Source organism: Leptopilina boulardi, unplaced genomic scaffold (assembly GCF_019393585.1).
Source record: "Leptopilina boulardi isolate dan_hultmark-lab unplaced genomic scaffold, ZJU_Lbou_2.1 LbouV2_341, whole genome shotgun sequence".
Taxonomy (NCBI): domain Eukaryota; kingdom Metazoa; phylum Arthropoda; class Insecta; order Hymenoptera; family Figitidae; genus Leptopilina; species Leptopilina boulardi.
The window spans coordinates 4,817,119-4,889,207 of NW_026137909.1; the positions used below are offsets into that span (position 1 = coordinate 4,817,119).

The window sequence follows — 72,089 nt, forward strand, 5'->3', positions numbered from 1 at the left end:
AATACCTAAAACAATTCTATTAACTGTCAACAGTCATGTATCGAATTTTTCTCAGGGTTGGGTAGCGTTAATAAATTCAGAAGTTAAAAGCAAGGTACGGACACAATTTACATTTGCACTTCACAAGTAAAGCTTTAAGTTTAAAGGTATGTCCACACTATTTCATTTCAGAGATTAAGTTTTTTAAATGAAATAAAATCAGATTTTACAGACTGGTTTCATAGAAACTTATTACAGTTCAATAAATTGAACATAATTCTTCCACAAATCATCTAAACAATGACAAATTTAGCAGAATTTATCATTTTTTTTCATCATACTGCATTATAATGCAATATTTTGCTTCAAATCAAATTTGAGCGAAACCTGATTAAATTTGCTCCGAGTTTGCTTTAGACAATTCACAAGGGTAAATCATTTATATAAAATAATAAAAATTTTCTATAATATAAAATAGGTAAATTATGAGTATTGAAATCTTTAATATTTCAACGAATGAAAGGCACCAAAATCTTTAAATTTATTTTATTTATTAAATAATAATCTAGAATATACAATTATCATTTTATAAAGTATAATATAAAAATTGTTTTATAATACATGTATATTTATTGACTATTAATTTAATTACTAAAATGTAGAAAACAAAAAGTTTCTTCTTCAAAATTCATTATTACATATTGGAAAAAAATCCTTAATGCTGTTTTTTGTCTCATACGCAGTAGTAACGTCCTAATAGCTTTTCAATACAGTATTCTGAAAGAACATAAAAAAATATTTAATATTGCATTTTAATAAATAAATATTATTCGATATTTAATTTAAGAACGAACCCATCTGAAATTATTCATTTGATTTTAAATAAATACAGTAAACAAATTTTTTTTTAAATTTATTTATACCTATTGCATGTTGGAGCGAAGTAAAAGAACGATTACTATCTCTACAGTGAAAGTATATACCTTCATCGTAACCAGTAATGCATTTACCTATAAAATAAATGTTAATTAATATTCACTAATTGCAAAAATTTTACAAATTATTTTTTTCAACATTTATAATTTTAGACTAGGAATTTTATTTTTGGTTGCGTTAAAAATTTGAATATGATAAAAAAAATCTTTAAATACACAACTTTAATAAAAAAAAAAAAAAATTGAACATGAAAGAAATATTAAATTTTAATAAGATTATTATTTACCAATTGCTATAGACATATCGTTATAACTCAATGATTCTTTGGTGATGCCAAAATTATTAGAAGTTGCACGTGCTGATGCCATTTGATAATTAGAGAGACTAAATGTAAAAAAGAAAATAAGAAATATAGTATTTTTCCACATTATAAACAAATTGATTTATATTTCGTTAACAGATTTCGTGTATTTTTTTTTAGCAAACAGTAACTATTGGCGAATACACCGAGTTTATATACTTAATTTTTATACAAAATTTGTTTTAAAATAGTAGTCCATCTTAGAGATAATAGAAAAATACTTTACAAACAGAATATATAATTAAAATAATTTTTTTTAAATGTAGATTTATTAAAATTATGGAATATATCATTTAAAAAAAAAAAAAAAAGATGGAGAACAAATAATAAATAAAATATTCATATTAATTTGTTGAAATTATTTTGAATTGTAGTGAATATTTTCTAAGAATTTAGATTTATTATTAATTTCATAGATAAATTTAATAAATTATATACAATTTACACATTAACTTTACATAGACGTTGAAATAAAAGTTAGATAAATATTTATGTATGTTTAATAACGCAAGAGTATTAAATGAATAAATTAATTATTCAAAATCAAAAAAGTACAATGACTTTAGAAAAATTAAATACACACTTGAATCAATTACAATTTAATCAATAGAAGATTGATAAGAATATCAATTTTGTGTATTATTTATAAATATTGCAGGTGCTTATCTATACAAGATTAATGTGCTTTACTATATTTATTATATATATAAATTTTGTATTAAATATATATTGGTATTTACATAGTTTTGCATATATGTATGTGAATAATAAATTATTTTTTTTAATTAAATAATTTTTTAATTTGTTGAAAAGAAAAAAATCAATTAGCTGTTTGTATGATAACAATTTAGTTGATACAAAAAGTTATTTGCTATAGCAGCTAATAGATATTTGCTACATTTGATGAAACGTATTAGGCAGCTAAGGATTAGTAATAGAACAGAGATTATTTAACATTTAACGAAAATGTAATTTACATATTCAGTCAAGTTTTGCTTTAAACATTTGCTCACATGCGGACATTTTAAGATTTAAACCATCTTTTCTGAACGCGGAGATGGAACTTTCCCAAGATAACCTAAAAACATTCATTGAAGGCCTTTCTCCAATAGGAACCTAAACTTTTGCGTTGCGTGACTGACGCGTTGATTTTAGCATTGGTTGCCAATAGCAACCGACGCAATGCATACGCAACGCAAGAGTTTAGGATCCTATTGGAGAAAGGCCTTGAAACTTCAGGGAATTATCGGTGTTGTGTGTGGGGTGGTTCATGAGATAGAAAAGAACACAAATATATCTCTGTCCTTTTCTAACGCATGCATCCCGTTCGCGAAGCTATTGTGCGTTGGCCCTAATGTTCTCCGACTTTAAAAGATTAAGGCCAACGCACAATAGTTTATAAACGAGATGCATGAAATAGAAAAGGATACACATATATACCTGTCCTTTTCTAACTCATGCTTCACGTAATGTTAGTTTATTATAGACACGGGAATACCCTTTTTGAATCTATAACGATAATTATTGATTCATATTGTAAATACATTTTTTAATGTTTATAAAATACATATCACGGGATGTAAACACTATATTTTAAACATCAACAGGAAAATGTTGTTTCCAAAAATCTAAACGTGTTGTTCCGAATTTATTTTCAAATGTTATCGTCGGATTCATATTATCATTTATATTTCCAATCTGAAGAAATGATTGATTATTTATATATTGTTGCCAAAGGTTTGAATTTTTCAATGAATTACTAGACGGTTTTCTGGGAAAATACACAGAATATAACGATATTTCATATATATAATTCATTAGTTAGAATTTATGTAGGTTTTCTTTTTAAAAGTATAATATTTACCCAACTATGGCAAAAGATGTCCACAAGTCTATCATAACATTTACAATATGCTCGTCATGTTGTGAAATATTATTAAATAAAGAGCCATAATTAAATAAATAAAGAAGTTCATTACTGTGTCCAACACCGAAATTTTCTTTTAAACCAAATGCCAAATAAATTCTATTCATTGTACCACGATATCCAAATTTATAACGATAGAAAGGTGTTTCAGTTACTTTGGCTAATTTATTCATTAAAATTTCATCAGGATAAAGAAACATACTGTCGCTAACGAATTTTGTCAAATTTTTCAATAACTGTAAAAAAAACTAGTTTAAAATAATTTTAAGTTAATAAAATTTTCTAAAAGAATTATTAAACTGAGATTTTTTAATACTAACTTTCAGGTTGAAGAGAAATTACCAATAGATTTTTTTTTTAAATATAAATTAAACTAAAATTACCTTGTAATGTTGTTCGTAATTGTTATTTACATAATTAGTAAAATTATTAAAATAATAATTTTCGATAATTTTTTCGAACTCTTCCCTTTTCGTAAAAGTCCCATATTGTTTAAATGCTAAATTAATGCTGTTTTCAAATCCTTTTTCTAACGGTACAATTGATTTATTTGCAAAAAAATCTATTATTGAAAAAATAGTAAATAACTATATATAATTTTTTTTAAACAATTTTAATAAATTGGAAAAACTTTCCTGCAGTTACATAAAGTCCTTCGTCAGCAACAACACCACTGATAAACGGATATTTCTTTATTTTGTTTTGCCGCACTAAATTTTGAGGACTATCCATTAAAAATGCATCTTTTGAAGCAATTTCATTGGTTGGTGTCCAAATAAGTTGTGGCTTTTTAGATTCATAAAATTTGCTTGCTTTTAATAAATTTTTAAAATTTACATTCCTAAGGCATTTTATCATAATCGTAGAATTCACCATTGGACAATCAACACTTTTAGCTACTCTTTCTACATCAATTTTGAAATTAGTTTTATCTCGATATGCACAAGAAGAAAGTGCATTTCCACTTTGCAATATATATTGATGAAATAAACCTTAAAAATTTTAATTTTAATTTAATCCATTTTTCGTATTTTGAGTAATTATAATCTCTTACCGTTTGAAGCATCGGAAAGTGTATGAAAACTAATCGACATACCACCAGCACTTTCTCCAAATAATGTCACTTTATTTTTATCACCTCCAAATGATTCAATATTATTTTGAACCCATTTTAATGCTAGAATTTGATCTTTTAAACCAAAATTTCCAGGAGCCACTAAATCAGCAGTTGTTAAAAATCCAAAAACACCTAAACGATAATTTATAGTAACAAGAACGATATCTTTATCTAAAAAATATTTTGGACCATATTCATTGAATGAATTACTTCCAAATACAAAAGCTCCTCCGTGAATCCACAACATAACTGGAAATCGAGAATCGTTTGGCTGTAAAAAAAATTATAAACAGTATTTGGTTCTTTTGAATTTTTTTATTGTAAATATGAACTAAATTTTTAAATCTCACGTTTGACAAATTAAATTTTGTCAATGGTGTAAAGACATTCAAATATAGACAATCTTCTTGACCTATTACTTCATCTGAATCGAACTGAGGGCATTTGATTTGAAAATTTTCATTGTCAGCTAAATAAGTACCAACCCATTTTTTTATTGGTACTGGACTGCTGAATCTAAAAATTTTAAAAATCTAAAACCAAAACTAGACCAAAGAAAAAATTATTTAAAAAAAACCATTTATACCTTAATTCTCCAACTGGTGGTTCACCATAGGGAATTCCAATAAATGCTGAAAAATCTCTTCTGTTTTTTGTTCTTAATATAACACCCTCAACAATTCCTTGAGAAATATTAACTCGTGGTTTAAATTGCATAGTTTGCATTAAAATACAAAATGAAAATAGTAACAAGATAATAATCATTTTGTGCAATTTCGTATTATTTTATTTTTAAAATTTATGTGGTAATATTTATGTACCATTCATTTTTGTTTACCTTGATTAATATTTTTTCACAAGGGTTATTTTTTTCTCTTTTATTGCCAAGTATTAAAAAAATATTTTTTTCACTTTAAAAAAAGTTGGTATGAAAAAACAATTATCGTTTAAAACACTAGTAACGTACTAATTTAGTTTCTAGTTGCATAAATATTTATCGTACAAAGCTGACAATTTTTTTTTATTATCATGAATGCTTATCACGTACATTCTCACTAACATAATTTATAAGTATTCTATAACAACAAAGAAGATATCGATCACTGCGAGTCAGGCTATCCTGACTTGCAGTGATCGATATCTTCTTTTTGTTATATTTATTTAAAATACGACCAAAAGGTAAATTTTTAATTATATTTTTTAAATTATGTCGGCATTTTTGTATCCGCAATTTTAAATAAAATTCGTCAAAAGTTTAAAAATTATGTCTCCCATTTTGAATTTTTTAATTTTGAAGATTAATGCTGTAAGCAACTTTACCCCTCAATATGGGGTAAATTCGCTCAATTTTAATTCCCAACAAAAGAATTTCCACCTCTTAGAAAGATTCATCAGTATATAAAAAATTAACAACCACTTTTATTTTTAATCCAATCACGATAATATGCGACTTCTGTGTATACACCTGGTTTATTGGGTCGAGCACAGCCTTCTCCCGAAGAAACAATTCCAACAAGTGAATTTTTCACCACAAGTGGACCACCCGAATCACCTTGACAAGCATCGTGACAACCTGATTTGTAACCAGCACAAATATGACCACGTTCAATGTATCGTAAATAAATTCGACATTCAAAAAATGATACTATTGGAATTTTAACTTTTTGCAAATCAAGTGAAATTGAACCACCTTCTTTTTTGACTCCCCATCCAATAATAGACGCCATAATACCGGATTTAATTTCTTTTCTTGCAAGTTGAATTTTTCTACGTCTACTACACCATTTGAAATTTGATTTTACACGTATTAATGCAATGTCATTTGTTATTTTCCATTTATTGTAAAATTCATGAGAGATTATTTGAGAAATTTGATGAAGTGTTCCACCATGTGTTGTAAATGTTGAACCACTTCGTATTTGAATTGATTTAATTTGAATATTATTTATGCAATGAGCAGCAGTGAGGATCCATTTTTTTGAAATTATACTACCACCACAAATATGAGATCCATTCAATTGAATAGACACTTGATGTGGAAAATCTTTAATTAGAGCGTTTGTTCCACCTACAATGCGAAATGAGTCATTGATTTTCTTTAGTGGCAAATTTTCATTACTCAATTGAATAGTCCACGGAACTGAAATTCAGGAGAAAAATATTTCTTTTTGATAACAGTGCCTCAATAGATTAATTTTTGTAGAAAAACAATTCCTTTACTGTTCCAAAAAAAATTCCAACAATTTATTGTTTATAACCCTGGCGGATCTCGAAATCGGAATGTACACGCTGAATTCGTTGTACATTCGTTACACATTGGTTAAACATTTAGTTGGAGTGAAAATTGTGTAGAAACTGAGTGGAAACTGTGGAAAAGTGTAATTGAATTGAATAATAAAAGTATTTAGTAATAGATTTGTGCTGTATTTGTGATAAATTAACGTGTTATTATTAAATAAATAAAGTTTAAAGTGTAAAATGTTCGCGTAAGTGAGTTTGACAGGCTAGGGAATTTTCTAGAGACATCCAAATTGATAGTCGATAAAGAAGTTGAGCCGCCGACTTTGCACGGTAGGTGGCAGCATTCATACTTTCTCCTTTTTAAAAATTCTCTTTTTCAATTTTAAATAGAAAAATTAATTAATAAGTTATATAGTTTCTATGTTGTCATTTTTTTTCGATTTTTGAAGATTGTTTAATGAGATAAATTAAACTTGTATAATCGATGCAAATTGTTGTTTTTTAATTAAATTCAATTAAATTAATTTAATCATAATTTTAATAAAGAAAACTTTTTTATCTTTCTTTATTTTATTATTATTTATTTTTAATATAAATGTATAATTAAAAGAAAAGATTTATTTAAAAGTATTTTAAAAACAACAATTTGCATCGATTATACAAGTTTAATTTATCTCATTAAACAATCTTCAAAAATCCAAAAAAAAAAATGACAACATAGAAACTATATAACTTATTAATTAATTTTTCTATTCACAATTGAAGAAGAGATTTTTTAAAAAGGAGAAAGTATGAATGCTGCCACCTACCGTGCAAAGTGGGCGGCTCAACTTCTTTATCGACTATCAATTTGGATGTCACTAGAAAATTCCCTAGCCTGTCAAACTCACTTACGCGAACATTTTACACTTTAAACTTTATTTATTTAATAATAACACGTTAATTTATCACAAATACAGCACAAATCTATCACTAAATACTTTTATTATTCAATTCAATTACACTTTTCCACAGTTTCCACTCAGTTTCTACACAATTTTCACTCCAACTAAATGTTTAATCAATGTGTAACGAATGTACAACGAATTCAGCGTACATTCCGATTTCGAGATCCGCCAGGGTAGAAATACAATTCCTTTACTGTTCCAAAAAAAATTCAAACAATTTATTGTTTATAATTCAGTTTTAAAAAAAATTCGGATTGAAATTTAATCAGTTTTATTAAGTGTGTTATTCCGAGGCATTATCTTCGAGCCAATTATAGTTTCTAGCTGAATATAAATTTTTTTCTAACTTAACAAAAAATTCTTCTGCAATCATTCCAATTTAATCCGTTCATTCCGAAGCTGAATTTTAATCTTTTTGAATCATGTATTTCTTACTGTGATTTATAATTAATTTTTTTATAATCCAAAATAATTCGGAATATAATATATTATTCAAATTAAAATTCTGCATCGGAATTAAACTAATTGGATTAGGAATGATTCTCAACAAATTTTTGAAAATTATTAGCTCGAAAACAAATAAATACAGTTTATTTATAATTATTCTAACAGAGAATATAGTTTAAAGGATATGACAATTATTGAGGATGTAGGGCGTTAAAATAAAAGAAAATATTTAAATAAAAAAAAAACAGGACTTATATATTTTATAAAACTAAATAAGTTACAACATTTCGCGAGTCCACTTAACTATTTCTAGGCAAATAGACTCAAAATTCTATTACAATAGAAAATTTGCTTAACAAAATAAAAACTGAGTAGGAAATTTAGTTAAAAGGTTCAACAAGCATGTTATTAGTAAATACAAAATTAACTTACCACAAGTGATAAGAATTGTATGAAAAATAACTTTCATATTCATGTTAAAAAAAATTATATTCCATAATTAACATTTTACATAACATCTAGAATTAAAATTCTTAATATTTTATACTGCTTTCATTTTTTACGCTGTATTTATACATTTTGTCTAAAATATAGTGTTTTTTACATTCGTCTATGAATAGCATATATTTTTACGATCACTTTTATCGAAATACAATTGAAAAAAAGATTTACAGAAACAAAACTCAGTAAATATCATATATAATTTATAGCTTTGCGTTTTTTAAATTGTAGTCTTTCACATATCTATTTTGATAAAAGATTTTTAACTATCCATTCTTGTTATACTAAATCATGCTTACTTTGATAACAAAAAAAATTTACTAAACGAAAACAATGACATGAAAGACATTTTTTAAAAAAAGAAAAAAAAACACCGTCCAGCTGGGGCAATTATGGTACAAGCTAGTTTTTATTTTGTAAAATATTAATTTCGAAATATTAAAATTTGACACCTAGCTGTAATTGTAATGTGATAACTTGGCAACAGAGTAACTGTAATGTTATTAGTAAATTCGGTTTTAGAAATCAGAAAAAATTAATAAAGACGAAATAATTATACGAAAATTAATTTCCTAATAAGTAAAAAAAAACTCCTGTGCTTCAATTTTATACACAAATCACCTTTTTTTGTATCAGAAAATTAAAAATAAGTCAATTATAATTTTACTTAATTTAATTTTTTTTAATTGTGCGTTGGCCTTAAAGTCAGGTCTAAGTGAGGCAGCGCCATCTACATTGAAACTAAAATTTTGGAACATTTTCAACAGCCTTTTCTTGAAAACAATATGGTAAAATGCTTTTTCCTTTATGGATAATTGATTATTGGCAAGAAATACACCAGCTAAAACATTTTTTGAGTTAAAATAATGAAAAAATTTCATGTCAATAAATTAAATATGAGCAGTTTTTTCACAAAAACTGTAACAGTTCTTTCTCAGAAATTACAATCAAAAATGCAATTTCCATTTGGAAAATTAATAAACGCTAAAAAATACACGACCTAAGATTTACCAATCACGAAAATAACAAAGAAAAAGTATTTTAACATAACATATTTTACTCATTATGACAGCCCTTTGGCAGGTTATATATGTCACCAGACGTTTCGCAGTTTTGCCGAAAGGAGGAGATTGGCGCTGTTGCTAACCACCTGAAATACATAATCTACCAAAGGGCTGTCACAATCAGTAAAGCAGTATCAATATGTTAAATATTTAATAAAATTTTTTTTTCTTATTTTCGTGATTGGTAAATCTTAGGTCGTGTATTTTTTAGCGTTTATTAATTTTCCAAATGGAAATTGCATTTTTGATTGTAATTTCTGAGAAAGTACTGTTACAGTTTTTGTGAAAAAAGTGCTCATATTTAATTTATTGACATGAAATTTTTTTATTATTTTAACTCAAAAAAAGTTTTTAGTTGGTGTATATCTTGCCAATAATCAATTATCCATAAAGGAAAAAGCATTTTACCATCTTGTTTTCAAGAAAAGGCTGCGTAGAAAATTTTCCAAAATTTTAGTATCACTGTAGATGGCGCTGCCTCACTTGGACCTGGCCTTAAGGAGAAATCTCACCTATGGCTGGCTCTAACGGAATGTTGCCCTGTTTTCGGTATTCACAGTTCTCAAGTTTCCACTAATCTAATTACACTTATTGCGCCTCTAGAGGGAAACCGCGGTATTAAAATCATGTGTTTACAAAATACAGAGTTTAATACCACAATTTCCCGCGGTTGGCGCAAGTGTAATTAGATTGGTGAAAAATTGAGAACCGTGAATACCGAAAACGGGGCCATCTTTTATATACAAAATTAATATGAATTTTACAAAGGGTACAACATAACCTCAAAAAATAACAGTATAATTTTATATATAGTTTAGTTATTCAATTAGCTTGAAATTTATTTAAATTATATCATTCCTAACCTAAAAAAATTTAGTAATTATAATAAAATCCCTATAATAATAATAATAATTTTTCAGCAACTTTTAAAAAATTATTTACAGAATATTTAGTTTGAAAAGTTTCCATACAGTTTAATTTAAAAAAAAAAAAAAAATTTCTTTATTTTAGGAACAAAAACACAACTTTTATAACATAATAGCCCCAAACGCGGAGCTTTTGTAATACAAACTTTGAGTTTGTATAACCATAAAATTTTTTTTTTCTAATAAAACTTAAAGAAAAATTTCCCTGGTAGAATAAAATCACTCAACGTCCACTTTATAAAGCACATATTGGGTAGAAATTTGGTAATTCGCAAAAAAAAGGTTAAAACGACAAAATATGAAAAAATTTGTATTGCAAAATATAAATGAATATGTAGTGACTTAATTCTAGTAATAATTGCATTAAATAAAGCATTAAATATTAAAAAATTAATAATATAAATTATGCAAAGTAACTTGTCATATTTACATTCTATATAGGTTTTTATAATATTTCCAATAAATTAATGTAAAATTGACCTGTCAATTTGTCATTCTGTGGGATTTCGAAAAATTTTAATAAATTAATAGAAATTGATGAGGAATTTAATTTGTATTCAAATAAAAACCTATTTGAATATAGCATTGTGACGACAGTATGTTCACGTTTTTGTAGTTAGTGTTGAGTCACCTTAAAACGTAAACATTTTCATAGCCATTGTAGAATTAGCTTTATATCAAACTGTGAAATCCCCATAAGGAGCTCATTGTGAACATACCCATCCCTGCTTGCAGACGTCTCCATGTGAATTTCCCCTAAGAAGGAAGAATGCGACAGAAAAGAACAGAAATATTTTCTACCTTTCTCTATCATTTTTAACGTTTTTTGGCGAATCTAACGCTTGGAGAAAAATTATTAACTGATTCATTCATTGACAAAAACAGGAAAGAATTTGTAAGAGCTAGGTAAGTGCGGAGTCGGTATCAAAACTACACAAGAATTTTCATAAAAAAGTTATATTGTACAAAACATAAGAATCGCTATTTTTTACATTATATTTTTTTAATGTTGTTTTTATTTTTTGTTAATTTTAACTTTTTTGTAAATGAAAAAAAAATTTTTTTATTTTTTTATTTTGTACATTGAAAATTTTTTTGTTTGTTCTTAACGTTATTTTTTAAATACAGAAAACAAATTTTTCGTTATTTTTTTGGGGCAATTCGAGGTGCCCACAAACGAAATGCATACATTAAAACTGTATATAAACTGCATTTACATTCAGATCTTCTTTATTTCAATTATTTAACAAATTTTTAACTAAAATTTTTCTCTAAATTAATTATTTTTAATAATTTTAATGAAATTCTTCACAAATTCAATTATCTTACATTATTTTTCAATTAAAAATTTTATATAATTCAACAATTTGTCATTAATATACCTGAAATCTGACACAAAGATTTCCAAATATATTTACATTTTTTTTTTAAATTTTGATAAAAATTTGAAATTTTTTAAAAAAATTTTTTTCATTGTAAATTTAATTTTGTTTGGTAAAAAAACTTATTTCTTGCATTAAAACGAATTGATTAACCTATATTAAGTTCATATTTTACTGAAATCTATAGATTAAATCATTTTTTTGTATTTTTTGAAATAACTTTTTCTTATATAGAAATTTTAATTAATTCTTGTCAAAATTGTATTCCTGGCATGAAAACGAATCGATTGATGTATATATATAGAGTTTTTATATTTTACCAATATTTATAAAATTGATCGCTATTTTAGTTGTAATCCTTCTTTTATAATCTTGAATATAAGTGTATCATGATGAGGAAGCTAAATGGTCATGAAATGAACATCTTGTTTTATAAATTCTTCAACAACAGAAATCAAAAAATTTTAATTTAAAATCACTTGAATTCAATTATTTTAAAAAATTTCAATTTAAAATCACTTGAATTCAATTATTTTAAAAAATTTCAATTTAAAACTTTATAAAATTTCAACTGCAACTCTTCCAAAATTTAATGATTTTAAATGATTTTTATAATATTCAATTATTTGAAAGCATTTTTCAATTGAAAACTTTTGAAATTCAATTTTTGTCTATAATTTTTAATAAATTCTTCAACGCCAAAAATTTCAATTAAAAATCATTTGAAGTTCAATTATTTTCAAAAATCTGAATTTGAAATTTTCGAAAATTCAATTATTTGAAAACATTTTTCAATAAAAAAAATTTTTAATTTCAATTTTTGTCTTTAATTTTTTATAAATTCTTCAACAACAGAAATCACCAAGAATATTTCAATTATTTTCAAAATTTTCAATTTAAAACTTTCTAAAATTAATTTTATTTCTAAAAATTTCAACTGTAACTCTTCCAAAAATTTAATGATTTTAAATGATTTTTATAATATTTTTCAAACATTGAATTATTTGAAATTATTTTTCAATTAAAAACTTTTGAAATTCAGTTTTTGTCTGTAATTTTTAATAAATTATTTATCACCAAAAATTCAATTATTTGAAATTATTTTTCAATTAAAAACTTTTGAAATTCAATTTTTGTCTGTAATTTTTAATAAATTCTTCATCACCAAAAATTATTATTATTATTATTTATTATTGTCTGAAATTTAACAAAATCTTTTGAAATTTAATTATTTCTAAAAATTTAAACTATAATTCTTCCAAAGTTCAATTATTTTTAATAATTTTAATATTTCTTTAAAACTTCAATTATTTAAAAAAGTTTTAAATAAAAACTAAAATTGAATTGTCAGAATTTTTACATTCTCATCATAATGAGAAGGTATTACATTTGGGCGATTTTGAGCCCTCTCTAATTCCAGTGAATCTCGACGTTTTGAGACTTTCTGATGCCGAAAAAATGGGTCTTAAAAAAATGTCTGTCTGTATGTATGTATGTATGTCTGTAGACAAATTTTGTCCGACGATAACTCGAACAAATTTTAATGAATCGACTTCAAATTTGGTATACACTTTAAGTGTACCAAAATCTCGCCTGAGTTCGTTGGCCAGATGATTTCATCAAAAATCAACAAAATTATTCAAATTTTGAATTTTTAAAAATTCCTAAAATTCGCATTTTTCAAAAAAAAAATTTTCAATTTTTTTTCGAAAAATACGAGTAAAAATAAATACTTTTTTCCTTTGACAATTTTTATTAGCGATTAAAACAAAAAAGTTATACCTCTTTTTTTAAAAAAAGGACAAAAAAAGACAAAAACGGATGAAAAATGGGTAAAATGCAGGGCAAAATTACTTTATTTTGAGAAAACATAAGCAACTATGTATTATCTCTGTTTAAACCATCTTAAATTAACACAAATTACAGTAACTTACTAATAAAATTATAAATTTTTTGTTTTTTTTTTTTTTTTTTTATAAGTCCATCAATTGTTATCCATTTCCAAACATTGCAATTGTTTTATAAAAAATCCTCTATTCCAAAATAGTTTATATTGCACTGTTTATACCAGAATTTCTTATGTTTTCGATTACTAACTCGCTGAATCCGAATTTGAGTTCAGATTAAAAAATATCAAAATGGCGGACCCAATATGGCAGAATAATTTTAAATTGATTTGTTTCGTTTAAAATTTTGTACTCGGAAGTTTTTGGGGTCGGTGAATCCAAATTTGAGGTAAATTTTAAAAAATTCAAAATTGCAAATCAATATGGAGGAAATTTTAAAATTGATTCGATTCGTTCAAAATTCGGTACTGGTGGTTTTTTGGCTTCTATGAATCCAAATTTTGAATCTGTTAAATTTTATCCCCAAATTTGATTCAACTACCCCAAAAACCCCCTAGCACCGAATTTTGAATGAATGGAATCAATTTTAAATTTTTCCGTCATATTGGGTAGCCAATAATAATAATATTCCTATTGAATAATTCTTATTAAGAAATTAATAAAATGGATTAAATATCTAATAATTTGAAAGTATCGGGCACATGAATGATTAATTTTTATTATATGTAATTATTTTGATGTTATCTGTATGTTATAGACAGCTCTGTCTGAATAAAGAATTTATTACTATTGACAATCTGCAAATAACAAAAAAAAGACTTTTAAATTATTTGAATGAAACATATTATTATTTTGGGAGAATAAAATATTTACTCTTACAAATATTTTATAATATATTTATTTATATATAGACAATCTGCAACTAATGAAAAAGGCTTTTTAAATTATTTGAATGAAACATAATATATTGAGAGAGTAAAATATTAAGAAAAAAGTATTTTGGGAAAATTAATTATTTTTTTTCAAATTTATGAATTTTTTTAAAAATAAATTAACATTGTTTAAACATAAAACAATCAAGTAAAAAAAATTCTTATACTTAAATAATCGTACATTAATAGAAAAAATTATCAATCAAAAAAGTGTGAAGCAAAAAATTATTTAAACAAAATTTAAAAGAAAATTTTTTTAAAAATTTAAATTTATTAACTTAAAATTAAAAAGAAACTTTTCTGATAGTTCTTTAATAAAAAAGCAAAAAACTACATGATTTTATTTAAATAAAATTTAATAAAAAGTTTATAAATCAATTCAATTGTTTAAAGAAAAGCTGTAAAGTTAACAAAAAAAAAAAATTTTTCTACCTAATTCTATTTTTTTTTCTTCATAAAATATGAAAAAAAATATATTGTTTAAACAATTAATAAATAATTTTAAAAATTCATCAAATCTTCGATTTTATTAATTAAGGAATTTTTTAATATATTCAAAAATAATTTAGAAAAGAATTTTTTTATTTTTCCTCAAAAACTCTCCCCCTTAAAATAGGCAATCCAAGTTGCTGCTCCTCAATAAATCCTTGCACTTGTGCATTGCTACAGACAAGAGTAATGTGCAATGCACAAACAAGAGCATGGCCTTAGCCTTGCAGGAGTGATATTACCATCACGATCATTTTAGTTCTCGAAATAGAAAGGAAGGCGTCCAGTGGCGTCAGTATTGCCACAGTTTAGTGTCAGTGCGATGAAGCGTTGTGTATCATTAAAAATCGGTTAAAATTATTTTCTTTCAATTATATAGTTTATATATATATATATATATGTATATATATTTATGTTTAACCTAATTTTAATCAGATGATAATATTTCATAATAATTATGTTAAATTGCAAAATTTATAAAATTTTTAAAAAGAAATCTCTGCTCAATTTATAATATATTTAATATGAAATAGAAAAAATATTTCCGTGATTTTAGAAATCTCAACAATATGACAGATTTCAGTGAGAATTTATTGTGTGTTACTCATCACACAACTCAACTCAAGGTTGTGTAGTAGTGTAAGTGTTACTGAACTTTGTTTTTATTACTATTTTTATTATTATCATTGTTATTCTTATTATTTTTATTATTAGACATTTTTTTTTCTATTTTATAAGTTATATTACAAAATTTTAAATGATGATAATTTTATAATGCATATTAATTCTTCTTCATTGCAGTGAAATTTTAAATAAATTATTACTTATCTTTGGCCTAAAGATAAAACTCAAAAAAAAAAAACAAAAAAAAAAAAAAATGTCTTTAGAAGATATGAAACTATTGGATAGTGACAATAGCACAAATGCATTAGATGATACAAACAATATATGGGAACATATAACTGATACTTATCTTCAAATGTTGGCTTTCATTTTTGGACTGATTATTAATATAATCACAATTTTCGTTATAGGAAGAAAGAGACTTGTACAAAAAACCAATTTTTACCTCATTAGCCTTACCGTCTCTAATATAGTTATTTTAATTTTAAGTAAGACTTTTACATATCTATTTTTTTATATGCGTATGAGGCATTCTATGGGAAATTTTCATTGAACATTTTTTTTTTGTCCGAAACATTTTTTTTCGAAATCTATATGTGCGATTCCAGGTGAGATTTTGACTTTTTCGGAGTAGGTTAACCGATTGCAATGAAACATTGGAATTTTGTTATATATAGTAAGACTAATCTTTAACGTAAATTTCAGCTTAAAATATTTGTTAGTTTACGAGATTTGCAATAATAACAAAAAAATTTTAAACTGCTATATCTTTCGTTCTAATAATCGGATTGAGGTCTACTTTTTTTTAAAATGTCAAGGAAAATGAGAGGAATAAATCTCTTTTAGAACAATTTTTCATAATTTTACAACTAAAAAAATTATTAAATAATAATTGAATAAATTTCACGCGACAATCTAAAATTCAATCACTTAAACGCTAAAATGATCTTATCAGTGTTTTCTTTAATGTTCCAAAGGAATCCAATTGTAAATGCAAGTTTAACTTGGTTAATTTTAATAATTTACGAGTATAAACAATTGCGATTTCTGCTAGTTGACGTGCAGACGACATTGCGCACGCAGCATTCTCCTGTAACCAACTGACGTGATTCGTGGACTAAATTGGCTACGTGAGAATGCTGCGTGCGCAATGTCGTCTGCACGTCAACTAGCAGAAATCGCAATTGTTTATACTCGTAAATTATTTAAATTAAATAAGTTAAACTTGCATTTACAATTGGATTCCTTTGGAACATTAAAGAAAACACAGTTAAGATCATTTTAGCGTTTAAGTGATTGAATTTTAGATTGTCGCGTGAAATTTATTCAATTATTATTTAATAATTTTTTTAGTTGTAAAATTATAAAAAATTGTTCTGTAAGAGATTTATTCCTCTCATTTTCCTTGACATTTTAAAAAAAAGTAGACCTCAATCCGATTATTAGAACGGAAGATATAGCAGTTTTAAATTTTTTGTTATTATTGCAAATCTCGTAAACTAACAAATATTTTAAGCTGAAATTTACGTTAAACATTAGTCTTACTATATATAACAAAATTCCAAAGTTTCATTGCAATTGGTTAACGTACTCCGAAAAAGTCAAAATCTCACCTGGAATCGCACATTATTATTATTATTATTATTATTATTATTATTATTATTATTATTATTATTATTATTATTATTATTCATTTAAAATTGCAATAATATGAATTTAAATAATGAAACTAATCTATTTAATTTGTGCACTTTTCAGATGTTATTAAAGAATACAAAATTGATAGTCTGCATCAGACTTACATTGAATGTAAAACATTTCCTTACTTGCAACAAGTGTAAGTAAAATTTTTATAAGATTGCTTAGAATGTTCAGCGACATTTAAAAAACGTTCAGGCCTCGGATTATACGACTTTTTCCGACTATTTGTCAAAAATACAACTTTTTTCGACTTATTTTAATGAAATGCGACTTTTTTTTTACATTTTCTTTATAAAATTTTTAAACAAAATACGTTTTTTTTTTTTGTATACAATGCAGATGTTCTTAAGATCTTCTTTTTTTCGATTATTTAACAAATTTTTAACTCTAAAATTCTTCACTAAATTAATTATTTTCAATAATTTAAATGAAATTCTTCAACAAATTCAATTATCTTAAAATATTTTTCAATTAAAATTTTTATGAAATTTAAAAATTGTTTATAATTAAAAAAAAAATTAGCAAATAAAATTACTAAAAAAATTTTTAATTCAAAATCACTTGAAATTTAATTATTTTTGCAAAAAATTTCAATTATTTTTTAATGATTTTTATAATATTCTTTGAAAATTCAATTATCTAAAAGCAAATTTTCAATTAAAAACTTAGAATTCAATTTTTTTTAATTTCTAATAAATTCTTCATCAACAGAAATCACTAAAAATTTCTCTTATTACAATTATTGTCTGAAATTTAATACAATCTTTTGAAATTCAATTATTTTCAAAAATTTCAATTTAAAAGCTTCTAAAATTTAATTGTTTTTAAAATTTACCATTTAAAATTTCTTAAAATTTAACAATTTCAATATTATAATTCTAAATTTTTTCTAAAATATTTTAAATTTTAACAAAAAAATCTCAGTCTTTAACAAAAACGATTAAAATTTAAACTTATGTATAGAAACATTTAAATCTAAAGAAAAATATTTAATTTAATTTTTTTTTTTAATGCGTCATTTTTAATGTATTTATAAAAATTTTAATTACTTCTTTTAATTGTAATTAAAAATCGTTTAATTATTATAAAAGCTGTTTAAATTTTCCAGATTTATTTTAAAGGGAATTTTCCACAGAATAAGAAATAATTATAAACATTAACTTGTAATTATTTTCTTCAAAAATATAAACCATCAAAGTTGTACCAAACAAAATTCGAAAAATGATAATGGATTTTTTTATAATAAGATAACGTCTTGTAAATTAAATAAAACTTGATATTGTTTAGATTTTTCAATGAAATAGATAAAAAGGAAAATTTTTTTTTTTAATTTGAAATTTAATTTTAATTCAAATTTTAAATATTTTTCTTTTAAAAAAAGGATTTCAAATTTTTCGAATTTTGTTTGGTATTACTTTGTAGGATAGTATTTTTCAAAGAAAAAAAAAAATTACAATTTTCATTCTATAAAAAATCACCATTAATAATGGTTTATTATTTTAAAAGTAACATAAAATTTTTCTATTTCTATAGTGTTAAAAAATAATCAAATTCGTTACTTTTTACTTTTATTTACTTGAAAAATCTCCCTATATGTATTTAGAAAAAAAAATCATAGAATTAAATTAAGAAAATGTTCACTAAAATTTAAAAACAAAACGGTTTTTTTTCGCCTTTAAATGTAGGATTCAAAAATAATTTTTGTTTTATAAAATTAATATTTTTAATAGATTCTTTAAATTATTTAGTTGTAAAATGTCATTAAAAAAAGTGTTCTTTATGTAAAATTTTTAAATGTAAAGCAATAATGCTATTAAGGTGTTTCATAAACGAATATTTATTCACGTCAACGTTCATTTCACGTTGAAAAAACAAGTTCTCGTCCGATCACTTAAGTTAAGCAACGTTGAGCGCGGTTAGTACTTGGATGGGTGACCGCTTGGGAATACCGCGTAATGTTGACATTCTTTTTTTTTTTTTTTAATTTAAAAATTTTATATTTCTTAAATTAATAATAATAATCGTTTTTTTATTTCAGAATGCTGTGTGTAATTGTAATGCATTTTTTAATTTTAATTATTTACTGGCATAAATATACCAGTCGTTTAGAACATTCAAAATTGTTTTTGAAGCAAAACCAAGTCATATTGCTTCTAATTTTGTTAATTAGTTTTATAATTGCCAGTCCTTTTTCATATTTTAATGTTATTTATGTGAAACATTTTGCAGGTAAAATTAAATTTATTTTTTTTTTTAATTTATAATCACTATAATTATTATTTTTAAATATTGAAATTATCGTTTTTTTCAGAGATAAATGAACAATCTGTGTGTACACAAACAATGCCAAAATATGTTCAAGGTATATGGATAATGATTTTCTTTATTGTTCCAATGATAATTATTTTGATATTATTTTTTGGTATAAGAAAAAATATTCGTGAAAGTATTCATACAGCTGGATATTCTGCAAATCAAGATGAAATTAATTTTAATTTAAAGCAAATTTCTTGGAGAAAAAAAGCAGTTACATTTTTATGTGAGTTATTTACTATTTATTTTCTTTTTTTTTATAATTTGAAAATAATTCAATTCAACTAATAATAAGTTGAAATATATTAATTTTTATAATTTTTCTTTTTTTTACAGTATTGGCTGTAGCAACACTTTTTGTTTGTAAATTTCCTGAAGTTTTTTATACTTTAATTTCATGTCATTTTACCTTAGCCTCTGATTCAAGATGGAATTCATTTTATACAGCGTCTTCATATATTTATACAGCAGCAAGTGCCATACTTTTTATAATGACTAGTATAAAAGCAAATTCATTGACAACTATGAAATGTAATCAAAAAATTGATTCACCAATTCAAAATGAATCTCAATCAATGTCAATTATTGTTGAAGAAAATAATCATCAATGAAATTTTTTGATCTTATTTTAAATATTGTGTAGATACAATTTTTTTTTTTTTAACCGAAAAGACAGCTACTATTGTGATTCTTAGATCTGGTTATTTCTATGTATATACATGACAATATAATTGTTTTTTTTTTTACAATCATGTAACATATTTGTCTTATGTAAATAAATGAAAATGTTTTTTTTTTTTTAATACTTGTGTGTTTTCCTTTAAGTAAGAGATTTGCACACAAAAATGAGTTCAATTAATAATAAGATATGTCAATAATATAAATTCTTAGTTTTTTGCTTTCAGATCAAATTTATGGACTCCAGAATGAAATCAAAAAATCAATTTTTTAGATGTCCATAAATAGGACAAACAAAAAGATGTTTAAAACGTAGAATATATGAACATAAAAGAAATTACCTACACTACCGTCCGAAATTGTGCGAACTCTGCTTTTTCAACAACTATAAAACTGTTCAAATCTTCAAAAATATTAAAACTAAAATTTTTTCCTCTTTATTTTATTAAAGCTAATAAAATTCTGAAAGAAATGACACCTTGACAAAGAGAATATGTTAATTTTTCAATTAGATATCTAAGAAAAACTCAATTTTCAATGTTTTTACTATTTTTTTTATTTCTATGGCAAAAATTAATATTTTTAAACGTTCTTAGGCTCATTGAAATCGTATTTTGTTATGCAATTCAAATTATATAAAACAATTCATGTACACATTCTTCCCTAGCGTATGCAAACCGTGAAAGTTGTCTCATAAAATGTCAAAAAATTTAAATTTAATTCTACAATAAAATATAATGTTTAAAAATCAAGTAAATATATCATTCTAAACTTCTCTGATTTATGTAAGTAAATTTAAGATTTATACATTTTACTGATCATTTTTTGTCATATAAATATTAATCACAATTTTTTGACATTTTATGAGCCAACTTTCACGGTTTGCATACGCTAGGGAAGAATGTGTACATGAATTGTTTTATATAATTTGAATTGCATAACAAAATACGAGTTCAATGAGCCTAAGAACGTTTAAAAATATTAATTTTTGCCAGAAAAATAAAAAAAATAGTAAAAACATTGAAAATTGGGTTTTTCTTAGATATCTAATTGAAAAATTAACATATTCTCTTTGTCAAGGTGTCATTTCTTTCAGAATTTTATTAGCTTTAATAAAATAAAGAGGAAAAAATTTTAGTTTTAATATTTTTGAAGATTTGAACAGTTTTATAGTTGTTGAAAAAGCAGAGTTCGCACAATTTCGGACGGTAGTGTAATACCATATGATAAACAAACTGCCCTCACAAAACATATTGATAAACATAATCACAACTTTGATTTAAAAAATTTTTTTTAATAAAACCAGGCCTTGGATTATAGAACTTTTTTTTGACTTTTTTGGACTTATTTTAACCTCTTAACTGCGATGACGAAGATTTGACGGACAAAATCTTCGTCATCAGCAGTTAAGAGGTTAATAAAATGCGAGTTTTTCGACTTTTTTAGGGTTCCGTACTCGGTTAGGAACCCTATTAATATCGGTTTTTTTGAAATAGTGTACTTCCCCCCCCCCTAGCGGCCACACGAATTTATCTGGAGGGCTGAAATTTGGTACACATATGTATTTTCGCGTGTAGATTACAGGAAAAATATAGCGAACTTGATTCAGATTAATTTACATAGCGTTGTCAAGAAAAAATCAAAAATTTCGAAAAAAAAATGATTTATTCTCCCTACCGCACACAACATTCAACCCAAACAGTTCACATTTGCTGTAAAACTGTATTTTTGCGTGAAAAATACAGGGAAAAAATGTAAGCGCGATTGGAGTTGATGATCAATTTTTATCAAATTTTTCAAGAAAAATGATAAATTTAAGAAAAAAAAGGAATTTTTCCGCAAAAAACGAAAAAACTTTATCTAAAGTGATTGAAATTTATATATGTGTCCTGACGCGGTGAAAGGGACCTTCTGGTCCAAAAAATTAATTTTGAATTATTGATGCCATTCTATCCAGATTCTTTCAATCGATAAAATGGTATTGATATCTCAAAATTAATTTTTTGGACCGTAAGGTCCCTTTCACCGCGTCAGGACACATATTTAGACGTATTTTTACGTGTAGATTACAAAAAAATATAGCAAGGATGATTGGAGTTGATTTTTCTGGAGTTGTCAAGAAAAAACTGATAATTTTAGAAAAAATCATGAATTTTCTCCCAATAACGGAAAAAATTTTATCTAAAGGGCTTCAAATTTACTATTTTTACGTATTCTTATGTGTAGATTATAGAAATAATTTAATAAACATGATAAGAAGTGGAAACAGTGGACTTTATGCTTATGTTTATTTCTTCAGTCGTTATAACTCTAAAATAAAAAAATCCGGCATCATAATGAGAAAGTATTACATTTGCCCGATTTTGACCAACCTCTAATTCATGTAAATCTCCACGTTTCAAGTCTTTCTGATGTCAAAAGAATAGGTTTTAAAAAAATGTCTGTATGTATGTATGTATGTATGTCTGTCTGTAGACAAAAAAGTTTGCTCGACGATAACTCGAACAAATTTTAATTTTTCTGGTTATGTTACAACACAGAATAATTTAAAAAAAAGTGTGGAAACAAATTGACAGCCAAGTACGAGTAGAGGAAGACACATATTTCCACCTAAAAGTCATCTAAAACCATAAAAAAGTACCCAAAAAAATTTAATTTTCCTTAGGCTGACGATTTTAAAGCAAATTCTTGCACAAAATAGTCCTAAAAGTGTAGAAAAAAATTGACAGCCAAATACGAGTAGAGGAAGACACATATTACATTATAAAAGTCATCCAAAACCATAAAAAAGTTCCCAAAAAAATTTAATTTTCCTTAGGCAGACTATTTTATTGCAATTTCTTGCACAAAATACACCTAAATGTGTAGAAAAAAATTGACAGCCAGATACGAGTAGAGGAAGACACATATTTCCACCTAAAAGTCATCTAAAACCATAAAAAAGTACCCAAAAAAATTTAATTTTCCTTAGGCAGACTATTTTAATGCAAATTCTTGCACAAAATGCGCCTAAAAGTGTAGAAAAAAATTGACAGCCAAATACGAGTAGAGGAAGACACCTATTACCATCTAAAAGTCATCCAAAACCATGAAAAAGTTCCAAAAAAAATTGTTACACGGTTCACATCATCATTACGTAATATCTTGCTAAACGAAAACTAAAATATTTTCACTTAAGCGGCAACCTAGATTTAGTAACATAGAGTATTGTAATTTTTAGATTTAGGAGTTCTTTTGTACGAAAGGACATGTCCCGTTATGTTTCCAAATAAATAAATAAATATATAAATAATTTTAAAAAAAGTTAGCAAATAAAATTACCAAAAATTTTTAATTCAAAATCACTTGAAATTTAATTATTTTTGCAAAAATTTCAATTATTTTTAATGTTTTTTATAATATTCTTCGAAAATTTAATTATCTAAAAGCAATTTTCAATTAAATAGGGTTTTCAAATTATTGTATTTTTGTCTGCAAATTGTAATAAATTTTTTAATGAAATCATCAAAAATTTTAAATTAAAAATCACTTGAAGTTCAATTAATTTCAAAAATCTAAATTGTAGATCTTTGAAAATTCAATTACTTTTAAAAAATGTTATTTAAAATTATTTGATAAATTTTTTTTAATTCTGTAAAATTTAATTATTGTCTGAAAATTAATAAAATCTTTTGTAATTCAATTATTTTTAAAAATTTCAACTTTAACTCTTCCAAAATTATTATTTAAAAAAGAAATTTTATTTAAAGATTTGTAAAACTTGATTAAGTATTGCCTGAAATTTTCGACTTTGTTTGGAATATAAATCGACTAAAACGACTTTTTTTTGTGCCTTAAAGTCGATCCGAGGCCTGTAAAACAGATAAATATAGAAAAAGATTTTTTCTTGAAATGACTCGAATAGTTACTTCCAACTCGGTAAAAATTATTATATGTACTTTACAGAAAATAATAAATTACTGAAAAGATCTCAAACCAAGGGTCGAAACATGATTTGAAAGTGCAACTATTTTATCCATCAAAATTAAAAAAAAAAAAAACTAAAAGCAAATTAAATTATTTAACACCCCAAAAATAGTAAATACTTACAATATTTTTATTATTTTTTTTCATTACATAAAAAATAATTTATAAAATATACGTATACACATTTTTTTTTAATTAAAAATTACAAGCCTCTTTAAATACATGTTTAAATAGAACAATGAATAGAAAATTTGAATTTTTACGTTGAATATTAAAGAATGATTTTTAAATATTACAAGCGCATGTATTATAAGCAATCAAAAAAATTAATACTGTAGTGTTTAATAAGTTTATTTTGCACAACAAGTGTCTTTTTGTTATATTTATATACACACATATAATTAGTAAATATAAATAAAAATTTATAAAAAAAAAAATTGTGATTTAATATAATTTGAAACTATCTAAATTATTTGGATAAAAAGTATCATCGATACTTGAGTGAAAAAAATAACAATAATAATAATAATTATATTCGAATACTGATTGAAAAAGAATTAACTACTTTTTACACTATCGAACTTCAATATTAATACTCTTTTTCTCTAATAGGAATTTTCTAAGTACATTTTTGCATAATTATCAAAAAAAAAAATTTTTTTTTTCTTTTCTATAATTATGCTTCTCCTTTATTTGTAAATTTTCCACTGCCTTTCTTTGTAGGTGTCAACGTTTGTAGAGATAGGTTTTTCATTTTTCTGAAACAATAACAATTGTATTTTAAATAATCTGTATATTTAAATTTAAACTTTAACATTAATTATAAATTAATTAAGTTCAATTAATTAAAAAGTTAAAAATAATTTGCAAAAAAAACAAATATGGATCCGTAAAATAGTAAAAAAAAATTAAATATAAATATATATTCTTCAATGTCAAATATCAAATCATTTTTTTTAAATCCAAAAAATCGGTTTGTCCCACAGGTACATTTTGCTAATAAATAATATAATAAAAATTATAACAAATATTTTGAAAAATATTTTAAAAATAAATGTTTTTATTTTTCGGCTATTCATAGCCGAAAAGTTCGATAAATTAATTTAAAAAAAATTTTTTTTACTTGTACCAACTCCTTATAAGGTTCAAAATAAGTGATAAACTCACTCGAAATTTTTGAAACTGAAAAATTTCTTTAAAGATTTTATTAGTAGATATTTATTTACATATTTTTATTGTTGTCAACCACAAATAATATAGTTTCACACATTTTTATTTTTCATATCGTGAACAAAATTATCAATAAATAATAATTTAAAAAATAAAATTTTTAAATATCATTAAAATCAATTTTAATCCACCTGATAATAATAGTCTTACCTTCCGAAATTTTCCCCATCTTCAATAGAATCCGGTAATCTTTCATTGAGTGTTTCAGGCAAAAATAATGATAATAATCCAGCACATAATGCTAGTGTTCCATAAAGAACACGTGGAAAGGGAAACCAAATTTGTCCCTAAAGTAGAAAAATAAAAAAATTAAAAATTAATTTCACGACAAAAAAAATTCCAAAATTCGACAATTTCAAATTTTAATTCGTTTTTTTAATTACAACTCGTTTTTACTAGCCTTTTAATTATAATTTTTAAAACATTTTTCTTGACTAAAATACTGTATTTTTAGACAAAAAAAAAATTGTAATTTAATTGAAGAAAAAAAAGTGAATTATAAAAATACTTACAAGTCCATTAATTTGTGGTGCAAAAACACCTCCGAGTTTTGCGAATGTGGAACAAACACCAAGACCAACATTTCGAACAACTGTTGGAAATTGTTCAGTCGTAAAAATATAAATACAACCGTAAGATGCTGTAATTGATAATTTGGCAAGCATATAAAATGTAATAGCCAACCAGCTCATATCTGAAAATAATATATTTTTTTGATAAATATTATCATTTAATTAATATTTCATTTTAAATCAATCAGAGTAGAAAAAAATGTATTGAAAAATTAGTATTAATATTTTTAATCAAAATGTTGGATTAACTAAAAATCCCTATAAAGTACAATTATTTTTTTTTTTGACAGAATTATAAAGTTAATTACATAATTATTTTTCAACAGTGCCTGGCGTACGGACACATAGGAAGAGTTTGGTAAGGCAGTGGACAAATCAACTGCATGCTTTAAATGCAATGAAGTCGATCATAAGTTTGCAAACTGCAGTAGAAAACCCAAGTTGCTTATTATGTAGAGAAAAGTATGTCAATAAGGCGAACATTAGCTAAGAAAACTCGCACGAACGAAGAATAAATAGGCCAGAAAGATCGGACATGGGTCGCAAAAGCGAGATCCCAAGGAACTTCACCTACGAAGTTTAAAGCTTGACGATAGTTCCATTGTAACGAATGTAAATAATAAAATATGCGGATTAGCTCGCCGGATCTAATTTTAAAAAGAAGAAGTTTTACATAGAGTTACAAATTATCGAAAATTTATTATTTACACTTGATAAAATTTTATTTACAAACTAAAAGAAATAAACAACATTTACAACTATATTAATTACGTTGAACAGAACGCAAATAATTATCGAGGGGTGTTGCGAGTTTCTTAAAAAAAAGCGATCGTTTCGACTAGCGCGTAATTCGGTCAAAAAAGGGATTTTATTCTTTTTGGAATCGTATTTAAAAATTATAAGAAATACGAGGGAAATAAGGAATTCTTTACGCTATCATTGAGTGAAACTCAAAATAAGTGAGACTTAGTTTGAATAATCGTTGTCGTCGCTGTCGTTGACTCTTTCGTATTCGTAGCTATAAGTGAAGCATCTACCGTGCGTTGGTCTTCGTCCGGAGCTCTCGATCCCTAGAGTAAGACTCTAGTCTAAAGTCGATGAGTAAAACTCAGCGAATGAATTTTTAGCTTCGAAACGCCGATTTATATACCCGCTCGTGGGACGATCGTTGGAGGGAGAAATAGACAAATCTGCGCGGAGCTACTCTGATTTTGACTAGGCGACGCGCATCTTCGGTGGGGGAAGTCTCGCAGCCGTTCCGTGATGGGAGCTTAAGGTCTTTCTTTAACGTCCGTGCGTTTCATTTAGTCTTTTCGTTTTACATTTTTAGTCTTAGTATAATGATCTGTCACTGTTCGTGGTTTCTTATATCACAAGATTGTTATATTCTTACACCATAGTGTTAGGATTAGTCCAGCCAAAGAGTGTAGTTTTTAGTGGGTCGACCAGAACAAGAAAAAAAAATACAAAAAATTGATTCTATCAGTATCAAAAATATTTTGTTTTTGCTAAAATCAACATCTAAAAATTAATTTGAACTTTTTTATTTTATTCCACTGTTTCTCGTGCCCCCTTAAGCAAATTGTTAGGCCCAAAATATTAATTTTGTCAGAAATTTTTAATTATTAAGTAGATTAATCTAAGATAATAATTTACCTATAGGTACAGCTATCATAAGTAGTAAAAATGATCCTGCGGTTATCATAGAACCACATAGAATGGCTTTCCTACCCCATCGATTTAAGGTACACATAAGAAAAATATAAGCAGGTACTTCAACAGCCGCTGACATAAAATAAGTTGCAAATTCATTATCACTGAGATTTGCAGCTCCCCAAGAAAGACCATAATAAGTACCACTATTTATCAGCCTGTAAATTAATTAATATTACACAAAATTTTTTTATTATTATTATTGTCTCCATTTTTTTTGTAGAAACAAATATTCAAAAATTTTGTTACCAACCAATTGCAACACAATAGTAAAGTTTTTCGTCTTAAATTTGGATATCGCATGAGATCAAGAACAGAAGGTGTTTTTATATTTGCTGTTGAATCAGCTTCCTTTTGCATTAAAAGCATTTCCATTGTTTCATCAGAAATATCCTTGCCATTTATTTTTGCTGCCTTTTGCAATAAAGCTTTTGCTTCTTCTTTACGATCTTTGGTCAATAACCATCGACATGATTCGGGAATAAACCTAAAAAAAAAATAGTTTTTCGTATAAATAATTATGAGTATATAAAAATTACACTGTTTTTCGTTTTCCGAACTAATCCAGATTAATCTATTCGTGGATTTGGAATCAGTCTGAAATTTTAATTATTTAATGTCAAAATTTTGACACATACCAATAATATGCTAAAAATAATACACTTGGAAGTACAAGAGACAGTTGTAGTGTCCTCCAGTCTCGGATGAAGTAAGCGAAAAGTCCAGTTGTAAAATAACCAACTGTGAAAAATATATTAACACCTACACCGGCAAACATTCTTTTCTTTGGTCCGACCATTTCGAGAGCTGTAAAAATAATTAAGATTTTTAATTAAAAAAAAAAATTAGAGCAAATTGTTTAGAATTGAGAATAAAAAAAAAAAATTTTATTACCAATTACATAAGCAACAATGAAAACGCCACTGGTTGTAGAACCAAGAATTGCTCTGAATACAACAAATGTGGGAAAATTTGGTGCTACACCCACTATAACACCTGAGACTAATTGAATAAGTAAACAAATTATAAACGTTGGTTTACGTCCAATTTTATCGGATAAATAACCAAATATCATAGAGCCGAACATTACTCCTATCATAAAGGCAGAATCTCCCGTTGATATCCACCATGAAGAATCGCATACCAAGTTCCACTAAAAAGAAATTTTTTTTTAATTTATCTCCATTGAAAGTACACGGTGCGCCAGAAGATGAATTAAATAAAAATGAATGGTCACTTAAAAATTCTTTTTGATTATTTATTTATTTATTTATTTATTGATACTCCACCGCCCCACAGTGGGAAAAAAAATGACCCTCTGTGGACAAAAATCTACCGACAACACAAATCTTAACCGATTTTAATATTTTTTTTTAAAAATACTCGGAGAGGTTTTTCCTGTAACGCATAACTGCGATAAATTTGATTTATTTCAAACTAACCTTAAAAATGATACCTATATTTGAAATTACGTTATTAGGATGGTTTAAAAAATGAAAAAATGATTAATTTTGATACAGCAGAGAGTATTGTGAACCCTTTTTGATCACTGAATGCGAATTTGACATTAAAATTGCAAAATTTTAAAATTCAAAATGGCGGATGCAATATGGCAGGCAATGTTTTATAAATGTCACCAAATTCAATCGAAAGTTGTTATTCAGGTGTTTTTAAGGTCGCTGGTTACGAATCTGAAGTCTGATTTCAAAAATTCAAAATGGCGGATCCAATATGGCGGATTAAAAAATTAAAAACTCATTGAATTTGCATGAAATTTGTTACTTGGAGGTTTTTGGGGTCGCAGATTACGAATCTGAAGTCAAATTTCAAAAATTCAAAATGGCGGATGAGAAAATCAAAAACTAATTGGATTTGCTTGAAAGTTGTTACCCTGGGGTTTTTGGGGTCGCTGATTACGAATCTGAAGTCTAATTTAAAAAGTTCAAAATAGTATTAGATTAGAGTATTATATTATTATTAGATTATTAGTATTAGATCTGCCATCTCAAATTTAAAAAATTCGACTACAGATTTGTAATCAGCGAACCCAAAAACCTCCAAGTAACAACTTTCAAGCAAATTCAATTTGTTTTTAATTTTTAAATTCGCTATATTGGATCCGCCATTTTGAATTTTTCAAATTAAACTTCAGATTCGTAATCAGCGACCCCAAAAACCCCAGGGTAACAACTTTCAAGCAAATCCAATTAGTTTTTGATTTTCCCATCCGCCATATTGGATCCGCCATTTTGAATTTTTGAAATTTGACTTCAGATTCGTAATCAGCGACCCCAAAAACCTCCAAGTAACAACTTTCATGCAAATTCAATGAGTTTTTTTTTTTTTAATCCGCCATTTTGAATTTTTGAAATCAGACTTCAGATTCGTAATCAGCGACCTTAAAAACCCCTGAATAACAACTTTCGAGTGAATTTGGTGACTTTTATAATTATAATTTTTTATTTAATCTAATAAATACTGTAATAAATGATAAAATAATTACTTATTTTCAATTTTACATATAAATAATTATATTGCTGTAGTGTTTGTGTCCGATTTAAAAAAATAAATTATAATGTTAAAAGAACGATTTTAAGAGTGACAAAATTTATTTAAGAGAGTCGAATGATCTCTGAAATTTTTTGGCAAGAAGAGACCTTTAATTATCGCTCTATAAAAACGGCACTAAACGTGAAAATGATAAACATTGATTTTAAAATACTTTCTTCTCGAAAGACGGACACTTTTTACAAAAGCAGCTAGAGATCGTTATCTTATATAAATTTCCTAAATCTTAAAGATTATACAAATCCATACAAAAACACGATTGCAAAACGAAAAGTAATATAATGACAGGTACATTACTTCCTGCCGCCGTCAGATGGCAGCACCATGCAGGGCGCACAAAGTCGCAGCTGTTATTAGATTACTTTTCTACTTTTTGTTTTGCAACCATGTTTTTCTATGGATTCGTACAGTGTCTTTTGGATTGAGAAAATTTCTAAGATGAGGATTTTGGCTGATTTTGTTAAAAGTGTTCGTGTTTCGAGAAAAAAGTATTTTAAAATCAATACTATTTCACGTTCAGAGCGATAATTAAAGCTCTCTTCTTGCCTAAGAATTTCAGATACCGTTCGACACTCTTAATGCATAAATATAAAAACGAAACAAGAAAATAACTTCATTGTTAATAAATTTATATGAACCCAAATCTAAAACATCTATTATCTATACGCATATAAGTATACATTAAATAAATTCTGGTTCCTCATAAAATACTATTTTTAAATATTTAAAACTCAATTTGTTTTAAATTGGGCACTTAAGCTGATTTTAAAACCTATTGAGAAAAGTTTTTTTTATTCATCTTAAAACCATAATGAAAAAAAATTTTTAAGTGCCAATTCATTTTTATTTAAACCTCCTTCTGGCGCACCGTGAGTATAGAAATTAAGATTTCAAAAATTTTGCCTCAGAGTTTTGTTTTTGGGGCAACTTTTTTTTGTAGGAAAACAATATTAGTAAATTAAAAAAAAATTATTACTTTTGATGCAACTGTACTTGTATATCGGCTATTGTCATAAATATAATTTTCACATGTTCTTTCTTCTTTTTTTCGTGTACTATTGGCATGAATTGAATAATATTCCTCTAAAGTCGTTGCATTTGTTGAATTTCGATTATAATAGAAACGACACTGTGAGGGTCTTTCTTTTTTTGTATTAGTTGCTGCATGTTTTGGAAATAGCATATCAACATATCCATCCGGCAATTGATAAGTTGCATTTGTAAAATTTTCCACTGGCAAAATACATCTAAAAAAATTTTTTTTATTTTTTCAAATTTTATCAATATATCGGCTTAGATAATAATTTTGAAACACTCAAATTTTGTCCCATATTACCCCTGTAATTGAGGTAAGTTTAAAACAATTTATTGTTTCGATTCTAAAAACAATTATCCAACGAAATAAATTATAATTGTTTTTATATAATCGAAATAATAAATTTGTTCTGAACTTACCCCAATCACAGGGGTAATATGAGACAAAACTTAAGTTTAAATAGTTCAAAAAAAAATTTATTTTCAATGTGAATACTTTCAAAATAATACGTTATTTATTATATAAATTTTAAATAATATTTTAATTAAAAAATTATAATTAGAAATTAAAATTGAAAAAAATTTACCTGAAATCAGGAGCAGTTTCAAGAAAAACTCCTGACATTTTGTGAATGGCGCAAAAAATTGCCGGAATACATAATAAAAAGTATATTTTTCGTTGATAGCGACCAAATTCACCCATTAAAATAATGACGTCGTCGTAAGCCATTTTTTATAAATTATATAATAACTAGAGTTTTTTTTTTTTTAATATTATTTGACTATACTTAAATCAAAATCGTCAAAATTTTTTTCGCCGAGGAGACAATTATTAGTTGATTAGATATATAAAGAAAAACTCTTATGAAGAATTTCTTCTGTAATTCCACAGCCTAAATGATCCGCACTTTTGGCCTACAACTGACAAGATTTAATTTAGTGTTAACGACTTATGATTAAAATTCTAATTTCAGTTTGAGATAAATAAAAATGTTTTCTCTTTTTTTCTTTAACCGAGATTATACCAATTTTATTTACTCAATGTTTTTTATTATTATTATTATTATTATTATTAAATATTATAATTTTTCATCTTATAAATTTTCTTTTTTTATGTTATATATAAATATATAATAATAATAATAATAATAATAGTAATAATAATAATAATTGCTTTAAATAAATTTATTTTCATCTTTTTGCAATGACCGTTGAATTTATTTAAAAATAAATAATTAAAATTTAAAGAATTATTATGCATCGAAACAATGTTTGTAATAAATTTCGCAACTTTTATTCCAATAAAATGTCTTTATTTAATTAACTGAATTACATCAGCGATAAGAATTATTTCAACATGTACATATATTAATACTTCCTCATATATAGAAGAAGGGCATGTATCTTTCAATGTAATCGTTCAACCTTAACAAGATACATGTTTTGCATTTTAATTTTTCTTTTTTCATAAAATCTACTTTGCAAATATTTAAAAATCTTCTGATATGATGAAAATGTAAAAAAAAAATTTTTAACATTTTTTGTTTATGAAATTATTTTAAAAATAGAAAAAAAATTTTTAACTAAAACATTTCTAAATAAAAAATGACTTTTTAAAAAAAAGATGAGTATAGCTAAAATATTTAAAAATATTTTTTTATTATAAAATTCTTTTCAATTACCAAAATATATATTATGCATTTTTTAATAAAATATTTCTTTATTCAAAAAAATACATTTTTATTATTTTTTACAAATATAATTATTAAAAAGATATTTTTAAATTTAATACAACATAAAAAAATCAATTCTTAAAATTTTTAAATTACATTTAAAATAATTTTATTTTTAAAAAATATGATTTTTAGTAAAGACTATTTTTTGTTGCAAATTAAAAAAAAAGAAATCTCTATGAGAAAACATAATGACAAAATGAATGAAAAAATAAAATTAACAGTAACGATACTTTTTTTTTATAATTCCTGATTTGTAAAAAATATAAATGACAATTATTTTTCTCTTTTAATAAAATTTTAAAAAAAAATTAATTTATTAAATCCTTTACAAATTAAATAAAAATTATTCTTTTCTTTAAATTACGAGAAAATAAAAATTAATTACTATTGATGAAAATTTTTTAGCGTTTTTATGCTTATTATTCATTTTTTTAAAAAAATTATTTATAATAATTATTCACTTTTTATTTACATTTACTTTTTATTATTATTTATTTATTTGCAATTATTTACTTTTTATGATTATTTATTTATTTGCAATAATTATTTACTTTTTATTTTACAGAAATATTTATTTTGAAATTTCTTCTAAAATTTTCAAAATTTCAATTTTTATTAAATTCAAGGACAGAAAAAAAAATATTTCTAATCCCTCAAGTTATTATCTTACTAACAAAATATTTAAAGTCAGCTATAAAATTTTTGTCTAATGTGCACAAATTAAATTAAATATATATTTAATATTTAAATAAAAATTATATTTATTATTTAAAAAATAAAATAACTGAAAAAGATTTATTTAATAAAAAGAAAACTAAAATAATAAAATTTACTAGAAAACTGCTTTTTTTTCTTATTTAAGATGATTTTCATATATTAAAATCAAATTTAAAAAATCAAACAAATTATTGTTGAAATAATACAAAAATTTTATTATTATTTATTATTCACAATTTTTCTGTAAAGTTCATTTTTTTTTTGCAAAAATCCATTTGTATAAATTTATGCAAAAATTTTTTTTTTTAAATTTGCACACATTTAAATTTATTGAATAATGAAAACTTTCTATTTTTTTATATTGAATTATTATATTATTTTATTTATATTTATTAAATTATTTTTTAAAAAAAAATCTCTTTTATGATTATAGTAACCGGCAAATTTGTTTACCTCTATATTTAAAACTGAATGAAAAGATGTCGGTAAATTTAAATTTCTTTTAAAAAATATTCCTTATTGTTGAGAAAATAGTTTTAACTATAATTATTTATATTCCAAAATAACAAATATAAATTAACAAACACACACACACACACACACTTTTCACAAAAAACACACGACACGCGTATATTGACAAAAATACATAAATCTATTGAATAGGAATGATATAATATATAAAACTAAGTAACTAACGTCAAGCTGACGCAACTTATACTATACTTGTAACCGTGCTTAAACCCCACTTGTACCTTTCGGGGAGAAGATGATTCGGTAAAAGTTCCTGGGATTGGTTTCATTTCAGTGGTGCTATTTCCCCCACCACTTTCAATATTCATATTTACTCAGGTGAAATAGTAATTAAAATTTAGAATTTAATTTTTTCATTAAATTCATTAATTATTAATTACTAATTACAAAATAGTAATTAATAAAAATTATTTTATTACTTATGAATTAATATGATTTTTAAGAATTTTTATATAATTCGTAAAAAAAATTAAATACATTAATCACAATAATTTATAGCGATGACATTTGATAATAGAAAAGTAGGATAGAATACTTTTTGAAATATTGCAAAAAGTTTTTATATTATTATTATACAGTCTTCTTCAGATCTTCTTCAATTCAATTATTTAACAAATTTTGAACTAAATTGATTCTTCACTAAAATAATTATTTTTAATAATTTTAATGAAATACATCACAATTTCAATTATATCAAAATTATTTTTCAATTAAAATTTTTATGAAATTTAACAATTGTTTAAAATTTAAAAAAAAATCACAATAAAATTGAATTATTTTTAAAAAATTTCAATTCAAAATAAACTAAAATTCAATTATTACCCGAAATTTTAAGTCAAAATCAATTAAAAATCCAATAATTATCCAAAATTTTCAATTTAAAATTTAATTATTTACCAAGTTTTCAATTTAAAATGAAATAAAATTCAATTATTTTCTAAAATTTCTATTCAAAATTAATTATCCAAATTTTCAATCAAAAATGAACTTAAATTAAATTATTATCCAAAATTTCAATTAAAATTCAATTATTTTCCAAAATTTTCAATTTAAAATGAACTGAAATTCAATTATTTTCCAAATTTAAAATCAAATAAAATTTTATTATTCTCGAAAATTTGCATTCAAAATAAACTAAAATTCAATTATTACCCGAAATTTTAATTCAAAATCAATTAAAAATCCAATAATTATCCAAAATTTTCAATTTAAAATTTAATTATTTACCAAGTTTTCAATTTAAAATGAAATAAAATTCAATTATTTTCTAAAATTTCTATTCAAAATTAATTATCCAAATTTTCAATCAAAAATGAACTTAAATTAAATTATTATCCAAAATTTCAATTAAAATTCAATTATTTTCCAAAATTTTCAATTTAAAATGAACTGAAATTCAATTATTTTCCAAATTTAAAATCAAATAAAATTTTATTATTCTCGAAAATTTGCATTCAAAATAAACTAAAATTCAATTATTACCCGAAATTTTAATTCAAAATCAATTAAAAATCCAATAATTATCCAAAATTTAAAATCTTAAATTTAATTATTTACCAAGTTTTCAATTTAAAATGAAATAAAATTCAATTATTTTCTAAAATTTCTATTCAAATTTCAATTCAAAATCAACTAAAATTCAATTATTTTCAAAAATTTCAATCCAAAATTAACAAAAATTTAATTATTTTCCAAAATATCAATTGAAAATAAATTATTTTCAAAATTTTCAATTCAAAATAAACTAAAATTCAATTATTTTCAAAATTTTCAATTCAAAGTCAACTAAAATTCAATTATTTTCAAAAATTTCAATTCACAATAAACTACAATTCAATTATTTTCCAAATTTCAACTGAAATTTAATTATTTTCAAAAGTTTCAATCCTAAATCAACTAAAATTCAATTGTTTTAAAAATTTTCAATTTCAATTTAATTAGTTTCATAAATTTCAATTTAAAATAAACTAAAATTCAATTATTACCAGAAATTTTAATTCAAAATCAATTAAAAATCCAATAATTATCCAAAATTTTCAATTTAAAATTTATTATTTACCAAGTTTTCAATTTAAAATGAAATAAAATTCAATTATTTTCAAAATTTTCAATTCAAAGTCAACTAAAATTCAATTAATTTCAAAAATTTCAATTCACAATAAACTACAATTCAATTATTTTCCAAATTTCAACTAAAATTTAATTATTTTCAAAATTTACAATCCTACATCAACTAAAATTCAATTGTTTTAAAAATTTTCAATTTCAATTTAATTAGTTTCATAAATTTCAATTCAAAACCAACTAAAATTCAATTATTTTCCGAGTTTTCAATTCAAAATAAACTAAAATTCAATTATTTTCTTAAAATTGTGGTTTTTATATTAACTGATATTCAATTATTTTCAAAATTTTAATTAAAATTCAATTATTTCCTAAAAATTTTCAATTTAAAATCAAATAAAATTTAATTATTCTCAAAAATTTGAATTAAAATTTAATTGAATATTCAATAATTTAAATTTCAAAGCTTCTAAAATTTAATTGTTTCTAAAATTTTCCATCGAAAATTTTTTTTGTTGAAATTTAATAATTTCAATTATAACTCTAAGGAAATTCAATTATTTTTAACTATTTTAATAATATTCTTTGAAAATTCAACTATCTGAAACCATTTTTCAATTAAAATTGATTTTCAAATTATTGTATTTTGTCCGCATTTTCTAATAAATTTTTAGTGAAATCATCTAAAATTTTAATTACAAAACACTTAAACAATTAATTTTAAAAATCTCAATTTTAAATCTTTGAAAATTCAATTAAATTTAAAAAATGTTTTCCAAAAATAGTTTGATAAATTATTTTTAGTTCTGTAAAATTGAATAATTGTTTGAAAATTAACAATATCTTTTGAAATTTAATTATTTCTAAAAATTGCAACTTTAACCCTTCGAAAAGGATTATTATTAAAGAAAAAAAATTTTTAATTAAAAATCTGTAAAATATTTTTGTTAAAATAAAAAACAAATCCACTTTTTTTTGGAATATAAATCGACTAAAACGACTTTTTGTGTCTTTAAGTTGATTTGAGGCCTGTGTTTTTATAATTAATATTTAATAGGTATTCGTTGGCCCCTGGTACCTTAAAAATTAATTTTGAAAAATAAATTTTTTTCAAATTACTATCTTGTACGAAATTTTCTGGCACATCTTTTTTCTCATCATAAATTTTTTGTATTTGTATAGAATTTTTGAATGAATATACAACTTTAAAAAAAATTTCGTTGGTAAACGTTGTTTACTTCAGCTTCGTGAATTGAATTTTGGAATTTGGAATTTTAAAGAAACTTATTCCGAAATTTGGAAACACAATTATACAACTTTGGCAAAAATGAGAAAAAGAATTGTCAAAATTTGACACGTCATAAGATTACTATTCAAAAAAACACGCGAAATCAGAAAAGGCCAACTTCAAGTTAGGACAGAAGGACAGACCAAGCATTTTATTATTATATAATTAGTTTTATAGTTTTTATATCAAAAATTTCATAGATAGAATTTTTTTTAATCGAATCTTCATTTTAGAAATTTGAATTTAATTCATTATTTGACCGAAATTAAAAAATAACCGAACAAACAACGGATCGAAAAATTTTTGCGCTAATTTTGAAATTGACCAATCACAATTTTCTTTATTTTTGTTTGGTCAATTTTAAAAATCGCGCCAAAATCTTTTGCCACCAATGAAAATTCTGTTAAATAAATAATCGGCGAAATAAATTTTTTTTTTAAATATACAAATTTAAGTTAATTTAAATTCAACTGAACAATAAATTTGAGAAATAAAAAATAAAAACACTTTTATAATTAATGAAATTTTATGTCACATAAAAATTATTTTTTTCTTTATTAAAATCATTCGAAAAATGAACCACAACAACTTTGTATGCAATATAATTTACTGGTTCCTATTTTTCATCTTTTCAAAAAAAAAAAAATTCTCATTTATTAATTGTTCGAACTAAATAAATAAAGGATAATAATTATAATTCCACAATAAAATATTTTACCACGTCAGTTTTAAAGTAGAAAAAAAATAATTTTTCATATTATGATTAAAGATAAATTTTCTTAAAATGTTATTTTAATTACATTCGTTAAATGTCTTAAATACCTTTCTTAATGTCTTCAAATATGTTATCAGTTTTTAATTATATTTCTTATCAAATTGTAAGTAAACTTTGTAAAATTTTGTATTGTTCAGTTTTTCAAAAAAAAAAATATATTACAGCTATTATTTAATTAATTTATCTCATTATTACATAATATTCGCAATATTTGACTAAATTTATCAAAAAAAAAAAAATTCAATTGCAAATTTTTTTTTCAGTTATACCTAGTTTTAAAAATTATATTCAATATGAATTTCCAAATACTTTATTATAATGATAAAGTTTTAATATCTTTAATTCATATTTATTTTGTTATGTAAAATTATCTAGAGAATAAAATGTGTCTAGAAAATTATAAACTTCATTGGATGTTGAAGCTAAAATATTTATATTTATTTAACACAATAATAAAAAAAATTAATATATATATATATTGAATATCTTTATTTATTTTCTTCTTTTTTACATTGGATAAAAAACAATTTAAAAAATACACTTTTTTTTGTTCGTTTTAAATTATACATTATTTAAAATACAATCGTAAGACTATCTAATAAATGAAATTAAATAAAATTTTCATATATTATATTCTGATATAACATATTATCTTACACGTCGTTGACAAACGAATATCGACAATGATAATAAAATGAATACTGTAATAATTAATAAATTGATTTGCACAAGTATCAATATACTTTCTGTTAAACATTTGGTCAAATCTCTAAAAAAAGAAATTAATATTCCTTATATTTTTTACTAAAAAAAATTTTTTTTTAATTTCCAATCAATATTGTCACCATTTTTAAATCTTAATTTCAAATATTAAATTTCAAATATTTTAATTAATTAAAAGTTCTCGTACTGAAATTTTGCTAAATTATTCACATATATCGAAGTAAAATATCTGTAAAATTTTAACTAATTTAAATAAAATCTGTAAAAGAATGAGATTGTTTAATATATTATAATATTTTAAAAATGTCTATAATTTTTATAAAAAAAAAAAATATATTGATACTTGAAAGAAAAAATTACAACTATCTTTTTTGTTTTAATACTAATTCAAAAAAATTAACCTACTTATTTTGTATAAAAAATTGAATTTGGCACATTTATTCCTTATAATATATTTAGAGGCAAAACAAAAACTGTACACTCTCACTTTTAATATTAATACTCTTTTTTTTTGGATGAGGAATGTCCTAAGTACTTTTTTTTTGCATAACTAATTTATATATTAATAATTATTATTAACATTATGCTATATTTCCATTTAGATTGTCATCGACACCTTTCTTCGTAGGCGTTAACGATTGTAGTGACACATTTTTCGTTTGTCTGAAATTTAAAAATTAGAGTAATAAGTAAAAAATTTTATTTTTCATTTTTTTGAAATATTTCAAAAAAAACAACTTCCTTTTGGAAAAATTTTAAGCCTGCTCTCGTAGTTGGGAAACAATTTTTTTTTTCAATTTTAACGGAATTTTTAAAAATTTTCAAAATGTAAAAATATTTAATTTTTCTATTTTTAATTTTTATAATTTTTCATGGCAAATATTGCATAAATATTTTATTTACAAAAGGGAGCAATTAATTTTTCCTAACAATTGTTTGTTTATAAAAAAAACAGATGAAATTAAAAAATATTAAAATAAATTTTTTCTGGTAAAATTTCTATAGTTGAAACAAAATATAAGACACACGTACTAGAATTAAAAATAAATTAAAATATTATTAAGACCAATATAATATATATATAAGATTTCAGTGGGGTCGAAAATAAATTAGAAATTTATCTCATTTTTGTCCATATAATAATTATAATTCGTTTTAACTTCAATTAAAATTTCTAATCGATTTCTTAAATACAATTTTTAATATAGTTTTTCAATTCTTTTATGTTACAAATAAACTAGGTAATAATAATTAAAGATAAAAATTTATAAAATTTTCAGTTTTCGAATTAGCAATTTGACAAAATTTCTTTTTAAAACAAATTTTTACTTAACAAAATTTTTAGGTAATTTTTATTAGATAGAAATTTTATTTTACATAATTTTTCAATTCACAAAACTTTAATTTATTCTACTTTTTATTTACACACATTTTTTAATTTTGATAGAATTCTTAAAACGGCGAATTTTTATTTTTGTCCGAAATTCCAAATGACCGAATAAATTGCGCGATTTTTAAAATTGACCAATCACAATTTTCTTACTCATTTCTGATTATGGTCAATTTTTAAAATCGAGCTCAAATAATAATAAAATAAAAAAAAAACGAATAAAAATTCGATAATTTTTAAATGGAAACCACAAAAAAATTCCAACAAATTTAATGTGGGGAATAATCTTATGTGTTCCATTTGAAACAAATCGAAGAACAAATGTTTCTTTTTATAGCAAAAAGCGAGTTAAAAAAACTTACCTTCCAAAATTTTCTCCCTCTTCAATAGTATCTGGTAATCTTTTATTAAGAGTTTCAGGTAATAAAAGTGTTATCAGTCCGGCACAAAGTGCAAGTGTCCCATAAAATACATGTGGAAAGGGAAACCAAATTTCTCCCTGAAATATACATGTAATTTTTTATATTTTTATTGTATTTAAAATTCTATTTCAAAAACATTAGGATACGAATTACTTTAAAAAATAGAAAAATGAGAGGAAAAATTACTCACCGTGCGCCAGAAGGTGTTTTAAATAAAAATGAATTGGCATTTAAAAATTCTTTTTCATTATGATTCTTAGATGAATAACAAACATTTCTCAATAGGTTTTAAAATCAGTTTACGTGCCCGATTTAAATAAAATTGAGTTTTTATATAAAAACAGTGTTTTATGGGGAATCAGAATTTATTTAATCTAATAAATACTGTAATAAATGATAAAATAATTACTTATTTTCAATTTTACATATAAATAATTATATTGATGTAGTGTTTGTGTCCGATTTTAAAAAATTAAATTATAATGTTAAAAGAACGATTTTAAGAGTGACAAAATTTATTTAAGAGAGTCGAATGATCTCTGAAATTTTTTGGCAAGAAGAGACCTTTAATTATCGCTCTACATAAAAACGGCACTAAACGTGAAAATGATAAACATTGATTTTAAAATACTTTCTTCTCGAAAGACGGACACTTTTTACAAAAGCAGCTAGAGATCGTTATCTTATATAAATTTCCTAAATCCTAAAGATTATACGAATTCATACAAAAACACGATTGCAAAACAAAAAGTAATATAATGAGGGGTTCATTACCTCCTGCCGCCGTCAGATGGCAGCAGCATGCAGGGCGCACAAAGTCGCAGCTGTTATTAGATTACTTTTCTACTTTTTGTTTTGCAACCATGTTTTTCTATCGATTCGTACAGTCTTTTGGATTTAGGAAATTTATAAGATGAGGATTTTGGCTGATTTTGTTAAAAGTGTTCGTGTTTCGCGAAAAAAGTATTTTAAAATCAATACTATTTCACGTTCAGAGCGATAATTAAAGCTCTCTTCTTGCCAAAGAATTTCAGATACCGTTCGACACTGTTAATGCATAAATATAAAAACGAAACAAGAAAATATCTTCATTGTTAATAAATTTATGGGGGATCTCGGGTGAAGTGATCAAAGTAAAAAAAAATTTTGTCTCAATTTCGCTCAAACTGGAGTAATTTGTACTTCTATTGGGTGGTAATTTATCGTAAAAAAATTTTTCAATTTGGACCAATATTTACTCGGGGGGAGGGGGTTGAAGTTTATGGGTAGCGTTTTCTTTAATAATTTTTTTTTCTTGAGTATCAAAAAAAAAAATTTTTATCAACATCAGTTTCGATAGCTTTTTTAATGCTCTTTCGATTGAGGACATGCATTTTTGAAAAAAAAAATTTTTGAACCAAAAAAAATTAATTTCAAAATTTTTTTTGACTTTTTCGGGGTAAAAGGTACGATTTTTTTTTTTTTTTTTTTTTTTTAAAGGAAAGCTGAGATTTTTTCCTGTAGGGACATGTAGTTGAAAAAATGGGACAAGAAAGATTAAACCTTGAAAATTAACATTTTTTATTCACTTTAGCGCTGCGCTGCGATCTACCACGTGACACATTAGTAGTATGGTATTTGGAGAGAAACATTAATGCTCTCTGCATTTTACAGGGTTAAAACTGTTATTGAGTAAATACCTGTATTTCATCAACGTTTAAATTTGGATAATAATAAATGAATAATAATTATATAAAGTGGAATCTTGGAAATTATAAAATCGGTTCAAAAATAAATGTAGCATACTAATAAGAGTTTACTTTATTATAGTAATCAGTCTTATCAAATAAATACTCATTTATATCAATTCATCATTCATTTGGTTATTAATTTATCCATTTATTCGAATATTTGACTGCAATGAGTCTTTATTTGACTAAGAAATAATATAAAATGAATATTTTTTTCATTAAAGTTTTCTTCATAATTCATTACTTACATTATTCTTGATGGAGACGACTGCTTTTCCCCGAAAGGACAAAACGTCGAATAGCAAAACGTCGAATGGACAAAATATCGAAAAGCCAAACTGTCGAATGGACAAAATGTCGAAAAGTCAAGACGTCGCATAGTCAAAACGTCGAAAGGTCAAAATGTCGAAAAGCCAAACTGTCGAATGGACAAAATGTCGAAAAGTCAAGACGTCGCATAGTCAAAACGTCGAATAGTCAAAACGTCGAAAGGTCAAAATGTCGAAAAGCCAAGACATCGAATGGACAAAATGTCGAAAAGCCAAAACGTCGAACGGACAAAATGTCAAATAGCCAAAACATCGAACGGACAAAATATCGAATCGCCAAGACGTCGAAAGGACAAAATGTCGAATAGCCAAAACGTCGAATAGCCAAAATGTCGAAAAGCCAAGACGTCGAAAAGTCAAAACTGCGAATGGACTAAATGTCGAAAAGTCAAGACGTCAAATGGTCAAAATGTCGAATGGACAAAATATCGAGACGTTATTTTGCTCTGAGTTTCCCTTCTATATAATGCACACTAGTTTAACTGCTTAAAATTAAAAGTTTGTATTATTATTATTATTATTATTATACTATAATAATTACTTTACTACTACTACTATTATTATTATTATTATTATTATTATAAAAAAAATGTAAAAAAAACATTAAAAACAATACAACTAGCGATATCTATCGAGTGTTAAACGCAACACAAACTAGTGTGCATTATATAGAAGGGAAACTCAGAGCAAAATAACGTCTCGATATTTTGTCCATTCGACAGTTTGACCATTTGACGTCTTGACTTATCGACATTTGGTCCATTCGCAGTTTTGACTTTTCGACGTCTTGGCTTTTCGACATTTTGGCTATTCGACGTTTTGGCTATTCGACATTTTGTCCGTTCGACGTCTTGGCGATTCGATATTTTGTCCGTTCGATGTTTTGGCTATTTGACATTTTGTCCGTTCGACGTTTTGGCTTTTCGACATTTTGTCCATTCGATGTCTTGGCTTTTCGACATTTTGACCTTTCGACGTTTTGACTATTCGACGTTTTGACTATGCGACGTCTTGACTTTTCGACATTTTGTCCATTCGACAGTTTGGCTTTTCGACATTTTGACCTTTCGACGTTTTGACTATGCGACGTCTTGACTTTTCGACATTTTGTCCATTCGACAGTTTGGCTTTTCCATATTTTGTCCATTCGACGTTTTGCTATTCGACGTTTTGTCCATTCGACATTTTGTCCTTTCGGGACAAAATTAATAACCAAATGAATGATGAATTGATATAAATGAGTATTTATTTGATAAGACTGATTACTATAATAAAGTAAACTCTTATTAGTATGCTACATTTATTTTTGAACCGATTTTATAATTTCCAAGATTCCACTTTATATAATTATTATTCATTTATTATTATCCAAATTTAAACGTTGATGAAATACAGGTATTTACTCAATAACAGTTTCAACCCTGTAAAATGCAGAGAGCATTAATGTTTCTCTCCAAATACCATACTACTAATGTGTCACGTGGTAGATCGCAGCGCAGCGCTAAAGTGAATAAAAAATGTTAATTTTCAAGGTTTAATCTTTCTTGTCCCATTTTTTCAACTACATGTCCCTACAGGAAAAAATCTCAGCTTTCCTTTAAAAAAAAAAAAAAAAAAAAAAATCGTACCTTTTACCCCGAAAAAGTCAAAAAAAATTTTGAAATTAATTTTTTTTGGTTCAAAAATTTTTTTTTTTTCAAAAATGCATGTCCTCAATCGAAAGAGCATTAAAAAAGCTATCGAAACTGATGTTGATAAAAATTTTTTTTTTTGATACTCAAGAAAAAAAAATTATTAAAGAAAACGCTACCCATAAACTTCAACCCCCTCCCCCCGAGTAAATATTGGTCCAAATTGAAAAATTTTTTTACGATAAATTACCACCCAATAGAAGTACAAATTACTCCAGTTTGAGCGAAATTGAGACAAAATTTTTTTTTACTTTGATCACTTCACCCGAGATCCCCCTTATATGAACCCAAATCTAAAACATCTATTATCTATACGCATATAAGTATACATTAAATAAATTCTGGTTCCTCATAAAATACTATTTTTAAATATTTAAAACTCAATTTGTTTTAAATTGGGCACGTAAGCTGATTTTAAAACCTATTGAGAAAAGTTTTTTTATTCATCTTAGAACCATAATCAAAAAGAATTTTTATGTGCCAATTCATTTTTATTTAAACCTCCTTATGGCGCACCGTGTACTATAAAAATTAATGAAAAGAAAACTCACTAGAAGATTAATTTGAGGTGCGCAAACACCTCCAAGTTTTGCGCATGTTGAACTAACGCCAAGTCCAACATTTCGAACAACTGTTGGAAATTGTTCAGTTGTAAAAATATAAATAGCACCATATGAGGCGGTAATTGCTAATTTGGAAAGCATATAAAATGTAATAGCTAACCAGTCCATATCTGAAAAATAATATTTTTTTTTTTTTAATTTATACTCTTCCCTATTTATAATGTGAAAAATTTCATAGAATAAAAAAATTTTGTTACAATTAATTTTGTTAAATTACATTTCTTTGAGACGCATAAATATTCCAAATTTTTTGAAATTTTTAATGTTTCGAAATTAATCAGCTCGAATTTCTAGGTTACCGAATTTTATAAAGTAGAATTTATATGGCTCAAAAATTAATGAAGTGGAACACTAATTTTTTTCACGACGAGATTTTTATGTATTATATCAATAATTTTCTAGTTTTTGCGAATCAAAATATTTCCAAAAGTCGTTTTGCGAATTTTTTCAAAATTTATCGTTTAAACAATTTTTAAGCAAAAAAAGATTAGAAATGATTATTACTGTTCTATTTGATAAATTCGAGCTTATTAATTTCCATGGTTGCCACGGGTCAGGAAAATCAGAGAAGAGTTTGGGAATTTTATGAAAAGTACTGGAAAAATATCAAAATTTCTAAAAATATTACTAAAATTATAATTTCTGAAATTTTCAATTTAAACTTTTGCTTTTAAAAATTATTGTCTTACATTTTTATAATTGTAGGCCTCGGATCGAGTTTTAAAAGAAAAAAAAAGTCATTTTAGACGATTTACATTACAAGAAAAGTCTAAAAAGTCAATTTTTTTTCAATAAATTTAATTAGTTGATAAATATTTTATTATTATTAACATTTTTTTTATTAGAAATTATATAAAATTTATTAATTCCTTAAAAAGAATGTTTCACAGAAATATTTTCAACAATTTTTTTTTTTAAACCATCTAATTAAAGTCAGACAAATTTTCAACATTTCAATTTAGTTTCAGAAGAAATTTTCAAAAATAATTTAAAGTTACATTTAAAAAAAGAAAATTTTTCAAGTCTGATTTATGCATATTATTCGAATTTAGAATTTCGAAAATTGTTTCAAATTGTTAAATTTTCGAAGAATTTGATTAGAATATTATTGAAAAAAAAAATTAATTTTAAATGAAAATTTGTGAAATAATTGAATGTTAGAAGATTTTTAAATAAATTTGAAAAATAATTGAGTTGGAGTTAAAATTTTTTTGGAAGTAATTAAATTTCAGAAGATTTTAAATTGAAACTTTCATAAATTTTAATTGATAAAATTTTTTTACAAACTTTAAAAAATAATAGTGTTTCAGAGTATTTTTAATTAAAAAACGTTTTATTTCTCTAAATTGTTGAAAGCTGTATTAAAGTAATTAAAAAAATTAATTTAGCGAAGAATTTAAAAAAAAAATTTTTAATAATTGAATTATAGAAGAATTTTACAGAATTTTCAATGGAAAAATGTTTCAAAAATTGAATTTTTGATTTTTGAAATTTTCAATTAAAATTGTATTTGAATTATTGAAATTTTCAATTAAAATTTTAATAACTTGAATTATTGAAATTTTTAAAAAATTATATGAACAAACATTTAATTTTACAGAGTTAATAATTAAAAAAACGTTTTATGTAATTGAATTTTTTAAAAACGTAATTAAACTTATTGGAAATAAATAATTCAAAAAGAAATTGAAATTGAAAATACTTATTTTACTAAATTAATCCAAAAATAACAATAATAATGATTTCTATTTTGAAAAAGGAAAAATACGGTAATCCGATATGATTAAGTGGCAAAATAACATATTTTGTAAAATTTATCCAAAAATAACAATTACAAAATTACTTTTCTGAAACAAAAAAAAATAAGTTAATCCGATATAATTATAATTGAAAAAGAAATTGAAGTTAACAAATTTAGAAATAATTGAGTTTTGGAAGAGCAATAGTTAAAATTTTTGAAACTATAATTGAATTTCAGGAGATTTTTAATGAAAATTTTCGTAAATTGGAATTTCTGTAAAATATTTTACAAGATTTAAACAATAATTAAACTTTGGAGAATTTTGAATTGGAAAATGTTTTAAATAATTGAATTTTTGAAAATCTTCATTAAAATTATTAAAATTAAATTATGCAACAGTTTCAATTTTAGATAGAAAATTTAGAAATAATTGTATTTTAAAAGAGTTCGAGTTAAAATTTTTAGAAATATAAATTGAATTTCAGGAGATTATTAATTTAAACTCAGTTTCATTTTGAATTCGTGAAATTTTTTGAAAAACTTTAAAAAAATAATTGAATTTTAGGGAATTTTCAATTGAAAACTGTTTTAAATCATGTAATTTTCGAAGAATTTGTTTTAAAATTGATTTTGTAAACAATTCAAGTTACCATATTTTTTTAATAATTCAATTTTAAAAAATAAAAAAATTCGTGCAATCCGAGACTCATTATTAAAAACCTCTTGAAATATTTGCATTAGGGTCATGGGAAAATATTTTAATTTTTTACTATAAATCAGAAAAAAACAAAATAATATTTTTGTGTCAATTCTGATTTCGAAACCGTAGAAATTCTAATAAATTCACTGTGGGGAATATTCATGCGTCTCTTTTTTCTTGAAACTTAATTTTTTTGAAGTAAAAAAAAAGTTTTTTTTAAATTTATAAAATTATAATTCAAAAAAAAAAAAAAAATACCTTTAGGAACAACAGTCATAAGAAGTAAAAAAAATCCTGAGGTTATCATAGCACCACATAAAATGGCTTTTCTACCCCATCGATTTAAGGTACACATAAGAAAAATATAAGCAGGTACTTCAACAGCCGCTGACATAAAATATGTTGCAAATTCATTATCACTGAGTTTTGCGGCTCCCCACGAAAGACCATAATATGTTCCACTGTTTATCAACCTGTAAATTATTCATTAATTCCTCGTGAACTATTGAAAATAATATCATTTCTATGTAGGAATTATTATTATATAATAAATTATTAGAGAAGCATGAAAAAGTTCTTAAATTCAATTAGAATTTTTATTTCATAAAATTTCATTAAATAGAATTTTATTTTAGCTAAATTTTTATTTCTTCAAATTAGCATCATTTGACAGGAATTTCCTTTTAAACGAATTTTTACTTAACAGAATTTATTTATTTATTATATTATTATTATTATTATTATTATTATTATTATTATTATTATTACCCAACTTTTTATTTAAAAGAATTATAATTGAACCGAATTTTCATTTAGCAAAATTTTTAGTGATTCGAATTTTTCAAACGCCGATTTATAATTTGACTAAAATTGAAAATTATCGAACAAACAACGGACAAAAATGTTTCAACGCTAATTTTGAAATTGACCAATCAAAATTTTTTCAATTTTCATTGTATTCGCAGATAATTTCTGATTAGTTAATTTTTAAATTCCCGCCGAAATCTTCTTGTCCGTTGTTTTTTTTCGGACATTTCCAATTTCGGTCAAACGAAAAGTCGGCGTTTTAAAAATTCAATGAAATATAACAAATTTGTGCAAATAAAAATTTCGAAAAAATGAAGATTCGGTGAATTTAAAAATTCGAATCACGTAAAATTTTGTTAAATTAGAATTCTTTTAAATAAACAAATTTGGTGGAAGCGTAAATTTTGTAAATATTAATTCAATGAAATTTTAGCAAATTAAAAATTTTGACAATGAAATTTTAAAAAGTTATTTCCTCCATCTTAATTATTATACCAACCAATTGAAACACAATAATAAAGTTTTACGTCTCAAATTTGGATATCGTAATAAATCTATAGCAGAAGATTTTTCTACATTCAATTTTGATTCAGTTTCTTTTTCCGATAAAAGTGTTTCCAATGTTTCATTGGAAATATCGACTCCATTAATTTTTGCTGCCTTTTGCAATAAGATTTTTGCTTCTTCTTTTCGGCCTTTGGTCAATAACCATCGACACGATTCAGGAATAAACCTTAAAAATTATTAAAATTAAAAAAAAACCCTATTTTGGTTTTTAAATTAATCAATTGAAACTCGAAATATTTGTTTTGACTGCTAAAAAAATGTTAACACTACAAAAAATGAAGAAAAAAATTTGCAAATTTAAATTATTGAATTTTTGAAAATTGTCACTTACCAATAATATGATAAAAACAATACACTTGGAAGGACAAGAGCCAGTTGTAATGTCCTCCAATCGCGAATTAAGTAGGCAAAAATACCAGTCGTAAAATATCCTACTGTGAAAAATAAATTCACTCCTACACCAGCGAACATTCTTTTCTTTGGTCCAACCATTTCAAGAGCTAAAAAAAAATTTTTTAATTTATTTTCAAGAATTTTTTTTCTTCTATTTTTGTTTTCTAAAATTCGAAACTTAAAAAAAATTGAAATTACAAACATTTCAAATTCCAGCATAACTGTAAATTTTTTTAATTTTGCCCCAAAAAAATATTTTGGTTTTTTTCATCTTAAAAACATGTCTACGATATTTAAAAATAATAATAAAATTAAATTTTTAATAATAATAAAAATTAAAAATACTATTAATCATTTTACTGTAAATTTTGTTTACTATTTAAAATTTAATAAAATTATATAATAATAAAATGCTTGGTCTGTCCTTCTATCCTAACTTGAAGTTGGCCTTTTCAGATTTCACGTGTTTTTTTTAATAGTAATCTTATGACGTGTCAAATTTTGACAATTCTTTTTCTCATTTTTGCCAAAGTTGTATAATTGTGTTTCCAAATTTCGGAATAAGTTTCTTTAAAATTCCAAATTCGAAAATTCAATTCACGAAGCTGAAGTACACAACGTTTACCAACGAAATTTTTTTTAAAGTTGTATATTCATTCAAAAATTGTATACAAATACAAAAAATTTATGATGAGAAAAAAGATGCGCCAGGAAATTTCGTACAAGATAGTAATTTGAAAAAAATTTATTTTTCAAAATTAATTTTTAAGGTACCAGGGGCCAACGAATACCTATTAAATATTAATTATAAAAACACAGGCCTCGAATCAACTTAAAGACACAAAAAAGTCGTTTTAGTCGATTTATATTCCAAAAAAAAGTGGATTTGTTTTTTATTTTAACAAAAATATTTTACAGATTTTTAAATAAAAAATTTTTTTTTTAATAATAATCCTTTTCGAAGGGTTAAAGTTGAAATTTTTAGAAATAATTAAATTTCAAAAGATATTGTTAATTTTCAAACAATTATTAAATTTTACAGAACTAAAAATAATTTATCAAACAATTTTTGGAAAACATTTTTTAAATTTAATTGAATTTTCAAAGATTTAAAATTGAGATTTTTGAAATTAATTGAAACTTTAAGTGTTTTGTAATTAAAATTTTAGATGATTTCACTAACAATTTATTAGAAAATGCGGACAAAATACAATAATTTGAAAATCATTTTTAATTGAAAAATGGTTTCAGATAGTTGAAATTTCAAAGAATATTATTAATATAGTTAAAAATAATTGAATTTCCTTTAGAGTTATAATTGAAATTATAAAAATTTCAAAAAAAAAAATTTTCGATGGAAAATTTTAGAAATAATTAAATTTTAGATGCTTTTAAATTCAAATTATTGAAAATTCAATTAATTTTGAATTCAAATTTTTGAGAATAATTAAATTTTATTTGATTTTAAATTGAAAATTTTTGGGAAATAATTGAATTTTAATTAAAATTTTGAAAATAATTGAATATTAGTTGATTTTAAAACCACAATTTTAAGAAAATAATTGAATTTTAGTTTATTTTGAATTGAATACTTGGAAAATAATTGAATTTTAGTTGATTTTGAATTGAAATTTATAAAACTAATTGAATTAAAATTGAAAATTTTTAAATAATTGAATTTTAGTTGATTTAGGATTGAAAATTTTGAAAATAATTAAATTTCAGTTGAAATTTGGAAAATAATTGAATCGTGGTTTTATTGTGAATTGAAATTTTTGAAAATAATTTAATTTTAGTTGACTTTGAATTGAAAATTTTGAAAATAATTGAATTTTAGTTTATTTTGAATTGAAAATTTTGGGAAATAATTGAATTTTAATTGAAATTTTGGACAATAATTTAATTGAAGTTCATTTTTGATTGAAAATTTGGATAATTAATTTTGAAAAGAAATTTTAGAAAATAATTGAATTTCAGTTCATTTTAAATTGAAAATTTTGGATAATTATTGGATTTTTAATTGATTTTGAATTAAAATTTCGGGTAATAATTGAATGTTAGTTTATTTTGAATTGAAATTTATGAAACTAATTAAATTGAAATTGAAAATTTTTAAAACAATTGAATTGTAGTTGATTTAGGTTTGAAAATTTTGAAAATAATTACATTTCAGTTGAAATTTGGAAAATAATTGAATTGTAGTTTATTGTGAATTGAAATTTTTGAAAATAATTGAATTTTAGTTGATTTTGAATTGAAAATTTTGAAAGTAATTGAATGTTAGTTTATTTTGAATTGAAAATTTTGAAAATAATTGATTTTTAATTGACATTTTGGAAAATAATTGATTTTCAATTGACATTTTGGAAAATAATTGAATTTTTGTTCATTTTAAACTGAAATTTTTGGGAAATAATTGAGTTTTAATTGAAATTTTAGATAACAATTTAATTTAAGTTAATTTTGATTGAAAATTTGGTAAATTAATTTTGAATAGAAATTTTAGAAAATTATTGAATTTTATTTCATTTTAAATTGGAAACTTGGTAAATAATTAAATTTTAAATTGAAAATTTTTGATAATTATTAAAGTTTAATTGATTTTGAATTAAAATTTTTAAAAAATAATTCAATTTTATTCTGATATTTTTTTTTTAAATTTTAAACATTTGTTAAATTTCATAAAAATTTTAATTGAAAAATAATTTTGATATAATTGAATTTGTGATGTATTTCATTAAAATTATTAAAAATAATTAATTTAGTGAAGAATCATTTTAGTTTAAAATTTGTTAAATAATTGAATTGAAAAAGATCTGAAGAAGATCTACATTTTATACTAAAAAAATGTATTTCATTTGCATTTTTTTTCAAATGTAAAAAAAAATGTCGCATTTTATTAAAATAAGTCGATAAAAGTGGTATTTTTGAAAAAAGTCGGAAAATGTCGTATAATCCGAGGCCTGTAAACATATAATTTTCATTATTATCATTTAATATGTAATAATATTCTAATAAATTAAATTATTATTGATAATATTAATCTTTAATTTCTTTATAACAAACAACGAAATACTCAATTTGGCGCGCTTGCGCGCGTTTAATTTTGCTGGTAGTAAATAAAATTATAAAATATTAAAAAATAGTTGTGTATTAAAATTACCTAATATTGAAATTTAAAAAAAATTGAACTATAGTAAAAAAAAATTTTTTTTAACCCTTAACTGGCACAGTTCCACATTCGAACGTAAATAGCACAACGGGTCTGCTGGACCCAACGTATTCAAACGTGTATTGTACAGCCGGTATTGAATATTTTTGCACAAAAATTTAATCTGAGGTAGCTTATCATGTGTTTTTTAAAATTTCATTAGTTTTACAGGGATTAATTTACTTTCAGTTAGTTGAAAAAAATTGTAAAAAATAAAAAACAAAAAATTGCGTGTTTTTACTTAAAAATTCATGAGTTATTTAAAATTTTAATATTATGACTTAAAAATTTAAGGTTATACCATTATTCTTTAAGGAAAAATTTACCACAACAGCAGGACTTGCAAAAAAAAGTATTTATTTTGTAGAATAAAATGTGAATTTTTAGATTAAAATTAAAAATTTATAATTTATTAATGTTTGAAGCTAATTTATTCTTTTTTATCGAATTAGTTGTATCAAAAAACTTAGAAAATTACTAATATGTGAAACTAATATATTAAAATATAAAAAAATATTCAAATTCAATTAATTTAAGCGAGAAAAAATGCTCGGGTCTACTGGACCCATGGTGCAAGTTAAGGGTTAAATAAAAAGTAAATTTTTTTTTTTTTTTATAAAATTCATGATAATTACCAATCACATAAGTAACGATAAAAACGCCACTGGCTGTTGAACCAAGAATTGCTCTAAAAACAACAAATGTGGCATAATTTGGAGCTAAACCAACTATGGTTCCTGAGATTAATTGAATAATTAAACAAATTACAAAAATTGGTTTACGTCCAAATTTATCAGACAAGAAACCAAATGTCATAGAGCCAATCATTACTCCTACCATGAAGATCGAGTCTCCCGTTGATATCCACCATGAATAATCGCACACCATGTCCCACTAAAAGTAAATTATTTTTTTTTTTTTTTAAACAATTTTTATATAGAAAAATTTGTAATTTTTTAAAAAAATTTAATTACTAATTAATCAAATTCAAATAATAGAAGAAAAAAATTATTTAAAAATTTTCTCCGGACAAAAATTCTTGGGAAAATTTTTTTCAAAATTAAAAAAATGTTTCTTTAGTGGTGTAAAAATTTATAAATTCTCTTCTATTCTAAAAATTTAGTTTTTGAATTTTAATTTTTAATTTTTACATCGTATGTTAAAAATTTCAATCTAAAATATCTAATTTTTTAGAATTTGCAAAAAAAGTTTAAAATTTTTTTACCACATTTAAAGCATGCATGAAAAAGAATATTTTGAAAATTAAAAGAAAGAATTTTTTAAAAATTGTTAATAGAATTTTTTTTTTTTTAAATAATAGAAAAAATTTTAAATATATTTAAAAAAAAAAATTATTTTTTAGTCCATGTTAATTTTCAATTGTAACATATATATTTGTTATCTTTATTATATTCTCTGACATATATCAGTGGCTCACATCGATAAGTAAAATTGCATTTTTCTATTATCTTTTTGACCTAGATATTTTAGTTAATTGCATAAAAATTAATAAGAATGTTACAATAATCAGTAATTAAGGACAAATTGCGATTTATTATCTATAATATAAATATTTACGTTTACGTTGATGACTGAGTATTGATAATATTTCCAAATTATCAAGTAAAGATAGAGGTAAATAATCAATAAGAAAAAAAAATTTATTCAAGTTATTAAACAAAAAAAAAAATTTAATTAAATATCCAATTTTTCTTTTAAATTAAAATGTAAAAACTTTTAATTGCAACTCTTCTAAAATTGAATTATTTCTATATAATTATATATTAATCGAACCCAATCTTTAACTGAAAATCTAAAAATTTTTTCATTTTCAGAAATTTCATTCAACTTTTTTTTTGATAATTTTAATTTATTTAAATAATTTTCAAATTAAAAACATTTCTGCTTTAACGCATATTAATTTTAATTTACAATTTTTCTTCCTTTTTTTATTTTAACCGTTTAACTTATTTTTTAATAGTAAAATTTCAAATTTAATTAATTTTCAAATAAACAACATTTTAGAATATTTTAATAATTTAATTTTTGTTGAATAATTCATTTTTAAGGTTTTAATATATTTTAAGATTTACAAGGTAAAAAATAAATTTAAGAAAATTGAAAAAATTTTCCCGACTTTCAAGAATCGAATCAAAACTCTGAGATTTTGTATAGGTATATATAAAATTTTTAAAATTAAAACCAATTTGAAAAACAATTATGAAAAATATAATTAGATATATATTATATATACATACCTTAAAAATACATACCAGATAGATAAAGAAAAAATAAAAATTTGAAACTGACGATTAACGCCAATGACTTATTAAAATACATTAAAAATATGTTACCTTAGTTGCGACTGTACTTGAATATCGGCTTTTGTCATAAATATAATTTTGACAAGCTGTTTCTTTCTTTTTTGATGTATTATTAGCGGCAAATAAATAATATTCATTTAAAGTCGTCACATTTGGCGGTACTGGTATATCATAAAAATGACATTGAGAGGGTCTTTCCTTTTTTGTATTTGTTGCTAAATGTTTTGGAAGAAGCACATCAACATACCCATCAGGCAATTGATACGCTGTATTTGATGAATTTTCTAATGGCAGAAGACATCTAAAATTTTAACATCAAAAAAAAAAAATTTTTTAATTATTTTAAATTTTTGTGATTGTTTATATTTCACATATAAATATTCACCGCAGATTTTCTCGTAAAATATTTTATTGACAAAATATTTTTTTTTCCCTGATTTATAGTAAAAATTAAAATATTTTCCCATGACCCTAATGAAAATATTTCAAGAGGTTTTCAATAACGAGTCTTGGATTGGACGAATTTTTTTATTTTTTAAAATTAAATTATTAAAAAAATATGATAACTTGAATTGTTTGCAAAATCAATTTTAAAACAAATTCTTCGAAAATTACATGATCTAAAACAGTTTTCAAATATTGAAAATTTCCCTAAAATTCAATTATTTTTTAAAAGTTTTTTTTTTAAAATTTCACGAATTCAAAATGAAAGTGAGTTTAAATTAATAATCTCCTGAAATTCAATTTATATTTCTAAAAATTTTAACTCGAACTCTTTTAAAATACAATTATTTCTAAATTTTCTATCTAAAATTGAAACTGTTGAATAATTTAATTTTAATAATTTTAATAATTTTAATGAAGATTTGCGAAAATTCAATTATTTAAAACATTTTCCAATTCAAAATTCTCGAAAGTTTAATTATTGTTTAAATCTTATAAAATATTTTACAGAAATTCCAATTTACGAAAATTTTCATTAAAAATCTCCTGAAATTCCAAATTTTTATTTATATAATTCTTTGTTTAATTAATTATTTTAATAGTTTTAATACAATTTTTAAAAAATTCAATTATTCAAATAGTTTTTGAATTAATTTTTATATTTACAACAAAATTCAAATTTTTAAAATCTGAAAAAATGCAATTATTTCTAAAAATCTTAATCTTATAACTCCAACAAAATTAAATTATTTAGAATATATTTCAGTTGAAAATTCTCTAAAATTCAATTATTGTCTGAAATTTGTAAAAAAAAATTTATTAAATCAAATTTATAAAAGATTTAATTAAAAATCTCCTGAAATTCAATTATTTCTAAAAATTTTAATTAAAAATCTTCTGAAATTCAATTAATTCACAAATGTTTATTTAAAATTATTTTTTTTAATAAATTATTTTTTCGATTTTTGAAAGGCATATAAAAAATAATTTATTAAATAATTGTGGTAGAATTTATTAAATATTGAACTAATTTTTTTTTCAATCATATTTTAATGAAATTCTTCGAAAATTTAATGATTTAAAACATTTTCCGAAATTTTGAATTGAAATAATGTGTATAAATCAGTCTTGAAAAATTTTCTTTTTTTTTTTTTTAATGTAACTGGAAATTATTTTTGAAAATTTCTTCTCAAACTGAATTGAAATCTTGAAAATTTATCTCAGTTTAATTCGGTGGTTTAAAAAGAAAAATTCTTGAAAATATTTCTATGAAACATTCTATATTAAGGAATTAATAAATTTTATCTAATTTCTAATAAAAAATTGTTAATAATAATAATTTTTCGAGAAAAACTGCGGAGAATATTTACATGTGAAATAACATAACCTTAGGAATATTAGTTTTAAATAAGAAAAAAGAATAATTAGTTTTGTTTTTAAAAGTGATTTTTTAGAATTGCTTTGCAACGACCACAATTTTTAAAAAAACGACTTCACCAATCGGTTTAAAATTTACAGAGATTATTCCTTATATAAATAACTAGTTCGTGAACAAAGGACTTTTTATTTGAATAAAAACTTTGAATTCTATTACTGAAATACGAAAATTTGTTAATTTCGCAAAAAATTTATTTTTCAATTAAACTCCTGAGATTTTATTGAAAATTTAAAATTCTTCATCCAAGAATTAGTTATTTATATGTGGAATAAGGCCTGTAAATTTAAAACCGATCGGTAAAATTATTTTTGCAAATTCTGATCAAAGCAAAGCAATTACAAGAAAATTACTTTTTTTTCAAAAAGCTAGTAGCTGTAAAATATTTTAAAATATTTTTTTTATTATAAAATTCGTTTAAATCACTTAAATGTATAGTAATTTTGAATAAAATATTTATTTTAAAAAAAATATATATATTAAAATAAAAAAAAAAATATTTTTTTCCCTTCTAACTAGGGAAAAAAGTTTTAAAAACTATTTTTTATTTCTAACCCGTTAGTTAATAAATTAATATATCAATTAATTTACCTGAAGTCTGGAGTTGTTTCGAGAAAAACACCAGCCATTTTGTGAATAGCGCAAAAAATTGCAGGAATGCATAATATAAAATATGTTTTCCGCTGGTAGCGACCAAATTCGCCCATTAAAATAATGACATCATCGTAAGCCATTTTTGAATGTTTATTTTTAAATATTTTCTCTTTCTCTCTCTATATATATATATATACTTTTCTTTTAGAAATATTTTCTTAGATTTTTTTTTCTATTTGACTAGATAAATCAAAATATTCCATGAAGGAGAAATTTTTTATCGATTTAAATTAATTTCTTTTTCCCAAAAAATTTTTTATTCTCTTGCAGAGCTGATTTTTGTTGATCGATTCACTTTTGTGTCCTACAAATGTTTTAATTTACAAAATTAGTGATTTATATTAAAAATAAAATAAAATAATCTAAAATCCAATTTCAACAAAAAAATAAAATTGATAAATTTAAAAAAAAAATTGTATAAATATTCAAAAAGTCAAAAAAAATCTTTAAAAATCTGAAATTTTGAAAAAACAAAAAATTATGAAACTTTTTTTTCGTAAAGAAAGATAAAAAAAAAATTTCGCTAAAAATATTATTATTGATAATAAGAGTAATTAATTTGGTTAAATTAAAATTAGAAAAAAAATAGTTTTCTCAAAAAGATTTAAAAAAAAAAATTTTATTTGATTAACCCAGATTATCTCACACATTTATGTCACTTTAATAAATATCTTAATCAAAAGATTAGACATTTTTTGTTGTCAGCTCATTTAATTTACTTATCACCTTTAATAATAATAATAATAATTATATGTCTAGTCTTTTTTTAAGCTTTATGTTTATTTATTATTTTTTTTTAATGATTAAAAATGATTTTATCTGACAAAAAAATAAATTTTTTTTTATTAAAAATTTAAAAATCACAAAATGCAATAAATTTTTTTTTTTTTTTAATATGTAGAAGAGTTAAAGGTGAAAGAAATTAAGAGTCTTCTGATCAGATGATATATTGAATTTGAATCAAGAATCGCCTTGTAAATTGAAACTGATTGTATATTTTACTGTCGTTTGAGACTTTCAATGATATTTAAAGCAATAGTTCAACCTTGTTGGGAATGCGTTCGTTTTTTAAATCGAAATTACAAATGTTTTAATAATAAAAATTCTGTTGTGAATTGTAGATTTGAAAAAAAAATTCTCTATTTTTAGAAATTTTTATTTATAAGTTTATAATCATTCTAAATAAAATAATTTTTTTTAATTATATTTAATTTCTTGTTTAAAAAAATTTGCAATACAGTCAAAAAAAAAAGAATACTTTAAAATATTAAATTAAAATTTTCTCTTTAAATAATATAAAAATTTATTAATTTTCTATTATTTTCTTGGGGCCTGTAAATTTTGAGATTGACTATAATAATTTTATTTTCTATGAAAATAATGATGAATTTTTAATTTTTTAAATTATTTTTTGTATATATTATTTTTACACGCTGAAAAATGGAAAATTATTTTTATAAAAAAAATATATTACAATAAAAATACCACTTATTTCTATGTGAAAAATTTAGGAGAAAGACAAATTAAAGATTATAATTTTACTTCCACTCACTTTATTGCACCTTAGCAGAGTAAAAAAACAATTCTTTTTTTTTCTTGTAACCACACTTTAAACACAATGTAAAAAATAAAAATTTTATTAGCAATTAAAAAAACGTGATTATTCACATTTTTTACTATTTTATTTTTTAAAAATTTACCACTAAATATATTCAAAAGAAAAATCACAATTATTATTTTTTCCGCATTCTAATTTAATTATTCTCTTTCATTGTCTGAAGAAAAATATTAATTACTTATTTGAAAATAAAAAAAAAAAACACGTGAGCGTATCAACTTTTGAAATTCAATTTTTTTTTTTTTAATATTAACGAGAAAGGAAGAGGAGATGCAACTCTATATGCAATTCCTTTCAGCGAGAAGACGATTTGAAACCATTTGATAAAAAATTTTCTGCGATTGATGTCTTTACAGTGATGTACTAAATGTTCCCCACTTTACACTATTGATCATGTGCCCTCAGAGAGAAAAGACTTTCAATTAAAATTAAAATTTAATCTACATTGTATATTATTTTCTTTTTAAATTAAGAATTCAATCATTTTTTTTCTATAAAACTAGATTTTTTTATAATTTAAAAAAAATTTCGGTAAAAACTTTGATTTTTTTTTTTAAAAGAATTTTTTTATTTAAAATAACATTTTTATGTAACAGAATTTTATTTTTACAGAATTTCCCTTTGCATGCAATTTTTTTTTTAAATTCTAATACGAATTACAATTTAGCAAAATTTGTAATAATTCGAATTTTTAAACGCCAGAATTTGAAATTCACTGTATCTTCATTTATCCGAATTTTTATTTCACCAAAATTTCAAATATCCAAACAAATAAACGGATTTGGGCGCGAATTTTAAAATTAACCAATCGGAAATTATCAAAAAAAATTGTAATTGATCAATTTTAAAATTCGCGCCAAATCTTTCTGTTGATTGTTTCTTCGGTCATTTCCAATTTCGGACAAATGAAAATTCGGTGAATTTGAAATTATAACAATTTAAAAATTCGAATCACTTAAAATTTTTTAAAACATTTTTGAATTGAAAGTTCTCTAAAATTCTCTATAATTCAATTATTTCTAAATATTTTATTTAAAATTCTTCATTAAATTGATTTTTTTAATTACTTTAATAAAAATATTTCAACAATTCAGGGAAATAAAAAGTTTTTTAATTGAAAATCTTCTGAAATTTAATTACTTCGAAAAACAAATTTATCTCGAACTCTTCAAAATTCAATTAGTAATTGAATGTTAATTCAATTTAAAATTTTTTTCCCAAATTTTTATCTATATAATTTTTTGTTTAATTAATTATTTTAATAGTTTTAATCCAATTTTTCAAAAATTCAATTATTTAAATCGTTTTTGAATTAATGTTTATATTTACAACAAAATTCTAATTTTTAAAATCTCAAAAAATGCAATTATTTCTAAAAATCTTAATCTTATAACTCCAACAAAATTAAATTATTTAGAATATATTTCAGTTGAAAATTCTCTAAAATTCAATTATTGTCTGAAATTTGTAAAAAAAAAATTTCATTAAATCAAATTTATAAAAATTTCAATTAAAAATCTGAAATTCAATTATTTCTAAAAATTTTGATTAAAAATCTTCTGAAATTCAATTAATTCACAAATGTTTTTTTAAAATTTAAATTTTTTTTTCAATAAATTATTTTTTCGATTTTTGGAAGGCATATAAAAAATAATTTATTAAATAATTGTGGAAGAATTTATTAAATATTTAACTAATTTTTTTTTCAATAATATTTTTCAACATTTTCCGAAATTTTGAATTGGAATAATGTGTATAAATCAGTCTTGAAAAATTTTCTTTTTTTTTTTCAAAATGTAACTTGAAATTATTTTTGAAAATTTCTTCTCAAACTGAATTGAAATCTTGAAAATTTATCTCAGTTTAATCCAGTGGTTTAAAAAGAAAAATTCTTGAAAATATTTCTGTTAAACATTCTTTATTAAGGAATTAATAAATTTTATCTAATTTCTAATAAAAAATTGTTAATAATAATAATTTTCTTTTAAAAATAATTTTTTTATTTAATAACATTTTTATGTAACAGAATTTTAATTTTACAGAATTTCCTTTTGCCTGCAATTTTTTTTTTTTAATTCTAATTTAAATTGCGAATTATAATTTAGCAGAATTTATAATAATTCGAATTTTTAAACGCCAGAATTTGAAATTCACTGTATCTTCATTTATCCGAATTTTATTTTCATCAAAATTTCAAACAAAAAAACGGACAGAAATATTTTGGCGCTAATTTTAAAATTAACCAATTGGAAATTATCAAAAAAAAATTGTGGTTCGTCAATTTTAAAATTCGCGCCAAATCTTTCTGTTGATTGTTTCTTCGGTCATTTCCAATTTCGGACAAATGAAAATTCGGTGAATTTGAAATTTCTAACAATTTAAAAATTCGAATCACTTAAAATTCTGTTGAATAATTTATTTATTTATTTCAATATTTTACGGACAAGTAAAATTGCCCTTAACAAAAAAACCTTTAAAAACTAACCTTAAAAACTAACAAACAATGAGAATTTTGATAAATTAAAATTTAGATAAATTAGAATTTTTTTAAAATAAAATATTAGGCAAAGAGAAAATCTGTAAAATGAAAAGAAATAAAAATAAAAATAATAAAAAAAAAAAAAATTAAAATTAAAAATATATAAAAATTTTCTAATTTTTGAATGATACGAAATTTTCGAATTTAAATTAGGATAGTACAAAAAATGTTTCAATTTATTGATCACAGTGAAATTTTGTTATGTAAAATAAATTTTAATTATTTACAAACAAAATTTTGTTTCTAGTAAAGACGGAAATTAGTTTTTTTGAAAAATCGACATTTTATTTTTTTAAAATCATTAAAAATGATTTTTTTAATATCAAATTAAAAAAATATAAACAACTGTTTGAAAAAATATTTTTATAATTTTCTATAAATTTATAATTTACAATATTCTATAAATTAAAATTTTTAATTGCAATTACTTCTAATGAAAATAAAAACAAGAAGAATAAAAACCTCTGTACAATAAATAAATAAAGATGGTTGTCATTTATATTGAGAAATATCGAAACATGAGGTAGGCAATTAAAAATACATTTTTTAATACATCGCCTGATTCTTATATGATTACTATTAATTGCCGAGATACAAATAATAAAATAATTTATTGTGTAATGTATACTGTATATAAAATAAGTAAAAGAAATGTACAAAATTAATTTTATTCACATATCTCTGAAACTTTTAACTTTTCAATGAAAACAAAAAAAAAAAAAAAATTCCGAGTAAAATTGTATGAAGATTAAATTTGAAATTAAATTAAATGAAATTAAATGAAATTAAATTTTTCTTTTGTAATAAAAAATTTATCGAAATTAACAAAATTAAATTAAATTTTTTTTGTAATAAATAATTTATTGAAATTAACAAAATTAAATTAAATTTTGTTTGTAATAAAAAATTTATAGAAATTAACAAAATTAAATTAAATTTTTTTTGTAATAAAAAATTTATCGAAATTAACAAAATTAAATTAATTTTTTTTTTGTAATAAAAAATTTATTGAAATTAACAAAATATATATATCAGAGGGAAATATAAATTAAAGGTTCTATGAGATAAATAAAAAGTAAAAATAAGTTTAAATAAATTTTTACACCTAAGAAAAAAAGATATAGAAAAATAAAAACAAATAATTGGAAAAATTTTTTTTTCTTGAATTTGAGATTAAAAATTTTAAAATTGTTTTTTGTCTAAAAAAAATTACTGTACTTTTTAAATAGAAGCCGAAAAAATGATAATTTTTAATTTAATTTTCAAAAAAAATTACAAAATTTTTTTTTTTTACAAGTTTGCATAAGAGAAATAAACAACCGTATAAAATGAGCAAAAATTTATATATCCCGTTATCAAATCAACTTGCGCGATTATGATCGGCGATTGACAGTAAATTGGTATTTATTAACATAACCAATAAGTGTACTGACTATAAATTGAAATAATTTTAATATATACATCAAGAAGCTTCATACCTAATGTCAAGTTAAAGAAAAAAAAATTTTTTTTTTTTACATTTAATTTCTAAATTTATTTTTTTAACAATTAAACTGAATTAAAACATAAAATCACTTCCCTTTATACAATGTATTTTAAAATAAAAATTGTCTCTTTATCTTTAAATCAGAATAAAATTTCACACGCTTCATGAAATCAAATTAATTTTACGTAATTATAATTTTATGTCACACTCATCTTGACATTTTAAAATGCATATGTAAACTTTTTTTTCATTTCTGTCATTTAAATTTTTTTTTATAAACGAAAAACTTTATAAATAATATTTATCCACATTTTCAATAAACAAAATATATAATATTAAATGAATTCTTAATGATTCATTAGAAAATTTTTAATTAGTTAATTAATTAAAGTAATATGGTAATAAATCAAATATATTTTATGTACATACTTTATCACTTTTAAAATGTCGTTGTTTTCATAAATCGAGTAAAATATTAAACTGATCTTAAAATATTACACTTTGGAATTTGATTGATTGAAATAATTCTTGATACACATCTTTAGTAATTTTCTATAAATTCATTATTTATCAAATACTTTGAAATAATGGAATTTAAAAATTATTATTATTATTATTATTATTATTATTATTATTATTATAATTATCTATAATAATTATTATTGTTGTTATCTATTATTATTATTGTCATTATTATGTAATATTTTTTTCTTTTGTAAGCCCGTATACATTGTTAAATAAATAAATTATTATTATTTATTTACTTATTTATTATTATTATTATTATTATTATTATTATTAGTATTATTGTTTAAAAAAAATGAATATAAATAAAAAAAAAGTAATTAAATAGTTAATAAAATTACAATGCAAATATACAGTATAAAAAAAGAAAAAAATTTGCCTCTGTTTAAAATATTTTTAAAAAATTGTCAAAATATACAGAAAAACTTCTCTTGTTTTTTTTTTTTTAATTTTATTACCGTCATACGCTTTTATTTTTATTTTATTACAGTAAATTTTGAATTTATTATTATTCGACCATCTAATTTTTTATTTCCTTTATTGAATTTTTAAAACTTTACTAAAAAAAAAAAAAATATCCAAAAAGTACAAATAATTTCTTTCATTATTTTTTTTAATAAATAAAAAATAAATAAAATAAAATAAAATAAAAAATGTTTAATAAAATAATTTTAGTTACTTACATTAAATAATTAACAGTAATAAATAATTATTGCGTTAACACGTGATTAAAAATACTAATAATTTAAAATTAGCAAATTTTTTTATATCTGCGTTCCTATGATTTTTTGTTTTAAAAATTTAAATTACGTGATTTGCGATAACTTTAACTTAAAGATAAAATAAAGATGATTTGTCTGATATATTGCTGCGGATATACTTCTAGTCTTTATCATCTTGTGAATTCTCTAAACAGGAGTATAAAGAAACAGAGAGAGAGAGATGGTATAATAATTGTTAAGACGCAACTCGTTTAGAATTGAAGTATGCGAGCCGCTACTCTACAATTTTTTATTTTATCGACCGCATACCTCAACTCAAGAGGCGCGAAAAAAATTCTTCAAATACTAAAAAAAATATTTCACTAAGTGTATTCTACAAAAAAAAAAAAGAAAACAAAAGTTTCTCTGTTACGGTAAAAAATAATTATTAAATATATTAATTATTGAATATTAAAAAAATTAATTTTAATTAAAAAACTTTCGAAAGGATAAATACTTTTACTCTTCATAAATTAAATAATAATTTTTGAAAAATTTGGGATTAATAATATTTTTTTTGCAAAAACTTTTTTTCACATTAAAAAGTACATGAAAAATCGTTAAAAAAAACTTATTTAAAAATTTCAATAATTTTTTATTAACCCTTAACTGGCACCATGGGTCCAGTAGACCCGAGCATTTTTTCTCGCTCAAATTAATTGAATTTGAATATTTTTTATATTTTAATATATTAGTTTGACGCATATTAATAATTTTCTAAGTTTTTTGATAGAACTAATTCGATACAAAAGAATAAATTAGCTTCAAACATTAATAAATTATAAATTTTTAATTTTAACCTAAAAATTCATATTTTATTCTGCATAATAAATACTTTTTTTGCAAGTCCTGCTGTTGTGGTAATTTTTTTCTTAAAGAATTATGGTATAAACCATTAATTTTTAAGTCATAATATTAAAATTTTAAATAACTCATGAATTTTCAAGTAAAAACACGCAATTTTTTGCTTTTTATTTTTCACAATTTTTTTGAACTAACTTAAAATAAATAAATCCCTGTAAAACTAATAAAATTTTAAGAAACACATCATAAGCAACCTCAGATTAAATTTTTGTTCAAAAATATTCAATACCGGCTGTACAATACACGTTTGAATACGTCGGGTCCAGCAGACCCATTGTGCAATTTATGTTCTAATTTTGTCAGTTAAGGGTTAACAGGCCTCGGATTATACGACTTTTTCGACTGTTTCCGACTTTTTTTTTCAAAAATGCGACTTTTTTCGACTTATATTTTAATAAAATGCGACTTCAGATCTTTTTTATTTTAATTATTTAACAAATTTTTAACTAAAACTCTTCACTAAATTAATTATTTTTAATAATTTTAATAAAATTCATCACAAATTCAATAATTTAAAATAAAGTTACCAAAATTTTTTAATTCAAAATCACAAATCAATTCAAAATCAAAGAAAATTCAATTATTTTTCAAATTTTCAATTCAAAATCAAATAAAATTCAATTATTTTCAAAAATTTCAATTCACAATCAAAGAAAATTCAATTATTTTCAAAAATTTTAATTCAAAATCAAAGAAAATTCAATTATTTTCCAAATTTTCAATTCAAAATCAAATAAAATTCAATTATTCTCAAAAATTTAAATTCAAAAATTAATTATTATCAAAATTTTCAATCAAAAATCAACTAAAATTGAATTATTACCTAAAATTTTAATTGAAATTCAATTATTTTCAAAAATTTGAATTTAAAAGCTTCTAAAATTTTCCATCGAAAAATTTTTGAAATTTAATAATTTCAATTATAACTCTCCGGAAATTCAATTATTTTTAACTATTTTTATAATATTCTTCGAAAATTCAACTATCTGAAACCATTTTGCAATTAAAAATGGTTCTCTAATTGTTGTATTTTTGTCCGCAATTTCTAATAAATTTTTTAATGAAATCATCAAAAAAAAATTTTAATTAAAAATCACTTGAAATTCAATTAATTTCAAAAATCAAAATTGTAAATCTTTAAAAATTCAATTACATTTAAAAAATAATATCTAAAATTGTTTGATAAATTATTTTTAGTTCTGTAAAATTTAATTATTGTCTGAAAATTAACAAAATCTTTTAAAATTCAATTATTTCTTAAAATTTCAACTTTAAACCTTCTAAAATTATTTCATTTATTGATTTTCGTCAACCTCTTCAGATATATATTTTTTAGTCGGAAAATAACTATAATAATGAAATATTTTTTAAAACGTCATATTTAATATCTTGTTGTCTATGTATTTTTTTCTATTTTTTAATCTATGCATCGTTAGAAAAATATGCACATAACTTCTGTAATATTAGTGGTTTTTCATTTTTATTATTTTTTTTTTTTAATTTATTCATTACAGTTTTACACATCGTAAGAGTATATTATATATTATAATTTTTAATTGACATTGAAAACATATTTTTAAAATGCGATTGTTTAAAAAAAAAGTAATAATAAACAAAAATTTTAATTTTACAACATTCGCTTTGATTCGACTACAAAATATCAACTAAATTAATTTATTTAATTTAACCCTTAACTGGCACAATTCCGCGTTCGTACGTAAATAGCACAGTGGGTCTGCTGGACCCGACGTATTCAAACGTGTATTGTACAGCCGGTATTGAATATTTTTGCACAAAAATTTAATCTGAGGTAGCTTATGATTCGTTTTTTAAAATTTCATTAGTTTTACAGGGATTAATTTATTTTTAGTTAGTTAAAAAAAATTGTGAAAAATAAAAACCAAAAAATTGCGTGTTTTTACTTAAAAATTCATGAGATATTTGAAATTTTAATATCATGACTTAAAAATTTAAGGTTATACTATTATTCTTTAAGAAAAAAATGACCACAACAGCAGGATTTACAAAAAAAAAATTTATTTTGCAGAATAAAATGTGAATTTTTAGGTTAAAATTAAAAATTTATAATTTATTATTGTTTGAAGCTAATTTATTCTTCTGTATCGAATTAGTTGTATCAAAAAACTTAGAAAATTACTAGGAATATAAAAAATATTTAAAAGCTATACGTACAATTAATTAGAGGTGGGAAAAATGATCGGGTCTATTGGACCCATGGTGCTAGTTAAAAAATTTTAAAGTCTTTAATTTTTTTGTCTTTAATTTTTAATAAAATTCTTCAACAACAAAAATTTCAATTCAAAATCACTTTAATTCAATTATTTTCAAGAATTTTCAATTTAAAACTTAAATTTTATTATTTATAAAGATTTTAAATGTTATTTCCAAAATTTTATGATTTTAAATGATTTTTATAATATTCTAAAAATTTAATTATCTGAAAGCATTTTTGAATTAAAAAATTTTTAAATTTAATTTTTGTCTTTAATTTTTAATAAATTCTTCAACAATAAAAATTTCAATTCAAAATCACTTTAATTCAATTATTTTCAAAAATTTCTATTTAAATCATTCCAAAATTTAATTATTTCTAAAAATTTCAACTAAAACTCTTAGAAAATTTAATGATTTTAACCCTTAACTGGCACAATTCGTACGTAAATAGCACAGTGGGTCTGCTGGACCCCACGTATTCAAACGTGTATTGTACAGCCGGTATTGAATATTTTTGAACAAAAATTTAATCTGAGGTAGCCTATGATGTGTTTTTTAAAATTTCATTAGTTTTACAAGGATAAATTTATTTTAAGTTAGTTCAAAAAAATTGTGAAAAATAAAAACCAAAAAATTGCGTGTTTTTACTTAAAAATTTATGAGTTATATTTAAAATTTTAATTTTATGACTTAAAAATTTAAGGTTAAAATTATTCTTTAATAAAAAAAATACCACATCAGCAGGATTTGCAAAAAAGGAATTATTTTGCAAAATAAAATGTGAATTTTCAGGTTAAAATTAAAAATTTATAATTTATTAATGTTTGAAGCTAATTTATTCTTTTGTATCGAATTATTTGTATCAAAAAACTTAGAAAATTACTAAAAATATGACAAACTAATAAAAAATATAAAAAATATTCAAATTCAATTAATTTGAGCGAGAAAAAATGCTCGGGTCTACTGGACCCATGGTGCCAGTTAAGGGTTAATAAAAAATTATTTAAATTTTTAAGTAAGTTTTTTTTAACAATTTTTCATGTACTTTTTAATGCCAAAAAATGTTTTTGCAAAAAAATATTTGTAATCCCAAATTTTTTCAATAAGTCTTATTTTTCAGTTTTTATTTAATTTGTGCTTTTTTATTCTTTATTTTTATTTTCATTAAAAAAAGTCTAACATCTTTTACAATAAAATAATAAAAAAAAAAAATGAGCGTTTGATAAAACAATTTTGCGAAAATTTTTTTTAAAAAATCAATTTTTTTGCGATTTAATTTAAAATTTATTTTATAAAAATCTATTGTTTTTTCTTTCCTGTTCTAAAAAAATTGCCAAAATTTCAAAGAAATTATAAATAATTTTAAATATCTTTTTCCCTATGGAAAAAATTACTAAAATTTTCCAATTTTAATAGAATTTAATTATCAAAAACAAAATGTATGAAATTGAAAAATCATTTTTATATAAATAATTTATAACAATTTTTTCTTTTTTTATAAAATTAATGTAACTGATTATGTGAAAAAAGTCATTTTAAATTTCTCGAAATAACAAAATATGGATTTATCAATTTTTGAAAATTTACTTTCTCATTTATTTAAATAAATTAATAATCTTTGGTATTTAAAGTTGTATTAAAACTTAAAGTCTATAAACGTTTAACTTGATCAAAATTTTGCCATGGGTTTTACTTGCCTTCTATGTACTATATATATATATAAATTAGCAAGAAAAAAATCAATTGTTAAAAAAAATAGGTTTTGAATTACATGTCTTTATAGATATTGTTTAAAAAAAAAAAATTCACTTCCTTTTACAAGAATATTAAATTATTGCGTGTTTTTATTTTTGTATTGATTTGCAGGAAGAGGGTTAAAATATAAAACACAATAAAGACTTGCCTCTTTCAAGAATAATATAGTGTGATAATAATTTACAACGAATATTATTTCGATTTTTCACTGTAAAATTTAATTATCTATCGTCAATTCACTTTTCTTTATTTATATACGACGAAATATACACATATAATATAATGAATTATGAGACTACGAAATGCGAATACCCTGAGTACTGAACCTACTGAACTCAATATTGAACTAGTGGAACACATGTATATGTATACATATATCTATATATTATACACGTGCCTGATGTTGGATTCTATATAGCGTCGTGTTGCCTAGCAACTGGGGGACAATGAGTAAAATGATTACAATAGACAAGAAAAAAAAATCGTTTTAGTCGAGATTTACATTTAAAAAAAAAAGTCAATTTTTTTTGTTTTAATTACATTTAATTAGTTAATAGGTACTTTACTTTAAATAATTAATGTTATTAGATAATAAATCTATTTTATTAATTCCTTAATAAGAATAATTCTATATATGAATATTATCAAGAAAATTTATTTCTATTTCAAAATCGAGGAGGTAAATTTAAAAAATTTTAATTGCGATTCCAGGTGAGATTTTGACTTTTTCGGAGTAGGTTAACCGATTGCAATGAAACATTGGAATTTTGTTATATATAGTAAGACTAATCTTTAACTTAAATTTCAGCTTAAAATATTTGTTAGTTTACGAAATTTGCAATAATAACAAAAAAATTTTAACTGCTATATCTTCCGTTCTAATAATCGGATTGAGGTCTACTTTTTTTTTAAAATGTCAAGGAAAATGAGAGGAATAAATCTCTTTCAGAACAATTTTTTATAATTTTATAACTAAAAAAATTATTCAATAAAAATTGAATAAATTTCACGCGACAATCTAAAATTCAATCACTTAAACGCTAAAATGATCTTAACTGTGTTTTCTTTAATGTTCCAAAGAAATCCAATTGTAAATGCAAGTTTAACTTATTTAATTTTAATAATTTACCAGTATAAACAATTGCGATTTCTGCTAGTTGACGTGCAGACGACATTGCGCACGCAGCATTCTCACGTAGCCAATTTAGTCCACGAATCACGTCAGCTGGTTACAGGAGAATGCTGCGTGCGCAATGTCGTCTGCACGTCAACTAGCAGAAATCGCAATTGTTTATACTCGTAAATTATTAAAATTAAACAAGTTAAACTTGCATTTACAATTGGATTCCTTTGGAATATTAAAGAAAACACTGATAAGATCATTTTAGCGTTTAAGTGATTGAATTTTAGATTGTCGCGTGAAATTTATTCAATTATTATTGAATATTTTTTTTAGTTATAAAATTATAAAAAATTGTTCTAAAAGAGATTTATTCCTCTCATTTTCCTTGACATTTTTAAAAAAAAGTAGACCTCAATCCGATTATTAGAACGGAAGATATAGCAGTTTAAAATTTTTTGTTATTATTGCAAATCTCGTAAACTAACAAATATTTTAAGCTGAAATTTAAGTTAAAGATTAGTCTTACTATATATAACAAAATTCCAAAGTTTCATTGCAATCGGTTTACCTAAACTCCGAAAAAGTCAAAATCTCACTTGGAATCGCACATGAATATTATCAAGAAAATTTATTTCTATTTTAGAATCGAAGAGGTAAATTTTAAAAAATTTTAATTAAGTATAGGACAAATTTTGAAAAAAAAATTCTGATAACAAAATTCAATTTTAGAGTTTTTATTTGAAACCTTTTGAAATAATTAATTTTTATTTAAAGATTTTATAATTCAAATTTTTGAAATTAATTCAACTTCAAGTGATTTTTAATTGAAATTTTTTGGTGATATTGAAAGACAAAAAATTAAAATGAAAAATAATGAAATTACAGACAAAAATTGAATTTCAAAAACATTTTTTATTTGAAAAATGTTTTCAAATAATTGAATTTTTGAAGAATATTATGAAAATCATTTAAAATCATTAAATTTTGGAAGAGTTACAGTTGAAATTTTTAGAAATAAATAATTAAACTTTAGAAGATTTTACATGGAAATTTTTGAAATTAATTGAATTCAAGTGAATTTTAATTGAAATTTTTGTTGTTGAAGAATTTTATTAAAAATTAAAGACTTTAAAATTTTTTAATTGAAAAATGCTTTCAGAAAATTCGATTTTTTTAGAAGAATATTATAAAAATTATTTAACCCTTAACTGGCACCATGGGTCCAATAGACCCGATCATTTTTCCCAGCTCTAATTAATTGTACGTATAGCTTTTAAATATTTTTTATACTCTTAGTAATTTTCTAAGTTTTTTGATACAACTAATTCGATACAAAAGAATAAATTAGCTTCAAACATTAATAATTATAAATTTTTAATTTTAACCTAAAAA

General features: G+C 22.6%; 6 protein-coding genes, 1 long non-coding RNA gene and 1 other non-coding gene across 11 annotated transcripts; 3 read left to right on the forward strand and 5 right to left on the reverse strand.

Moving 5' to 3' along the window:
• Positions 1-2,073: 2,073 nt before the first annotated feature.
• Positions 2,074-3,780, reverse strand: LOC127285784 (uncharacterized). The gene is made up of 3 exons (XM_051311964.1): positions 3,587-3,780; positions 3,141-3,439; positions 2,074-3,047 (listed from the first exon to the last, which is right to left on the reverse strand). The coding sequence occupies exons 2-3, from the start codon at positions 3,401-3,403 to the stop codon at positions 2,870-2,872; spliced, it is 441 nt and encodes a 146-aa protein (XP_051167921.1). The 5' UTR covers positions 3,404-3,439; positions 3,587-3,780; the 3' UTR covers positions 2,074-2,869.
• LOC127285785 (esterase SG1-like) lies at positions 3,780-5,381 on the reverse strand. Its single transcript, XM_051311965.1, has 4 exons — positions 4,907-5,381; positions 4,671-4,836; positions 4,258-4,591; positions 3,780-4,195 (listed from the first exon to the last, which is right to left on the reverse strand). The coding sequence occupies exons 1-4, from the start codon at positions 5,083-5,085 to the stop codon at positions 3,807-3,809; spliced, it is 1,068 nt and encodes a 355-aa protein (XP_051167922.1). The 5' UTR covers positions 5,086-5,381; the 3' UTR covers positions 3,780-3,806.
• Positions 5,382-5,433: 52 nt separating this feature from the next.
• On the forward strand, positions 5,434-5,963 carry LOC127285789 (uncharacterized). Its single transcript, XR_007843632.1, has 2 exons — positions 5,434-5,499; positions 5,809-5,963. It is a non-coding gene; the product is annotated as an uncharacterized LOC127285789 (long non-coding RNA).
• Positions 5,545-8,510, reverse strand: LOC127285773 (trypsin beta-like). The gene is made up of 2 exons (XM_051311951.1): positions 8,388-8,510; positions 5,545-6,460 (listed from the first exon to the last, which is right to left on the reverse strand). Exons 1-2 carry the CDS (start codon positions 8,428-8,430, stop codon positions 5,727-5,729), a joined length of 777 nt encoding a protein of 258 aa, XP_051167908.1. The 5' UTR covers positions 8,431-8,510; the 3' UTR covers positions 5,545-5,726.
• Positions 8,511-15,294: 6,784 nt separating this feature from the next.
• LOC127285764 (uncharacterized) lies at positions 15,295-20,533 on the forward strand. The gene is made up of 7 exons (XM_051311941.1): positions 15,295-15,446; positions 15,653-15,735; positions 15,898-16,208; positions 17,479-17,557; positions 19,460-19,650; positions 19,733-19,960; positions 20,071-20,533. The coding sequence occupies exons 3-7, from the start codon at positions 15,974-15,976 to the stop codon at positions 20,343-20,345; spliced, it is 1,008 nt and encodes a 335-aa protein (XP_051167898.1). The 5' UTR covers positions 15,295-15,446; positions 15,653-15,735; positions 15,898-15,973; the 3' UTR covers positions 20,346-20,533.
• Positions 19,267-19,385, forward strand: LOC127285873 (5S ribosomal RNA). The gene has a single exon (XR_007843664.1). It is a non-coding gene; the product is annotated as a 5S ribosomal RNA (ribosomal RNA).
• A 4,175-nt stretch (positions 20,534-24,708) lies between the features above and the next one.
• LOC127285753 (organic cation transporter protein-like) lies at positions 24,709-34,686 on the reverse strand. Of its 2 annotated transcripts, none has more exons than XM_051311923.1 (10): positions 34,403-34,686; positions 32,084-32,411; positions 31,438-31,708; positions 28,788-29,046; positions 28,532-28,700; positions 28,147-28,380; positions 27,837-28,051; positions 26,121-26,302; positions 25,759-25,895; positions 24,709-25,136 (listed from the first exon to the last, which is right to left on the reverse strand). In XM_051311923.1, exons 2-10 carry the CDS (start codon positions 32,224-32,226, stop codon positions 25,055-25,057), a joined length of 1,692 nt encoding a protein of 563 aa, XP_051167880.1. In that variant the 5' UTR covers positions 32,227-32,411; positions 34,403-34,686; the 3' UTR covers positions 24,709-25,054. The 2 variants fall into 2 exon arrangements, with proteins under 2 accessions (XP_051167880.1, XP_051167879.1); XM_051311922.1 differs by having other exon boundaries at positions 32,084-32,417.
• Positions 34,687-39,502: 4,816 nt separating this feature from the next.
• On the reverse strand, positions 39,503-64,803 carry LOC127285754 (organic cation transporter protein-like). 3 transcript variants are annotated; one of them, XM_051311925.1, is made up of 10 exons: positions 64,643-64,803; positions 57,729-58,095; positions 55,289-55,559; positions 53,570-53,828; positions 49,662-49,830; positions 49,263-49,496; positions 48,215-48,429; positions 45,444-45,625; positions 41,083-41,219; positions 39,503-39,993 (listed from the first exon to the last, which is right to left on the reverse strand). In XM_051311925.1, the coding sequence occupies exons 2-10, from the start codon at positions 57,869-57,871 to the stop codon at positions 39,912-39,914; spliced, it is 1,692 nt and encodes a 563-aa protein (XP_051167882.1). In that variant the 5' UTR covers positions 57,872-58,095; positions 64,643-64,803; the 3' UTR covers positions 39,503-39,911. The 3 variants fall into 3 exon arrangements, with proteins under 3 accessions (XP_051167882.1, XP_051167881.1, XP_051167883.1); XM_051311924.1 differs by lacking the exon at positions 64,643-64,803 and adding an exon at positions 59,344-59,630; XM_051311926.1 differs by lacking the exon at positions 64,643-64,803 and adding an exon at positions 59,277-59,344.
• Positions 64,804-72,089: the final 7,286 nt, after the last annotated feature.

Coding starts and splice junctions, on each gene's coding strand:
- LOC127285773 (XM_051311951.1), bottom strand. CDS start 8,430: ATGAATATGAAAGTTATTTTTCATACAATTCTTATCACTTGTG. Junction 6,461..8,387: donor TACAATTCTTATCACTTGTG/GTAAGTTAATTT, acceptor CCTGAATTTCAG/TTCCGTGGACTATTCAATTG.
- LOC127285753 (XM_051311923.1), bottom strand. CDS start 32,226: ATGGCTTACGACGACGTCATTATTTTAATGGGTGAATTTGGTCGCTAT. Junction 28,381..28,531: donor TTATTTTTAGCATATTATTG/GTATGTGTCAAA, acceptor TTTTTTTTTTAG/GTTTATTCCCGAATCATGTC. Junction 28,052..28,146: donor TTACTATTGTGTTGCAATTG/GTTGGTAACAAA, acceptor ATTAATTTACAG/GCTGATAAATAGTGGTACTT.
- LOC127285785 (XM_051311965.1), bottom strand. CDS start 5,085: ATGATTATTATCTTGTTACTATTTTCATTTTGTATTTTAATGCAAACT. Junction 4,837..4,906: donor CCACCAGTTGGAGAATTAAG/GTATAAATGGTT, acceptor TAAAATTTTTAG/ATTCAGCAGTCCAGTACCAA. Junction 4,196..4,257: donor ACTTTCCGATGCTTCAAACG/GTAAGAGATTAT, acceptor AAAATTTTTAAG/GTTTATTTCATCAATATATA.
- LOC127285754 (XM_051311925.1), bottom strand. CDS start 57,871: ATGGCTTACGATGATGTCATTATTTTAATGGGCGAATTTGGTCGCTAC. Junction 41,220..45,443: donor CACCTCAAATTAATCTTCTA/GTGAGTTTTCTT, acceptor TGTATATTTCAG/GGAGAAATTTGGTTTCCCTT. Junction 39,994..41,082: donor GAGGGAGAAAATTTTGGAAG/GTAAGTTTTTTT, acceptor TTTAAATTTCAG/ACAAACGAAAAATGTGTCAC.
- LOC127285764 (XM_051311941.1), top strand. CDS start 15,974: ATGTCTTTAGAAGATATGAAACTATTGGATAGTGACAATAGCACAAAT. Junction 19,651..19,732: donor TTATGTGAAACATTTTGCAG/GTAAAATTAAAT, acceptor CGTTTTTTTCAG/AGATAAATGAACAATCTGTG. Junction 19,961..20,070: donor AAAAGCAGTTACATTTTTAT/GTGAGTTATTTA, acceptor TTTTTTTTACAG/TATTGGCTGTAGCAACACTT.
- LOC127285784 (XM_051311964.1), bottom strand. CDS start 3,403: ATGTTTCTTTATCCTGATGAAATTTTAATGAATAAATTAGCCAAAGTA. Junction 3,048..3,140: donor ACATCTTTTGCCATAGTTGG/GTAAATATTATA, acceptor GTATTTTCCCAG/AAAACCGTCTAGTAATTCAT.